Here is a 72,089-nt window from a genome sequence, read left to right as displayed (position 1 = left end):
GAACCTGAGGGAGGTTTTAGAGCGGATCAAGGGTGCAGGCCTAAAGCTTCATCCTGGGAAGTGCATGTTGCTGCGACGTGAGGTCTCCTTCCTGGGGCACCGAGTCAGTGGAGCCGGCATCAGGACGGAACCGGACAAGGTTGGAGCCGTCCGGGACTGGCCCACCCCCACAGATATCCACCAGCTGAGGTCCTTTTTAGGATTAGCGTCCTACTACCGGCGTTTTGTGGCGGGATTCTCGACGGTCGCTGCGCCTATGTTCAGCTTGATGCGCAAGGACACACCCTTTAAGTGGGGACCTGACCAGGATGCAGCGTTCCAACAGCTGAAGCGCGTATTATGCGAAGACCCGGTGCTGGTTGCCCCTAACCCAGAGCTGCCATTCCTCCTTGACACGGATGCCAGCAACACGGGCATTGGCGCTGTACTCTCGCAGTTAACCCCAGAAGGAGAGCGGGTTGTTGCGTATCACAGTCGCACCCTTGATAAACCGGAGAAGAACTACTGTGTAACTCGCAAAGAACTGCTGGCGGTGATTGATGCTGTGGGGCATTTCAAGCATGTCCTCTGTGGCCTCCCATTCATCATCAGAACCGACCATGCTGCGTTGAAGTGGCTTATGTCCTTTAAGGAACCGGAAGGACAAGTAGCAAGGTGGATCGAACAGCTCCAGGCTTTTCAGTTCACCATACAACATAGGGCTGGAGAAATTCACACGAACGCAGACAGTCTCTCTCGCCGGCCGTGCGCCCCAGGTTGTTCCCGCTGTGACCGTGCTGATGAGCGGGAAGCGGTGAACCTGAACCCGGGGATGGTGGTCTGTCGGGCCCTCTTACCCAACAATGCGAATAGGTGGAGAGAGATGCAGCTTGAAGACCCTGACCTTAAAATGGTCATGGGATGGCTGGAGTCCGACGTGCGGCCGCCTTGGGATGAGGTGGTTGCCCTCTCTGCCACCGTCCGAGGACTCTGGTCTCAATGGCCGGGAGTGGAACTCCAGGAAGGAGTCCTGAAGAGGTGCTGGCGGGAACCCGCCACCGGAGAGGAACGCTGGCAAGTCGTTGTACCTAAAGACCTCCGCAAAGAAGTGCTCCAGGTGCATCATGGATCCCCTGGAGTTGGACACTTCGGAGTAACAAAGACGTTGCGGCGACTAAGACAGACATTCTATTGGGGCCTGAGCCGGAGGGATGTTGAGGACTACTGCCGCCGCTGTGATGCCTGTACGGCTCGTAAAGGACCCCAGGGCCAGTCCCGTGCACCCTTGCAGCAACATTGTGTGGGGGCACCGATGGACCGAGTAGCCGTCGATATACTGGGGCCACTCCCCCGTACTACTGGAGGGAATCGGTATGTGCTGGTCGCCATTGACTACTTCACAAAATGGCCGGAAGCGTATCCCCTGCCTGACCAAGAGGCAACCACCGTAGCAGAGGCCTTGGTGCAAGGCATGTTCAGCCGCTTTGGCACCCCCTCTGAGCTTCATTCCGACCAAGGACGGAACTTTGAGTCACAGGTTTTCGCAGCAATGTGTAGCCAGCTTGGCATTAAGAAAACTAGGACCACCCCACTTCACCCACAAAGCGACGGTTTAGTGGAACGGTTCATGAGGACCTTGGGTGCTCAGCTGGCCCTCACCACTGCCCCGGATCAAAGTGACTGGGACCTGCAGATACCCCTCATCCTCATGGCTTACCGCAGTGCAGTCCAAGACTCAACCGGCTGTACTCCGGCGTTGTTGATGTTGGGCCGGGAGCTCAGAACGCCACCGGAGTTGATGTATGGACGGCCTCCGGATGCACCTGATGCCTTGGCTGGTCCGGAGTATGCCAGGCGGCTGCAGGATCGTCTAGAAAAGGCCCACAGCTTCGCCAGAAACCAGTCTCAACAGGCAGGTGTCCGCCAAAAGCGGGTCTATGACGTGCACGTCAAAGGTCAGGATTTCCAGGCTGGGGACCTTGCCTGGGTGTATGGACCAAAGAGAGTGAAGGGCCGTTGCCCCAAGCTGGATAGCACATGGGTTGGCCCTTGCTACGTGGTCGAGAGAGTGGGGGAGGTGGTTTATAGGGTCAAACTGGTTCCCAGAGGGCGCACAGTGGTACTGCACCGGGATAGGATGGCACCTTACAAAGGGGACCAACAGCCAGCCTTTCCTGTGACCCCTACTAGAGCACGGCGCGGGCCCCCCCGCCGAAGGAGAGACCCACCGATGCAGCCACTGGATGTCCTTCAAGGGGAGGTGGTGACCCCGCTGGGAGCAATAGTGCCACGGAATACTACTCCACAAGTGAATCATGGAGTAAGGAGGTCGCAGAGGGAGCGACGGATGCCAGTTCGCTTTCAAAGTGTTGCTCTACCTCGGGGACGAGGAATTACCGGGGGGGGCAATGTAGCGACCCTGCAGTGCTGAACTGGGAGAGACTCACAAGGGGATTGTTGGGGGGAAGACGTTGCCCTAGTTAGCCGGATAGGGCGGGGAGAAAAAGGGGGTGGGGTTTACAAGTGACCGGAAGAGGGTCAAGCTACGGCGGGAGAGCTAGTGAGGGATCCTGAGAGAGCTAAGAGACAATACCGCTACCTATCTTTGTTGTTTTGGGCAGTCTTCCAACCCCGGGGTTTAGTCTGTTTGTAGGGTAATAAAACCCGGATAAATTACAGCCATCGTGTTCTACTCATTTAAGTAGTTAGCCACCCGTGCGGCGGAGCCGCGAACGCTACATTATTATCATCAAAATATAGTGAAAGTAGCGACAGTAAAAGTAGTCATTGTGCAGATTGGTCCATTTCAGAATAATATATATGATATGTTTTATAATGATTGATCATGAAATGTTCTCAAAGCTGGTAAAGGTGCAGCTAGTTTGAATGACTTTGTATACTGCAGGGTAGCTTGTGGATTTACTCCAGGTGGAACTAAAGTCTGATTTAACACTTGATTATATTTCACATCATTCATCCACATCTGTGAAGTAACTAAAGGTATTAAATACATGTAATGGAGTAAAAGTAAACCATTTACCTCTGAATTGTAGTGGAGTAGAAGTACAAAGTAGCAAAAAACAGAAATACTGAAGTAAAGTACAAATATCTCAACATTCTAAGTACAGTATGAGTAAATGTACTACACCTCTGTATTTAAGTGACTATACCATAAGGGACGGGTTTTTTCGTTTTTTAATTACTTCACTTACAGCTTCTTAAATGTGAAGATTTAAAATATTTGTTGTTGTTGTTGCAATGACTACTTTAACTCGTTAAGTATATTTTCCTAATCATACCTAAATAATTTTGCTTAAGGAACATTCTCGATGCAGTATTTCTAATTGAAATGGATTATTTATTTTTGTTTTACAGTGCAGTATTATTGCTTTTAATCAAACAAAGATACGGAATACTTTTCCACCATCGTTTACATTACTGAAGAAGATAACATTTACTACAATTTAATGTTTCTTTAAAGATTAATATCGCTTGCTTTCAACACTACAGAAACACATTGTTGATCTTACCAGCAGCAGGTGGTGAAAAAAGCCAAAGAACGATGAAGATAAAGCGTAACTTTACAGGCGAGGGTGAAACACTGTAGAACAGCCCATCACAGTCCATAATAATGTGTGTAATAATCCTGCAGACAGACTGAAAAAAAACCACAGACTTTAATGCATGGATGTATAATACGTTACTGGCTGAGCATTTTAAACAAAGACCAGGAAAAAGAATTGAAATAAATGAGGGAGTTTCCCATCTACGCAATGGAAATGCCCCAGGCGCGCCGGATTCATTTTAGAAGTGAGGGGGGGGGGGGGGGGGGCAAAAAAAGTGCGTGTGTGTATGGCCCAATCTCAAACCACGCCTTACACCCTACCCCTACACACTCCCCCTCCGTGACGGAGTGAACTCCGTGGAGTGACACATGAGGCTCCCTCCTCAGATGGAGGGAGTAAATACAGCACAAGCTTTGGGACAAACTCCGCTCTCTCCGGCAGAAACAGGAAATACCGTAATATGTAGGCCTAACAACGGTTTCAAATCAGCATCTCTTTGACAAAAAATGTAAATGAATAACTCAAATAAAACTCCAAACATCTTTAATTGTGTTACTTTTTTGTAAAGCTCTTTTAGTTTTAAACCTGATGTTTATACGCTTCTTAGTTTTTGCAACAGTCTGTAAATATACACAACTTTATAATAAAATGCACACATTTACCTTTTTCTAGACTAAACAATGTATGATCCTAAGTTAAAAAAATATATGAGGTTATCATGAGCTCGTTAACATCGCAATTTATCAGTATCGTTTAGTGGTTTTGCAAATAATTAACCACTCTCTGTTTTTGTACCATTCTGCGTTGAAGTACCTTCTCTTTGCCCAAATAATCTACTAGCGGTCCCCTTTTTTCCGATAGTTAGCTGTACAGCTTTACCCGCCTCAATGTCCCGACAACAAATCATGCAGTCGGAACCAGCCTCCAGGCCCCGGAGATGTGGATGTCAGGGATGTGACCTTCCAGTTGTTACATTTAAGTTTAGATTGACTGTATTTAGTTTTCTTCTGCGTCGGTTCTTCTGACATGTTTGCAAGTGTAGGCTATATATTCTTTCTATCTGTTAACGGCTGACACACAGAACAACGTAACAAATAAAGTAAACAACGTAACAAATAAACAAATCTAAGCTTTTTTATTGGTTGTAATTTACATGGATAGGCTACATTTGAATGGTGTGACAATGTCCTATTGGATTGGGTTAAAATGTACATATTTTTCCTGTTATGTCTGCCTGCTTTATTTTACCTATATGCAAAGTGACCTGCTCCATCGAAATCAGTCACATTGACCCGACATTTTGATTCCTAGCTTTCTAATGGTATCAGGATTGTTTTTGTAGGCTACTCCAAATATTAAGCAAAATATGTCACATTATATAATGACTATTACAGAGTCATCATTTTGAGAAAAAGGCCTTTCAAGTTTTCTCTTCTCATGGAATCCATCGATCTGATTGATTATTAGCCGAGCAAAGGATCAAAATACTACGGAGGGAAGATATTTTCGTTTGGATTACTGCACTCACGGGAAACACCGGCTGTTGTTATGCCTGTTGTGACGTTAAGTTACTCGGTTCTCCGCTTGTTATGCCGTTACAAGCTTCAAACCCAGGGCCGTGGGAAGTAGGGGTGCTGAGGGTGCTGCAGCACCCCCTGGTGGAGGACAGGGGATCTGCACTTCCACAATACAAAAAAAAAGAATTTTCAGCCTTGATGTAACAACATTCATAATTAAGTAAAGATAACACCCTTTTCACCCCGGTTGCATTTTCCATTTGCCCTGTATGATGGGCGCTGTAAGTGATGAAAGTGGAGGATGTTGGCTTAGCAGGCGCCCGTAGCCAAAGTGAGAGAGATAGAGAGAGGGGATACCGCGGTACCGGCGAGGATTGTTGTTAGCTTCTGCTGCGCTAACGGATATAAGAAGCTGTTTCTACAATAATGTGGAGGGAGGGTTCCGTCCTGTCAGACTGAGAGGCTCAGTGAGGTAAAGGACTCTGAGGGTTTAGATAGTTCACTTTAGTCTAAGTTATCTCAGTGGATCTCAAACGTTTTGATCACAATTTATGTAAACAAATATTTCCAAGGCACACCTTTATAATTATTAGGATAAATAAAAACAGGTTTGAAATCATTCCAATGTATACTATAGGACAGTAAACCAAAAATATCGTTTAAAACTGGAGAGATTTAAAAATATACATAAATAAATGTTAACTGGTAAAATAAGATATGAGTGAACAACACAAATAAAATAAGTTACATGTATTTGTTATTGGCTATGGTAGGTTATTGGAAATGTTCACATACCTCCTTATTTGATTAATAAAATGCAAACCGATCTTTTTCATATGGGTGTTTAGAGTTGTACCCCCTAGATCAGTCTCTAATTGGGCGCTCAAAGTGCACCAAATTGAAGCATTTTACCCGGACCCGCCTAGAGGATGTGAAGTCCACCCCCCCAATTAAAACATGTTATAATACTAAATACATTTGAAGCCTTGTTATATAAGCTGTCCACCATGTCAATATATTTCTCTTTTTGTAGTGTATTGGTCTTTTGTAGAGGTTTTTCATTACCAGCTAAAATCTTGCCTACAGGGCAGCACATTGGTCAGAACCATGCAGCCCTGGTGTCATCCCCACAACACCCCCCATTTGAAACATGTTCCCACGGCTATAACCTGTATTTATCATCTGAATTTGCCGAAACAAGTTTAATATTCTGAAAGCCAAGACTTTGTGTATTTGAAATCAGATGAAAACAAACTGTAACGGACCCTGCCGTGTTATCTATGATTAGCCTACTATATGCCTTACATTCATAATTTCAGCGGGAGGGAGGGGGAGCGGCGCTGTGGAAGATCAGAGTGGCCAGTGAGAGGCGAGATATGGTCTTCCCTTTACAAGCTTAAAAAATTCGTGTGGCTACTGAGATTTCTTATATATAACAATAAAAAATAACAAAATATACACAGCTAGATCAGATCGCGTTTTAGATGCGACTTTAGAGTAGGCCTAGAGGGGAATTATTGAAACGGGATTTGTACAGTGTTCCGCGCCGCGTGTATACATGTGTGTTTGTGTATTTTTGCGTTTGTGTGTATTGTGTTTGTTTCCGGGGGAAAACACTCACGAGAAACACCGGCTGTTGTTATGCCTGCAGTGACGTTAAATTACTCCGTTCTCCGCTTGTAATTATTCCGTTACAAGCTTCAAATTTGTAGGCCTATTTATCATCTGAATTTGCCTAAACAAGTTTAATATTCTGAAAGCCAAGAATTTGCTTATTTGAAATCAGATAAAAACAAACAGTAACGGACCCTGCCGTGTTATCCATGATTACTATACACACCTTATATATTTATAATTTCAGCGGGAGGGAGGGGGAGCGGCGCTGAGGAACAGCAGAGTGGCGAGTGAGAGCTGTCATCTTCCCTTTACAAGCTTCAAACATGCCTGTAGTGAGATTGAATATAACAATACAAAAAAATATATATATACACAGCTAGATCAGATCGCGTTTTAGATGCGACTTTTGGGGAATTATTGAAAAGGGATTTGTACAGTTTTCCGCTGCATCTGCTGCTGCGAAAATGTGGGGCAGGGCTGAAAAGTGGGGGGGCCTTTCTCATTTCTCTAACTCCCCTCCTCGACTCCTATCCTCGAGACTTAGTGCCGCCCACAGGAGATGCGAGCAGAGGAGCCGAGGAGGGGAACCGAAGAGAGAGGAGGGGAAGCAGCAGGCGGTTAGAGAAATGAGAACTCCTCTCCTCTGAACCGTCATTTTAAAGAGACGTCCATTAATGATTACAGGAGGCACAGCAGCACTCTGTCTGATGGACAGATGTGTTCATGACGAATATATTTACTTTGAATTCATTCACAGTGCGGTATGAGACAATAACAGGCTACAGATGCGGACACACACACACACACACACACACACACACACACACACACACACACACACAAACACACACACACACACACACACACACACACAAACACACACACACACACACACACACACACACACACACACACACACACACACACACACACACACACACACACACACACACATATATATATATATATAAACAGTGGTATAGTGTGGATTTTTTTACTGGGTGGACGGGGCGGGGGGAGGCACTATGGACGCGATCGTGAACTGTCAACGGGGGGGGGGGTACACTGTGGACCTCTGTGTCGCCTGTCAGCTCAACATGATGAACATGAACCGATCCGGCCTTTCTGCGCGACTGTCATAAAAATGCTGTGTGCACACCTGTCAACCCTCCCGATTTTCTCGGGAAACTCCCGATTTCATTGCCCTCTCCCGGTTTCCTCCCGGGGTCATATTTCTCCCGCATTTCTCCCGATTTCTGACAAAATCAGATTTACTCAGGACCGTTTCCACTCGGACTTTAATACAGCTACACCATTGTTTGGTTTCCATGGTAACACGTCTCTTTAGTAGCGCGCGCAACTCAAAGTCTGATAGGGTGAGGCAGATAGTCACAGAAAACAGAACAAGAATCGACAACTAGGCCTACTCTACTCTCTGCTCACTCCTTTCCTGTAAAATACAGGCCCAGCCCACACATATGCTCCATCAAGGATGGTGCTAGAGGCCGCAAGGCATTGCTCTTAGAACTACAATCAGAACAAATAAAGAAATGTGTCTTTTTTCAAGCTACGAGATGTTTTCCTAGGTTTGTCATGATAAATTATGTCTCGGGAATGTAGGGTTTGGGAATTATGGCAGTTAAAAAAAAAAATATGAATGCGAATTTCAAGCTGTCCTCCACTGTGACATCACACACTCTAGTTAATGTTAAAATGTGAAGAAAACCTCTAAAACAAGGTATGAACAATGTTTAATATCTCTAAAAGTAAGAATCAGATTTAAAAGTTGTTTTACACGAATAATGTCAGAAAGATGTGTAACATTTTAAAGTTAGAATGAGGTTTCTGAGTGAAAGTATGAATGAACAGTTAGCAGTTGAAGTCGCATAAAGATTTGTTGAAGTTGAAGAATTTCTCCATTGACTTCAATGGTTAAAAATGTGATGTATTATGGGATGTATCTCTGGAATTATGAAAGTTATGAATGAGAAAAGTAATAGCCATCGATTCCCGACCGAGCTGAACATTTTGATGTTCGAACGGAGTTTCTGCGATGTTCAATGCGGGAGGAGAAGCGCGGCAAAATAAGTCGGCGGAATAATAAAAATTCGTCCGTAGAAGAACAGTTAGTTCCGTTAACAGCATTCCCACTAAAATATACTTAAAGTACCAACATGGAGATGACAGCAACAACACTGTGCGCTATCTTCACCGAGTATATGTGCATTTATTATTCAGACTTTACAAGACTAATGTATGTGTGCATTTTTGTATAGGCTACCTTTAACTTCAGCATTTTATTTTTCCTTTTGCCAGGTCTTATCTTTTAACTGCAAACCATGGATACAAATAAAAAACCTGAAACTGAAATCACTTTTAAAAACTCAACCTTTTCTCATTTATTTTCAGTGATCTTTATTTAGTTTTATTTTCTGGGTGTTTTACATTTGTCCTGTTTGTGTGTGAAAGCAAAGGTGATTTATGAATAAGCCTTTTTTTTAATTATTGTGACGGTTTTATTGAATCTACATTGTGTTCCTATTTTATGAGCAGCCAGAGGAGGACTTTGAAGTGGATTTTTTTGACGGACAGTGGAGGTTCTGGAGGACGGGAGTGATGTGGTCTCGGGAGCGGGTGTAGGTGAGGAGGCGGTCAGCAGAGTTCTGGATATGTTGGAGTTTATTGAGGAGGTTGGATGGGATGCCGTGGAAACTTTCACTCGTCAACTATCTGGAGATGTAATAAATGTAGTTCTTTATTCAAGCTTGAATGGTACAGGTCTTGCAAAGTACAAAGTAGTTTGCAGGAGAGGACACAGAGGCAAATGTGTGTGTGTGATTTATCGAGGACTGTTGCTGTGCAAAAGAAAAGAGATAACACTTCCTCCTGACTGTTATCTTACAATGCTCTCATAAGAAACAAGAGCCGCATTGTTCAAGTACGACCTTGGCAGGAAGCTACCGTGGGATACAACAGGTTGAGTTGACCAAACAATTTTCTCAGTATAATATCATCATTTGGTTTTAGCATATAAAGTAATATAAGAAATTGCCACTACAAAGCCCTGCAACAAAAGGACAGCAAAACCAACAACATCTCCTCTGTTATTGGCAGTCTTTTTCAAAAGGCTGAAGGAGCTTATCTTTAAAGTACAATTATATTTGCTTTTTTCAAATTAAATGGCACTTTATAAGCAGCATATAGATCTGTGTGTTGACCACATTCAATCTTTTATTATTTTGCTTTCAAAGTGAATTTGTGGTCTAATTTTGGAGAGAACAATGGGCCTTAACTCCTAGTAACACCTGTGCTTCCAACCAGGAAGTATCTCAGTATCAGTTTAATGTTTATACAACCTAACAGGTTCCTCTTTATTTATTTTTTGCTAATGGCTTACTCCTTTAAAAGGTTTTCACTAGAATCTCCCACCATGCCTGTTCAGCAGAACCTGTTTACGTAAAGCATATGGACTGAGTGTTCATTTAAAAGCAGCTAGATTGAAAGTTAATTTACATTTTCTATACTGATAGTTAGAAGGCAAGATGTGAATCTATAGCAGTAGTAAGATTCATCCCGCTTTCATCACATTAGTATGCATAGAGGGTGACAGGTGCTGTGACAGGTCACACCTTCCCCTACTTATGCTAATGAGCTAAGTCCCGCCTCCCTTTGTTCGAGGTGTGAGATCTCAAGTAGGTGTGATATCCTAAGTAGGTGTTAGATCCGTCGATAGGAGGGGGTTGATGTGTATTCACAGGTGTGAAAAGCCCCCACTGTTGCGCCTTATGGTGTATCATAAAAAATGTTTCAATCACATTAGTATGCATAAAAAGTGACAGGTGGGCCCGCCCCCAAGTCTATTAAAACAAAATGCCGCTTCCATCACATTAGTATGCATAAAAGTGACAGAAGGCCGGCCCCAATTATGTGATGTCAGAAGACCGAGGGGGTGGAGTGAGATAAAAAAAAAAGAACCCCGTGCAGATAAAAAGCCAGTCATTTCCAATCATCAAGTCATCTCTCCAAAAAGAAAAAATGGCCAAGAGACGCCTCGATATGGGTTTAATCAGCGAGACGCCTGTGACAACTTACCGCCATCCGTCCGGAGCGCCAGTCAAGAAACGGATGCAGTATCTGTGCCGGGTTCAAACACCTCCGGTCGAAGATCTTGAAGAGAAATGGCTTCTGGAAAATGAACATGTTTGGGGATACGTATTCAACTATATGGCGAATTAACTGCATTTCTACAATCTGAAGAATGGAGAAACGTATGGACCCCACAGTGTTAAAGCGACGTTGACCTCAACAGATTGGGCTGTGTTAACTCTGGTGTCTTCCAGAGATCTCCACGCAACCATTGTATCGGAAGAAGTAGTGCATCAAGAAAATACTGTGAAACCAGCGGTGTACAAGATATTTGCAACAAAAAGCAAAGAAACGCAAACAAAAAGCGAGATCAGAGAAGAGTTTTCACCGTTACCCCTCAATGTGGAGGAAGAAGAAGGAAATATCCCCCCGCCGCCAGAAGTGAAAAGAGTCCTGACAAACACCGTCTGGGAAACTAAAAGCGGACCATCTGGACGATGGTATTACCGCGCAAGCCGTTTGCTGACGCAGGGGGGAGGGGTTCTCTCTAAAACACAGTGTCCTGCCATCTCTCTCTTTTTCTGCTGATGTGTAAAATATACAAAATAACGTTTTATATACTTACTCTCTTGTTAAAAGGTGATGAAGTTTGTAGCGTAAGCCAGCAATCAGTGTTCTAGTTTTAAGGATCGAAGGATCCAATGTATTTTTAAATGGAGCAGAAATAGAACTAGTCTCCCAGTGCAAGTATCTTGAACAGAGAGTGTCATATTGGACTCGCACTTGACTTTTTAAGAAACATATCCAGAAAGTATCCAATACCATGAAATTCAACTTGCAACATTTTAAAACAAATTAGACCTTTTTCTTAACTGTCAATGCTGCAAAGTCATACCTCCACTGTATGATTCTATCCCACATTGAATACTGTTTTACAAACTGGTCGTTTGCTTGTGCCACACACCTGAAACCCATAGAACAGCTGTTCAAGAGAGCTATCCAGGTGTTTGACAGAAAGCCACAGTCATACCACCACTGTACCATCCTTGAATATGCTGCTCATGCTCTTTCTGCATATCATGTATTTATTTTTGCTGTATGTATATATATAAATGTCATGTTGTTATATGCTGTATGTGACGGGACTATAGATGGAAATGAGCTCAGAGCTAAAATCAGGCTCATTTACACTTGTAAGCATTATATTTGTTTTAAAGTGTTCATCAATGTGCACTACGGTAGCCCTGAAGAAAATTAAACATTAAAATATGTTATCGATGTCCCCATTCCCAGTTTGTTTTGGGAATAATTGCGATGTTTACTATGTTTTGGTAGCTCTTAACAAAACAGAATTTTCGTAAAAGACTGCGACTCTAAAAGGCAAGTTTGTGATTTTAACACTGTTTTGATGAAACAATACATTATACAATATTACGACTTTTTGCCATATTTTTAACACAATCTTTTTTTTGTGGTTGTAGGGCTTCAAGATATTTTGCATGTCATGCATAAACACGGTGTCATCTCTTCCTTGAAACTGACGTGCTGCCCGTTTTACAAAACAAGTTATTTTTCTGCTTCTTCATCCTCTGAATTTTCCTCCCCCGTCCCTCTTCCTTCAGCCAGCACAACAAGAATCAAGGTGGATCTGTGAAATGAAACACCTCTTCCCAAAGCGTGACTTCCCTATTGAGAGCATGCGTCTAGGGCAGTAGGGTCTAAACCAATTGGCCAGATATACTAACATGCAGAACGTACGGTATGTTTGAAGACTAACCATTTATCCAGTTCAAGCTGTCTTTAAGATGTGACATTGCGCTCTGACTATTTCCCGTAAAATGGTGACAAACTATTACTTATTCTTACATTTGACCTCTTGCTGCTTGGTTGAAAATGATAGTTGAAAAATAACTTAAAAAAAAAAAAAAAGACTCAAACAGCGAGGGATATTATACTGGTGAAAAAACTCTCAATTCTACAGATGACTCCCCCCATTCAACACAAAAAGTCCCTCCCTCCACTCAGCAAAGCATATAAAACTAAGGACCCCACTAAGACGACAGTTTGAAAACTAGCTATGGATCTGAGAAAAACCAAGTCTGATGTAGCCTACCCTTATTATCACCAGGATAACGTATATGGGCTTAAAGAATGAATGTTACAAAGTAGGGGAGAGGATGTTCCCGAAGAAGAGCTCTCCTCTATATCATATCCATGTAAGGTCTTTAGGACAAAAGAGGACTATGATAATATGACATATGAAGAATATCTTTCTTTAAAAGATGGTATTATAGATAACCTCTATAGAAACAATATATCTCATACCACTCACCAAGATCGCAAACGACATTTAGCAGATAAGATCTCTATTATAGTGTCGGTTGCCATTACATCGAAGGATATGCCAAAACGTGTGACGACATAGACAAAGCTTTTGAAAACAATTATATGGTACCTGTCCTTACAGCTAAACAAATCCTATGCCAGGTATTCAACAGACCACAAGAAGCACAAGAAGCCCCAGAAAGGATTACATTCAGAGCTAATAATGGTGAAACCGAAGAACAAGCAAAGCAGATTATAATCGTTGCGGGTGAAAGGATAGAGAATTTGCAAGTGATGTTAATGCATTTATCTGATATAAAAAATGCATTCGTTTACTTCCAAGAGACCCCTAAACATCTACTTGGGCAATGTGAATTGAACGATAAACCGATCACTGTAAATGAAAGGCGGAGAGAAACAGCAGTGCAAATTGTTAAGTCTATTACCTTGTATGCACTACGACATTAACTTGGTAAAATGTAATATGTTTTTCTGAAAATGGGGTGAATGTTGTGTTTTCAACTAAACAACCAAAACAAATGAAAATGTGTTTTATTTTTGCTTTCATGTATAGTAATAGTATTGTAAACGAAACATTTAAAGTGGTCCTGGAATCTTCATTTTCCGAAACATTCTGTAACATTACCGAAGAAATGAAACAAACACCAAAAGTGTACCATGTGCTCTCATTGTATGCTCTGTTTGTAGATGTAATGCATCTTTGTGTCAAAAACAGCATACACATGAATATTTTGACTGAAGTGAAAAAACTCCATCATGATATTTCCAGTAATCTGGGGAATTCTAGCTGGAGACGGTCCTGGGGATGTTACAATCAGTATAACTATTGAATTTGTGTGTGAAAAAATTAAAATGTAAATAGAAGATACAAAAAAAAAAAGTTTTTACATTTTAAAAACTGTTGTCTTCATTATAGCAAGGGGAGGGTAACAGGGAAGATGTATGATACAAGTGTATTGAAACGTGTGTATTATACCCCCACAGAAACACAGAAACACAGAAACGCGGAAGCACAGAAACACAAAAACACAGAAAAAACACTGAAACACTGAAACAACACAGAAACACTGAAAAAACAGAAACACCGAGACACAGAACCACAGAGACACCGAGACACAGAACCACAGAGACACAGAGACACAGAAACACAGAAACACAGAAACACAGAAAACACAGAAACACAGAAACACAAAAACACAAAAAACACTGAAACACCGACACAAAAACACTGAAACACCGACACACAGAAACACAAAAACACAGAAACACAGAAAACACAGAAACACAAAAACACTGAAACACCGACACACCGAAACCCAGAAAACACAGAAACACAGAAACACAGAAAGACACAAACACAGGAAACACAGAAACACAAAATTGCAAAAACACAAAAACACAGAAAACACAGAAACACAAAAACACAGAAAACACAGAAACACAAAAACACTGAAACACCGACACACCGAAACACAGAAAACACAGAAACACAGAAACACAGAAAGACACAAACACAGGAAACACAGAAACACAAAATTGCAAAAACACAAAAACACAGAAAACACAGAAACACAAAAACACAGAAACACAAAAACACAAAAACACAAAAACACTGAAACACCGACACACAAACACCGAAAACACTGAAAACACTGAAAACACAAAAAACAGGCTTGTGTGCTAGTATGGTTTTTGAATAAACACATCAGTATTTTAAAAAGTCGATGGGAGGCTGATACAATTTGTTTATTCAAAAACCATACTAGCACACAAGCCTGTGTGTCGGTGTTTCAGTGTTTTTGTGTTTTTGTGTTTCTGTGTTTTTGTGTTTCTGTGTTTTCTGTGTTTTTGTGTTTTTGCAATTTTGTGTTTCTGTGTTTCCTGTGTTTGTGTCTTTCTGTGTTTCTGTGTTTTCTGGGTTTCTGTGTGTCGGTGTTTCAGTGTTTTTGTGTTTCTGTGTTTTCTGTGTTTCTGTGTTTTTGTGTTTCTGTGTGTCGGTGTTTCAGTGTTTTTGTGTCGGTGTTTCAGTGTTTTTGTGTTTCTGTGTTTCTGTGTTTCTGTGTTTCTGTGTTTTCTGTGTTTCTGTGTTTCTGTGTTTCTGTGTCTCTGTGTCTCTGTGTCTCTGTGGTTCTGTGTCTCGGTGTCTCTGTGGTTCTGTGTCTCGGTGTTTCGGTTTTTTCAGTGTTTCTGTGTTGTTTCAGTGTTTCAGTGTTTTTTCTGTGTTTTTGTGTTTCTGTGGGGGTATAATACGCACGTTTCAATACACTTGTATCATACATCTTCCCTGTTACCCTCCCCTTGCTATAATGAAGACAACAGTTTTTAAAATGTAAAAACTTTTTTTTTTTGTATCTTCTATTTACATTTTTTTTTTTTCACACACAAATTCAATAGTTATACTGATTGTAACATCCCCAGGACCGTCTCCAGCTAGAATTCCCCAGATTACTGGAAATATCATGATGGAGTTTTTTCACTTCAGTCAAAATATTCATGTGTATGCTGTTTTTGACACAAAGATGCATTACATCTACAAACAGAGCATACAATGAGAGCACATGGTACACTTTTGGTGTTTGTTTCATTTCTTCGGTAATGTTACAGAATGTTTCGGAAAATGAAGATTCCAGGACCACTTTAAATGTTTCGTTTACAATACTATTACTATACATGAAAGCAAAAATAAAACACATTTTCATTTGTTTTGGTTGTTTAATTGAAAACACAACATTCACCCCATTTTCAGAAAAACATATTACATTTTACCAAGTTAATGTCGTAGTGCATACAAGGTAATAAACTTAACAATTTGCACTGCTGTTTCTCTCCGCCTTTCATTTACAGTGATCGGTTTATCGTTCAATTCACATTGCCCAAGTAGATGTTTAGGGGTCTCTTGGAAGTAAACGAATGCATTTTTTATATCAGATAAATGCATTAACATCACTTGCAAATTCTCTATCCTTTCAGCCGCAACGATTATAATCTGCTTTGCTTGTTCTTCGGTTTCACCATTATTAGCTCTGAATGTAATCCTTTCTGGGGCTTCTTGTGCTTCTTGTGGTCTGTTGAATACCTGGCATAGGATTTGTTTAGCTGTAAGGACAGGTACCATATAATTGTTTTCAAAAGCTTTGTCTATGTCGTCACACGTTTTGGCATATCCTTCGATGTAATGGCAACCGACACTAGAATAGAGATCCTCCAACAGTCTTTTAATACATGCTCTGGCACTGTCTCCAATTTGGGCAATTCCGTAGTATCGTGCTTTTTCTCTCATTATATTGAAGCAAAGCTCTGCCATTGCTTTTGGTATTTGTTCAACACATTCGCAACAGTCGGTTAGCGGTAGCTGATCTATAAGATTATTATGATTCGGTAATGGGTCTACAACACCATCCTCTATAGTTAGTTGACATTTCTGCACTTTGTTCCTTTTTCTTTTCACCTTCCTTCTTTTTGTCTTTTTCGTTTTCCATCCTATGGTCCCTTTTCTTTTCATTCGCATTCTGCGTTTGCTTTTCATTTTTCTTCTCCTTTTCATTTTGCTTTTTCTTTTTCTTCGGTTTTCTTTACTTTTGCTTTTCTTATCTGCTAAATGTCGTTTGCGATCTTGGTGAGTGGTATGAGATATATTGTTTCTATAGAGGTTATCTATAATACCATCTTTTAAAGAAAGATATTCTTCATATGTCATATTATCATAGTCCTCTTTTGTCCTAAAGACCTTACATGGATATGATATAGAGGAGAGCTCTTCTTCGGGAACATCCTCTCCCCTACTTTGTAACATCCATTCATTAAGCCCATATACGTTATCCTGGTGATAATAAGGGTAGGCTACATCAGACTTGGTTTTTCTCAGATCCATAGCTAGTTTTCAAACTGTCGTCTTAGTGGGGTCCTTAGTTTTATATGCTTTGCTGAGTGGAGGGAGGGACTTTTTGCGTTGAATGGGGGGAGTCATCTGTAGAATTGAGAGTTTTTTCACCAGTATAAAATTCTTTTTCAACTATCATTTTCAACCAAGCAGCAAGAGGTCACATTTAAGAATAAGTAATAGTTTGTCACCATTTTACGGGAAATAGTCAGAGCGCAATGTCACATCTTAAAGACAGCTTGAACTGGATAAATGGTTAGTCTTCAAACATACCGTACGTTCTGCATGTTAGTATATCTGGCCAATTGGTTTAGACCCTACTGCCCTAGACGCATGCTCTCAATAGGGAAGTCACGCTTTGGGAAGAGGTGTTTCATTTCACAGATCCACCTTGATTCTTGTTGTGCTGGCTGAAGGAAGAGGGACGGGGGAGGAAAATTCAGAGGATGAAGAAGCAGAAAAATAACTTGTTTTGTAAAGCACGTCAGTTTCAGGGAAGAGATGACACCGTGTTTATGCATGACATGCTAAATATCTAGAAGCCCTACAACCACAAAAAAAAAAAAAAGGTACAAGTATATTGTGTTAAAAATATGGCAAAAAGTCGTAATATTGTATAATGTATTGTTTCATCGAAACAGTGTTAAAATCACAAACTTGCCTTTTAGAGTCGCAGTCTTTTACAAAAGTTCTGTTTTGTTAAGAGCTACCAAAACATAGTAAACATCGCAATTATTCCCAAAACAAACTGGGAATGGGGACATCGATAACATATTTTAATGTTTAATTTTCTTCAGGGCTACCGTAGTGCACATTGATGAACACTTTAAAACAGAAATAATGCTTACAAGTGTAAATGAGCCTGATTTTAGCTTTGAGCTAATTTACATCTGTAGTCCCGTCCCATACAGCATATAAGAACATGACATTTATATATATATACATACAGCAAAAATAAATACATGATATGCAGACAGAGCATGAGCAGCATACAAGCATTGACCACATGGCAGTACAATGTAGCAGCTATGATATATAAAGTGCAAGATAAGATAAAAGCAATACATAAAGTGCAAGAGGAGATACCCCTGTGTTAAAGTGCATTTATTTAACAGTGATTACACGTCTGTTTGTTGCTCAACCATTCTTTAAGTTGACCTTTAAAACTATTGAGAGTGGGACAATCCCGTATCTCAGTTGGGGGGCTATTCCAGAATGAGCTGCCTTTAATGGAGAGGACCTTTTGTCAAAGGTGGTCCGTCTGTGGTGGACCTCACAGTCTCCTCTGGTTTCTGACCTAGTGCTGCGTCCAGTGTGTTTTCTGTGGATGAATTCCCCCAAAGGGAGGGGGGCCAGCCCATGTAAATATTATTTTTTTAAAAACACATACTTTTAAAAGACATAAAAATGTCAAAAACTCAAGAAATTGTGATTTTCAAGGATGGTACAGTGCTGGTATGACTGTGGCTTTCTGTCAAACACCTGGATAGCTCTCTTGAACAGCTGTTCTATGGGTTTCAGGTGTGTGGCACAAGCAAACGACCAGTTTGTAAAACAGTATTCAATGTGGGATAGAATCATACAGTGGAGGTATGACTTTGCAGCATTGACAGTTAAGAAAAAGGTCTAATTTGTTTAAAATGTTGCAAGTTGAATTTAATGGTATTGGATACTTTCTGGATATGTTTCTTAAAAAGTCAAGTGCGAGTCCAATATGACACTCTCTGTTCAAGATACTTGCACTGGGAGACTAGTTCTATTTCTGCTCCATTTAAAAATACATTGGATCCTTCGATTTTGATTGATCGTTTACTGAACATCGTCGTTGAGAGTTTTTTCACCAGTATAATATCCCTCGCTGTTTGAGTCTTTTTTTTTTTAAAGTAATTTTTTCATCTATCATTTTCAACCAGGCAGCAAGAGGTCACATTTAAGAATAAGTAATAGTTTGTCACCATTTTACGGGAAATAGTCAGAGCGCAATGTCACATCTTAAAGACAGCTTGAACTGGATAAATGGTTAGTCTTCAAACATACCGTACGTTCTGCATGTTAGTATATCTGGCCAATTGGTTTAGACCCTACTGCCCTAGACGCATGCTCTCAATAGGGAAGTCACGCTTTGGGAAGAGGTGTTTCATTTCACAGATCCACCTTGATTCTTGTTGTGCTGGCTGAAGGAAGAGGGACGGGGGAGGAAAATTCAGAGGATGAAGAAGCAGAAAAATAACTTGTTTTGTAAAGCACGTCAGTTTCAAGGAAGAGATGACACCGTGTTTATGCATGACATGCTAAATATCTAGAAGCCCTACAACCACAACAAAAAAAAAGGTACAAGTATATTGTGTTAAAAATATGGCAAAAAGTCGTAATATTGTATAATGTATTGTTTCATCGAAACAGTGTTAAAATCACAAACTTGCCTTTTAGAGTCGCAGTCTTTTACAAAAATTCTGTTTTGTTAAGAGCTACCAAAACATAGTAAACATCGCAATTATTCCCAAAACAAACTGGGAATGGGGACATCGATAACATATTTTAATGTTTAATTTTCTTCAGGGCTACCGTAGTGCACATTGATGAACACTTTAAAACAGAAATAATGCTTACAAGTGTAAATGAGCCGGATTTTAGCTTTGAGCTAATTTACATCTGTAGTCCCGTCCCATACAGCATATAAGAACATGACATTTATATATATATATATATATACAGCAAAAATAAAATACATGATATGCAGACAGAGCATGAGCAGCATACAAGCATTGACCACATGGCAGTACAATGTAGCAGCTATGATATATAAAGTGCAAGATAAGATAAAAGCGCTACATAAAGTGCAAGAGGAGATACCCCTGTGTTAAAGTGCATTTATTTAACAGTGATTACACGTCTGTTTGTTGCTCAACCATTCTTTAAGTTGACCTTTAAAACTATTGAGAGTGGGACAATCCCGTATCTCAGTTGGGGGGCTATTCCAGAATGAGCTGCCTTTAATGGAGAGGACCTTTTGTCAAAGGTGGTCCGTCTGTGGTGGACCTCACAGTCTCCTCTGGTTTCTGACCTAGTGCTGCGTCCAGTGTGTTTTCTGTGGATGAATTCCCCCAAAGGGAGGGGGGCCAGCCCATGTAAATATTATTTTTTTAAAAACACATACTTTCAAAAGACATAAAAATGTCAAAAACTCAAGAAATTGTGATTTTCAAGGATGGTACAGTGCTGGTATGACTGTGGCTTTCTGTCAAACACCTGGATAGCTCTCTTGAACAGCTGTTCTATGGGTTTCAGGTGTGTGGCACAAGCAAACGACCAGTTTGTAAAACAGTATTCAATGTGGGATAGAATCATACAGTGGAGGTATGACTTTGCAGCATTGACAGTTAAGAAAAAGGTCTAATTTGTTTAAAATGTTGCAAGTTGAATTTAATGGTATTGGATACTTTCTGGATATGTTTCTTAAAAAGTCAAGTGCGAGTCCAATATGACACTCTCTGTTCAAGATACTTGCACTGGGAGACTAGTTATATTTCTGCTCCATTTAAAAATACATTGGATCCTTCGATTTTGATTGATCGTTTACTGAACATCGTCGTTGAGAGTTTTTTCACCAGTATAATATCCCTCGCTGTTTGAGTCTTTTTTTTTTTAAAGTAATTTTTTCATCTATCATTTTCAACCAAGCAGCAAGAGGTCAAATGTAAGAATAAGTAATAGTTTGTCACGATTTTACGGGGGATAGTCAGAGTGCAATGTCACATCTTAAAGACAGCTTGAACTGGATAAATGGTTAGTCTTCAAACATACCATACGTTCTGCATGTTAGTATATCTGGCCAATTGGTTTAGACCCTACTGCCCTAGACGCATGCTCTCAATAGGGAAGTCACGATTTGGGAAGAGGTGTTTCATTTCACAGATCCACCTTGATTCTTGTTGTGCTGGCTGAAGGAAGAGGGACGGGGGGAGGAAAATTCAGAGGATGAAGAAGCAGAAAAATAACTTGTTTTGTAAAACGGGCAGCACGTCAGTTTCAAGGAAAAGATGACACCGTGTTTATGCATGACATGCAAAATATCTTGAAGCCCTACAACCACAAAAAAAAAGATTGTGTTAAAAATGGCAAAAAGTCGTAATATTGTATAATGTATTGTTTCATCGAAACAGTGTTAAAATCACAAACTTGCCTTTTAGAGTCGCAGTCTTTTACGAAAATTCTGTTTTGTTAAGAGCTACCAAAACATAGTAAACATCGCAATTATTCCCAAAACAAACTGGGAATGGGGACATCGATAACATATTTTAATGTTTAATTTTCTTCAGGGCTACCGTAGTGCACATTGATGAACACTTTAAAACAAATATAATGCTTACAAGTGTAAATGAGCCGGATTTTAGCTCTGAGCTAATTTCCATCTATAGCCCCGTCACATACAGCATATAAGAACATGACATTTATATATATACATACAGCAAAAATAAATACATGATATGCAGAAAGAGCATGAGCAGCATATTCAAGGATGGTACAGTGGTGGTATGACTGTGGCTTTCTGTCAAACACCTGGATAGCTCTCTTGAACAGCTGTTCTATGGGTTTCAGGTGTGTGGCACAAGCAAACGACCAGTTTGTAAAACAGTATTCAATGTGGGATAGAATCATACAGTGGAGGTATGACTTTGCAGCATTGACAGTTAAGAAAAAGGTCTAATTTGTTTTAAAATGTTGCAAGTTGAATTTCATGGTATTGGATACTTTCTGGATATGTTTCTTAAAAAGTCAAGTGCGAGTCCAATATGACACTCTCTGTTCAAGATACTTGCACTGGGAGACTAGTTCTATTTCTGCTCCATTTAAAAATACATTGGATCCTTCGATCCTTAAAACTAGAACACTGATTGCTGGCTTACGCTACAAACTTCATCACCTTTTAACAAGAGAGTAAGTATATAAAACGTTATTTTGTATATTTTACACATCAGCAGAAAAAGAGAGAGATGGCAGGACACTGTGTTTTAGAGAGAACCCCTCCCCCCTGCGTCAGCAAACGGCTTGCGCGGTAATACCATCGTCCAGATGGTCCGCTTTTAGTTTCCCAGACGGTGTTTGTCAGGACTCTTTTCACTTCTGGCGGCGGGGGGATATTTCCTTCTTCTTCCTCCACATTGAGGGGTAACGGTGAAAACTCTTCTCTGATCTCGCTTTTTGTTTGCGTTTCTTTGCTTTTTGTTGCAAATATCTTGTACACCGCTGGTTTCACAGTATTTTCTTGATGCACTACTTCTTCCGATACAATGGTTGCGTGGAGATCTCTGGAAGACACCAGAGTTAACACAGCCCAATCTGTTGAGGTCAACGTCGCTTTAACACTGTGGGGTCCATACGTTTCTCCATTCTTCAGATTGTAGAAATGCAGTTAATTCGCCATATAGTTGAATACGTATCCCCAAACATGTTCATTTTCCAGAAGCCATTTTTCTTCAAGATCTTCGACCGGAGGTGTTTGAACCCGGCACAGATACTGCATCCGTTTCTTGACTGGCGCTCCGGACGGATGGCGGTAAGTTGTCACAGGCGTCTCGCTGATTAAACCCATATCGAGGCGTCTCTTGGCCATTTTTTCTTTTTGGAGAGATGACTTGATGATTGGAAATGACTGGCTTTTTATCTGCACGGGGTTCTTTTTTTTATCTCACTCCACCCCCTCGGTCTTCTGACATCACATAATTGGGGCGGGCCCTTCTGTCACTTTTATGCATACTAATGTGATGGAAGCGGCATTTTGTTTTAATAGACTTGGGGGCGGGCCCACCTGTCACTTTTTATGCATACTAATGTGATTGAAACATTTTTTATGATACACCATAAGGCGCAACAGTGGGGGCTTTTCACACCTGTGAATACACATCAACCCCCTCCTATCGACGGATCTCACACCTACTTAGGATATCACACCTACTTGAGATCTCACACCTCGAACAAAGGGAGGCGGGACTTAGCTCATTAGCATAAGTAGGGGAAGGTGTGACCTGTCACAGCACCTGTCACCCTCTATGCATACTAATGAGATGAAAGCGGGATGAATCTTACTACTTATAGCCAGCCATGAAAGTGGTTTCAACCAAGAAAACTTCCCCTAACTTTTCTTTCTTAAAGCTTTCACATTCATCCAGATGTTGCTGATGTTACAGTACCATGTCCTGTCTTGGACATCACCAAATCAACCTGACAAATAAAAAGTCTCTGGCTCTTTCTCTGTCATGTGACATGAATGAATTCAGTAGTAGATATTATTCTGGCATCGATACCAAGGAAATGCTGTGGGGGAAAAAACCCAAAACCTTGTGGTCTATCAGGAAGCTTTTTCTCTCACCTGATTGGTTGGACATTTTTGGAAAATAACGTACATTTCCCCTGAATAGTGCCCAGTTTCCTTGTTCAGTACAGCCTGCCTGTTCATGTGAGTGTGTGTACCTCCCCTTATCGTTTTCTGTAACACTTAGACAGCCTGGGAGTGACATCTGTGGTATCAACACATCTTTATTCCAAATATAAACCAAATGGTAACCTCTTCTCATAAAAGATGACTGACAGACGGATCATTTAATACAAAAGCCAAGAATAGAGGACAACTACTTTCAATTTATTGAATGAAAACTAGCAAACATGCAACTGCATCTAAACACTGTTAGTGGGGAAATGACAGGAATGAATGTTTTACATCTTGACTTCTATATATTTCTTAATAAACTGCTCAACTAAGATGCTTGTAAAGGTGTGAAAGCTGAGGTTATTTCTAGAGACTGGTGGTCTGTTTTTTCACCTTTATTCAGATCATGTAATAAATTCACTGGCTCTAAACTCTTTCCATGTGCAGGCTTGCGCCCAGTGTTTTTCTTTAATAATGAAACAAATGTGCATTTGTTCAAGGCAAGTTTATTTTGCATAGTTGTATAGTTGCATAGTAATTAAATCTTCTAATTAATGGGGACCGATCGTGCAAAACGCACTCTTGTACGTCTTTTATACATGAATATGTGTCCCCGGTGTGTCAGGGAACTCACCAAGTGTCAGAAAATACAACCCTGTCTCTTTTCCTCTATACCCAAATCTCAAAAAACGGAGCTGCAACCGATTTTCTGATATGCTGATAGAGATTTGAATTATTTTCTACGTCACAGAAGTGGTGCTCCGCCTATATGGGCAACTCTCCACCAATCAGGGGAATGAGAGGTTGCCGTGGCATTGCAACAGCATGGTAACATGAGGCTCACTCGGTCCCCTCCTTTGCAAGGGGGCGTGGTCAGCTGCAGCTCATGCAAAGACAGGGTGGAGGAGAGCAAAATAGAGCAAAATGAGGCATGGCTAAAATGCATGATCTGTTTGGTATTTATAAAATAAAACGCATGAATATACCTTATATAGGTATGGCCCTACAATATATTATTCAAATATAGTATGATAGGTCCACTTTAAGTCAAGTCCACTAGCTGATGGACTTTTAATTTGAAGAAAAGCACAGCGGGTCAGCATATAGTGGCACCACAAGTTTGAGGAGGGTAAAAATGGTCAACACCTGCTAGTTCTCACTCTGGTATTGGGATAGTACCTGTTAGTATGCTAGGACATTTTGGTAATAGTGAGAAATATATACTTGTGTCAGAGTCGGACACAGGATGGAGGTATTTGAAAGAGGAGGAGGAGGATTGACCATCGTCTGAGGCCTTGAGGTTTGAGGAGGAGCTGAAGGGGAAGGCGGACGATGAGTGGAGATGACGCGATAAGCCATTGAAGTGGGAGTACTTGTGGAGTTTGACTGAGAAACACTGGATGCTGGAAAAGATGCATTGGTGGTTTGAAAGGCACCTGTGCTCGTTTGATTAGGAGAAGAGCTGAATGTGGGATTTGAAAGAGTAACGTTGTCGCTGGAAGGAACAACAGTCAAACTGCTCTGAGGCGTTGGAGAAGTTAATCCTCCTCCTACTCCTCCTACTCCTCCTACTCCTCCTCCTCCTACTCCTACTCCTACTACTCCTACTCCTACTGCTACTCCTACTCCTCCTACTCCTACTCCTCCTCCTACTCCTCCTACTATTCCTCCTCCTCCTACTCCTCCTCCTACTCCTCCTCCTCCTACTCCTCCTCCTCCTACTCCTCCTCCTACTCCTCCTCCTCCTACTCCTCCTCCTCCTACTCCTCCTACTCCTCCTCCTACTCCTCCTACTCCTCCTCCTACTCCTCCTCCTCCTCCTCCTCCTACTCCTCCTCCTCCTCCTACTCCTACTCCTCCTCCTACTCCTCCTCCTCCTCCTACTCCTCCTCCTCCTCCTCCTCCTCCTCCTACTCCTCTTCCTCCTACTCCTACTCCTCCTCCTCCTCCTACTCCTCCTCCTCCTCCTCCTCCTCCTCCTCCTCCTCCTACTCCTCCTCCTCCTCCTCCTACTCCTCCTCCTCCTCCTCCTCCTCCTCCTACTCTTCCTCCTCCTCCTCCTCCTCCTCCTCCTCCTCCTACTCCTACTCCTACTCCTCCTCCTACTCCTCCTACTCCTACTCCTCCTCCTCCTACTCCTCCTCCTCCTACTCCTCCTCCTACTCCTACTCCTACTCCTCCTCCTACTCCTACTCCTCCTAAGGCGACTACTACTCCTACTGCTACTCCTACTGCTACTCCATCTCCTCCTACTCCTAATCCTCCTCCTACTCCTACTCCTACTCCTCCTCCTACTCCTCCTCCTCCTACTCCTACTCCTACTCCTCCTCCTACTCCTACTCCTCCTAAGGCGACTACTACTCCTACTGCTACTCCATCTCCTCTGCCTCCTTTTCCGTTTTCTTTCTTCTTTGTAGTTGTTGCAGTGGTAGTAGTTGTTGAAGCAGTTGTTCCTGTGGTTGTTGTGGGGACTGTGGTTGTTGTAGTGGTTGCAGTGGTAGTAGTTGTTGAAGCAGTTGTTCCTGTGGTTGTTGTGGGGACTGTGGTTGTTGTCGTGGTTGCAGTGGTAGTAGTTGTTGAAGCAGTTGTTCCTGTGGTTATTGTAGGGACTTTGGTTGTAGCTGGAATTGTAGTTTGGGGTTGAGTTGTTGTAGGAGGAGTTGTGGTTGATTGAGTTGTTGTGGTCGTTGATACAACAGAGGTTGTGGTAGGAGGGAGAGTGGCTGTAGTAGGAGTTTCTGTAGTTGTAGGTATAGTGGTGCTCAAGATGGTAACAGCAGTAGTTGAGAAGGGACTGGTTGTCAAAGCAGTGGAGCTAGTTGTTGTGGTTGTAGGGGCAGATGTTGTAGTCAGAGACGTAAATGTGGCAGAATATGGTCTAGATGTGGTAGTGATAGGAGTAGATGTCGTTGTAGCAGGGTCAGATGTGGTACTGATAGGCATAGATGTGGTAGAAAGAGTGCCAGATGTGGTAGAAAGTGGGAAAGATGTGGTAGTGAGATCGGCAGATGTGGTAGAAAGAGTGCCAGATGTTGTAGAAAGTGGACCAGATGTGGTAAAAAGAGTGCCAGATGTTGTAGAAAGTGGACCAGATGTGGTAAAAAGAGTGCCAGATGTTGTACTGTAAGGGTCAGATGTGCTAGAAAGTGGGCCAGATGTGGTAGTGAGATCAGCAGAAGTGGTATAAAATGTGCCAGTTGTGGTATAAAGAGTGCCAGGTGTGGTATAAAGAGTGCCAGGTGTTGTAGAAAGTGGGAAAGATGTGGTAGTGAGATCGGCAGATGTTGTAGAAAGTGGACCAGATGTGGTAAAAAGAGTGCCAGATGTTGTACTGTAAAGGTTAGATGTGGTAGACAATGGGACAGATGTGGTAGTGAGATCGGCAGATGTGGTAGAAAGTGGGAAAGATGTGGTAGGGAGATAGGCAGATGTGGTAGAAAGAGTGCCAGACGTTGTACTGTAAGGGTCAGATGTGCTAAAAAGTGGGCCAGATGTGGTAGTGAGATCAGCAGAAGTGGTATAAAATGTGCCAGATGTTGTAGAAAGTGGGAAAGATGTGGTAGTGAGATCGGCAGATGTGGTAGAAAGTGGACCAGATGTTGTAGAAAGTGGACCAGATGTGGTATAAAGAGTGCGATATGTTGTACTGTAAGGGTCAGATGTGCTAGAAAGTGGGCCAGATGTGGTAGTGAGATCAGCAGATGTGGTATAAAGAGTGCCAGGTGTTGCAGAAACTGGACCAGATGTGGTAGAAAGAGTGCCAGACGTTGTACTGTAAAGGTTAGATGTGGTAGACAATGGGACAGATGTGGTAGTGAGAGGGGCCGATGTGGTACTAACAGGGCCAGATATTGTACTGTAAGGGTCAGATGTGCTAGAAAGTGGGCCAGGTGTGGTATTAAGAGGGGCAGATGTAGTAGAAAGAGTGCCAGATGTTGAAGTGAGAGGGACAGATGTGAAACTTGCATAGCTAGATGTGGTTGAAAGTGTGACAAATGTAGTACTAAGAGAGCCAGATGTGGTACTTAGAGGGCCAGGTGTGCTGGAAGGTGGGCCAGATGTTGTAGTGAGAGGGGCATATGTAGAAGTTCCAATTGTGGTAGTAGAAAGGCCATTTGTGGTACTGAGAGGGCTAGATGTTGTTGAAAGTGGGCCAGATGTGGTAGTAAAAGTGCCAGGTGTGGTACTGAGAAGTCTAGATGTTGTACTGTAAGGGACAGATGTGCTGGAAAGTAGGCCAGACGTGGTACTAAGAGGGCCAGATGTGGAAGTGCGAGGTTTAGATGTGGTGGTAAAAAGGCCAGTTGTGGAACTTGGGGACTTAGATGTAGCTGTGAGAGGCGCATATGTTGTTGTTGAAGCAGCAGAAGTAGTTGGAATGGATTTTGGGCAAAGGCATTGTTTTTTTAGTTTTGGGTAAAACTGAGTGACAGTTGTGTGGAGAGGACATTGTGTTCCAGGAAACACTTCAAATGCTGAGCTCACTGTGCTCAGTTCACTATGGAGCTCTGCCAAGGTCTTGGTCTGAAGATATGTTTCACCATCAATGTTTTGGCCCCAGTGGGCACTTGCTAGCCACCTTGTCTCACTGTGACTGTAGCAGCAGAACGCAGACCAGAGCATGGACGGGACATTAACCTTGTTTGAAATGATGTTGTTGCCTGGCTGAGCTCCAATGACCAAAAAGCTTTCTTTGATTTTTTCGCTGTTGATGCAATATTTGTCCAGAACACATTTGATGCAGCTCTCCATTTTGCTCCATCTTCCCTTGTTGAATGGACCATTCTGTGGAACAACATTGGTGAGGGTGAAGGTAGACTTCTTATGATCTACTGTAGGGGCGTAAGAGCATTGAAATAAATGCCCTTTATCGAACCCTCGCTTGTAATAATTATTGTTCGAAGCCTGCTTTCTGTAGTTATTTTCCATTGAAAGCTCCATGTTGTCATTGTTACCAATGTTCTCAAGCTGCAACACACACACACACCAGACACACACACACACACACACACACACACACACACACACACACACACACACACACACACACACACACACACACACACACACACACACACACACACACACACACACACACACACACACACACACACACACACACACACACGATACATTTATTTTTCCAAGAAATACAGAACGATAGTATAGTTGTGATTAGATAGTACACAGAAAGCATACCTGGGGTTCTATTTGCCAAATGTCCTCCGGTCTTTTGCCATTTGTCCCGATGTACTTGGAAGCAGAAAACACTGGGATCTTGTGTTCCGTGTCATAGAGCGTCACAAAACGTCTAATGTCAAGGAAAGTCTGGCAAATGGGTTTGTATCTGTTCTGGTCCAGGATGTTTCCTCCCTCTAGGATTCCTGGGACATTCGGTGGAGTTTCGTTAAGGAGAAACTCTGCACATTGTGACATTGAATCCACCACTTTGGATCCTGTGGGAACGATGGACAGGAGGAGGAGGAGAGCAGCGAGGGGCGGGATGCTCCACTTCTTCAGTAATGCCATCGCCAAACACTAGGGTCAAAAGACAGAATGATGAAACTTTACATGACTGTAGAAATGGACTGCTGAAATTAAACTCCTTAAAGAGGCCCTTTCATGCTTTTGGGGGGTTCCTCCTTCCTGTAGATTCAAGTTTCATGAGTTTATTGTCATGTGCACATTTGCCAAAGTGTAGATATGGCAATGAATATGCTCCTCAAACAGATAAAATAATGAGAATGTTTTGTGATGTACAAGTAAATAGAAATAAAATAGAAATAGTGCAAGAAGAGTCTATATACAAGTACAAGGAATATCAATTAAGGGCAGCTCATTGTGGAATAGCCTCCCAACTGAGTTACGGGATTGTCCCACTTACTAAATTGTTGCCACCAACTCAAAGAATGGTTGAGAAAAAACAAACGTGCAATGACCGCTAAATGCACTTTAATACAGGGGTATCTCCTCTTGCACTTTATATGCCGTAGCTGCTATATTGTACTGCCATGTGGTAAATACTTGTGTGTGCTGCTCTTGCTCTTCCTGCATATCATGTATTTATTTTTGCTATTTATATAAATGTCATGTTCTTAAATGTTGTATGCCAGGGATTACGGATGGAAATTAGCTAAAAGCTAAAATCCGGCATATTTACATTTTGAAGCAATAATTTTTAAAAATGTTCATCAATGTGCATTATCCCTCTTCAAATAAACGACTAAATTAAATGAATATGATATATTAGATAAATAATTTGTAAGATGCAAACAGATTAATGTTAACGGATGTTCTTATAAAGCTGGTTGTGCTTGTAAATGGTCTTACGGCCCGTCCACACGGCAGCGTGCGTTGCATCAACAGAGACGCTTCCCATTCACTTTGAAAGGGGTGACGTCAGGCTTTGCCGAACTGCATTGTGTTTCCGTGGCGTTGCTTTGCCTCCGTTGCTCGTTTCCAAAGTTGAGAAAAGTACAACTTTTCAAGCTTTGACGGAAGCTTCAGCCAATCAAATCATATGCCAATACAAGCTCTAGCCAATCAAACCGTGTGCTTGTGTCTCCGGGGCGGGAGATTAATTTGATTGGTTGTTGTTCGCGAGCCCACCGGCATGCTTCAACGCATGTGTGGGCGTACCGTCACAGTTCACAGTATAATATTCCCAATGGTTACTGATGAAAGACGCAGTGGTTTCCACCTGTTGGGCCAATCTGTTTATTCAGGGGCACATCCTATAAGTAAGCTTTATTACTTGGGAAACAAACAATGTAGCTTTGGTCGGTAAAATAAAGCACTTTTGAGCATTAAAACATGTCACAGTAGAAGCACAAAATAATAAAACATTAATAATAAATGAATCAGCTCTGAAAGGCGAGCTTTAAAGAAATACAGAAGTATGAGTTCAAGTGGTCAAGTGTAAGGGCCAGAGGAACAGTCAACTGGGACATTTCTATGAAAGAGAAATGAAAGTAAATGCTTAGAATTTAGATCCAGTATTGATTCTGAGAATTGTTTTCAAGACAATTCCCAGGGGGGATAATCTAAAGCAGGAAAACAATTATATCAAGTATTGAAGATAGCATCTGGTATTCAAAACTAAGTTACTACTTCTAATTGATTACCTTAAACTTAAATACAAATTTTCTAACAATATAAAACAAACCTTGCCTCATATTGGCATTTTCTATTTAAAAATAAATAAGTACAGAAATAGAATAATAAAACAAAGCATAAAAAGGGATTTAAAAATAAAGGAAAATCTTACCCGATGCTGTATCATGGGATTACGATTGGTCCTTCTGTTCACACAGCAGTAGAAACAAGACAGTTCCTCAAATGTGAACTGAGCGTAAGGAAGAAGTCTGTTTAATGTTTCTGCTGTGCATGAAAGTGGGTGTACTCTAAGGTTAAATCTGAATCTTTCCTTTTTGTAGTCAGGAAATGACGGTGGCCAACAGGGGCTAACGAGCTACAACGGCCCAAAACACCTCCTTTAGGAAAAATGTGATGTAGTTTAAAAAAAAAGATGCAATTATAAAAACACAAATGTGCAAAAACATGAAGAAACATCTTCAGCAACTTGAAGAAACGCTGCAATTATGAAACACTGCAAATAAGAAATGCTGCAAGAAGCTCAAAACACAACGGAAACCTGGGGACACTAAAAAGTGACCGGAGCGCTTGTTGACGTTCGTGGATAAGTAAAACTGTCACTGTTGTCACTGAATAAACTGAAATGTTTTATTTGATTATTTGAACAGTCTGATCACATGATTCCTTCTGATATTTCTGCAGATCTGCTGTTAGCTAGCTAGCTAACCTAGTAATTAAAAAAAATACTAACCAAACACTTACAGACTAACTCTTCCAATAGTCACAGAAAGCCAACTTTATGATGGAAGTGTTTTGGGCTGTTATAGCGCGTTTGCACCAGTCGGCCACCATATAATACGGAGCTTCGTATACACACATTTAAACTGACATTAAGGGAACTTTTTAAAGATAATGCTGCCTACCTTCATGTCTCAACTGGATCGCCATTCGTCTCAGTTGATGAAGGTTTTCAAAAAGAAGGGAGGAACAGCAGGATGCAATTTGGGCCTGATCATGGCAGCCATGGACAAGGTATGTAGTTGTATTAAATTGTGTAGTTTTGGCACTGCAACACCATATTCTCTTTATCTCTCTCTCTTGTTGTCCCTCTCATATAAATATATTTTAACCTCTCTGACCCCCTTCCTTTGACTTGCCAAAAATCAGCACACAAGCATAATCAGTATTCTTGTGTGAAGATTTTGAAAATGTGTTTGTCCCTCAGGATCCCACAGTTGAAACATGATGGGACTGTGTCCTTAAAGCGCTCTGCGTCTACATGAATGGAAGTTCAGAGAGCTTCATAAAGGAATATTTGGTAAGTTGAAACATAGCCAAACACAGATATATATATATATATATAAACTTTAAAGTAGAGACACTACATACTGATATACACCTGAACATCAGCAGGAGAGGACTCTTTAAAGTAGAGACACTGCATACTGATATAAACCTGAACATCAGCAGGAGAGGACTCTTTAAAGTAGAGACACTACATACTGATATACACCTGAACATCAGCAGGAGAGGACTCTTTAAAGTAGATACACTACATGCTGATATATACCTGAACATCAGCAGGAGAGGACTCTTTAAAGTAGAGACACTGCATACTGATATACACCTGAACATCAGCAGGAGAGGACTCTTTAAAGTAGAGACACTGCATACTGATATACACCTGAACATCAGCAGGAGAGGACTCTTTAAAGTAGAGACACTACATACTGATATACACCTGAACATCAGCAGGAGAGGACTCTTTAAAGTAGAGACACTACATACTGATATACACCTGAACATCAGCAGGAGAGGACTCTTTAAAGTAGAGACACTACATACTGATATACACCTGAACATCAGCAGGAGAGGACTCTTTAAAGTAGAGACACTACATACTGATATACACCTGAACATTTGCATAATATGTCCTCTTTAAATTAAAAGCAAAAAATAACTCCTTAAATAATTGAATTTGTTTTTTTATTCAAAGTTCACATTCACAACTAAATGTATTTATTTCCAATGGAAAATAATAAAAGGATTTGCTCATTTGTTTCATATTATAAAATGATGTGTGTCAGGGCTAGTTCTCATACTGATAATCATGAATACTATGTTCTAATCCCACTTTAGGAGGTTGAACTTCCAACAACACAAATGGAGCCAATGGTATTGGAACTCTATCTCGTGAAACACGAAGGAGCAGAGCCCGGGGAACCACTTGTGGATGTTGGTGTCATCATCGAGGGTGTTGGAGTGCTGCGAGAGCTGAAATACTTCGCAAATGGATGGGCAGTACTGCTTGGACTGATTTAAAGCCTCAATCTGAGCTACCCCAAGGAGCTGAAACATACATTTGAATTCATTTAAAAAGTATTGATGGGGTTGGATGGCAACAGACGGTGTCAACCAAGGTGCAGGTTCTGAAAAACAGATTACAAGAGTAATCCCAAGGACAAAATACTGTGACAGAGATAACGTCCAGTTAATTTCCATCTCGGTACATTCTCTCACACACACGCACACACACCACAGAGACACAACACACACACATACACACACCACAGAGACACAACACACACACACACACACACACCACAGAGACACACACACACACACACACACACACACACACACACACACACACACACACACACACACACACACACACACACACACACACACACACACACACACACACACACACACACACACACACACACACACACACACACACACACACACACACACACACACCACAGAGACACAACACACACCACAGAGACACAACACACACCACAGAGACACAACACACACACACACACCACAGAGACACAACACACACCACAGAGACACAACACACACCACAGAGACACAACACACACACACACACACACACACCACAGAGACACAACACACACACACACACCACAGAGACAACACACACACACCACAGAGACAACACACACACACACACACACACACACACACACACACACACAGAGACACCCCACACACACACAGAGACCCACACACACACACACACACACACACACACACACACACACACACACACACACACACACACACACACACACACACACACACACACACACACACACACACACACACACACACACACACACACACACACACACACACACACACACACACACACACACACACACACACACACACACACACTTCTGCTTTTGAAAGTTCAAGGCATATGTTCATGTATAACAGAGGCTAAGATTTACTGTAACACATTATGTGCTTGATCAATATTATGTGATGCGTTTCATCTAAGTGTTTGGAAAGACATTAAAAACACCATACTTTGTAGTAAAGTTTTTTTTTTATAAAATATTCATATAATAAGTCATTGTTGTAGCTTTTCAGCCCACGTGTTAACTTCTTGAGTCACTCGTGTTTCTCGTCACTGTCAAATTTAGCAGCTGTGGGTTTTTTAAGCAAAGACCTTTACAATTCTAATATGTGCACCTACCACCATTGGGCTGTCGGAGTTACAGTTTTTCTCAATCGCTAAACCCACTTTTTAGAATCAAAATTCATTTCTTCAAAACAAGAACATAGCCATCTAAACAGAAACACACTTGCCATAACTCTGAATATCTTTTGCAAAATGAACTTACATGACCAAAACTGAAAATACTGGTCACAAAAAAGAATAAGTCGATCGAAACAGATCAAATTGTCCTTTAATGAGACAAATGTGTTTTCTTAACTGAAACTCCGGTCACCATAACAACACATTCTACCATAACAATATAAATTTCTTGCAAAGTGCTCTAAGGCACTCAAAACTAAAAATACCCCTTCCAAAACCAGATACCTTCTCCAAAAACAAACATTTGTCAGCTCATTAGAAGACTATTTGAACAGTCATTGCTAAGTGGCACACTAAATACTGACTACAATCATCAATACACAAACCTCAAGCTATCGATATTGGAAACTGAACGGAAAACTAACAAGTTGGGAGAAACAAACTTACATATAGGAAAAACAGTGTGTTACTGTAACTATGTCATTGTTTTTATGTCTCATTTTCAGAAGAGCACCGTAACAGAAACAAAAGATGAATAGCAATACACTGGAAAAAAAATGATGTAAATCAGCAGTAAAGCAGAGAATGAGATCTATATAGCTTTACTGATCTGCTCTTTGCCGTCTGTCTGGCCACATAGCCTCATCTACGTCACAGCGTATGTCTTCCCTTGCAAGGCAGCGTGGGAAATATCTCCTTGCGTGTCGACACCACCCTTGACAAACATCTTACTGAAGTGAGGGAGGTCTTTTATAGGATTCTCACAAATTACAATTACTATAGGAAATTCATTGATGTCAGCTGTGAGCAATTCATTTACATGGAAGTGAAGTACTCAATTCACCCCAATACAAAAAAAAACATTTCTCAATGTGCAAAAAGGAAAAGACCACAATTACTGACTGTAAAAACTTTGTATCAGCTATAGCTAATCCTCCCCATATGAACATCTCAAAGAGCTATGCAAGTCAAATCAACACTATTATAGCTTTACCGGCACCATTTAAAAAAATATTTTAAGTACAGTCATGCAAATTCTATCATGTAAATGTTTTCAATGTAACATCATTACTGTAAGATATACAGTACATTCCATGGAGTTACCTCTTTCAATGGGGTGATTGACTGATAACAAGTGTTAATATTTTGCACATCAAGTGTCAATTAGTGTAGCTATGGTCTAAGTTTATGAGGAAGTGTTATCCACTGTGAGAAGATTATTTTTGTTTTGTTAGACATGAGTTACACAAAAGATTTTTGATCTTTGTGTAGAGAATTGTAACTTCAGTTCGAGAATTGTGTGATCTGTTTTGCAAAACACTGCTCAGCATCTGCATTTTGTGTGATATCAATGATAAATGGTATACTGTTGTAGAGAAATGGTTTTCTGTTTCGATGGCTGTGCTGTTGGTTTGATGAAAGGAATTTTGATTCTAAATAGTGGGTTTAGCGATTGAGAAAAACTGTAAGAGTTTGTTCTCGAATTGTTGTCACAATTCAGATGGTTGTTTGCAAAATGCAATGTTATAAGTGTACACTACTGCACTTTGTCTAAAATGAAAATTTTAAATAAAGTGAGGGGAAAACAAATTACTGAGTTGTAGTCATTTGAATTACTTATATTGATAGAGCAATTTGGATTAAAGTATATTGAGTGCAAATAACACAATCCTACAACATAAATGGAACTAATTTGTGTTAAGTAATTACAACCTAACTGTGTTAGGTAAATCAGTGCACACTTTAAGTAAATACAACATAATTGGGTTAAGTAAAAACAACAATTTAAGTAAATTCAACATAACTGTGTTAAGCAAATACAACATAACTGTATGATGTAGAATTTAATTAAGATGCTTTGGTAAGATTTACTTAAATGCAAGAAGTAAATATTAGTTTACTAGTCTGAATCCTATTTACTTAGCCTTGTTACGTGCAACCGGTTGACATAACTGGATTAACTAAATCTAACATTTCATTTTTTTGAGTGCAGATAAATCAACTTTAAAAGGTTTGTTTTAAAGAAATATAGAAGGAAGGGTCCACAGTTCTGAGGAACATGTACTAAGTTATTACAATAAATGTCAAACTTGTGGACAACCCTTTTCATTTTGGTCATTACAGCTTAGTTATAAGTATATACTGTATTTTTGCATTTATGTTTGCACATATATTGCAGATAAAGTATGCTTCATCATGATTTTCTTTGACAGAGTCTGACGTGATGAAAAACGAATCTCCACATTTAGTTTAAAGAAACTGATTCACTAAAACCGAAAGCAGTATGTATCATGAGAGGATTTTTATTTATTCTTTAGTGAGAGCCAAATATAACTCTGAATATATGAAATCCAGCTTTCACGAAAACCTCAAGCTGACCAGTTCTAAGGTCACCTTCAAACCTGCTGATTTTTAAACAAATTGCAAATTACTGAGTGCACAGTAGGGGGTACAAAGGGGTCTCTGGTGAGTCTCTATCAGTGTTTTTCAACTCTTAATACTTCTCAGAAAAACCCAAGGAAAGGGGAAGATTGCTCCGGGTCACATGTAAGGTCAACTTGGGCATATAAGAGAAAAGAAAGTAAATGCTTAGAATTCAGAGCCAGGATTGATTCGGAGAATTGTTTTTAGACAAAATCCGCATTCTTTGTGTGGTGTGTGTGTGTGTGTGTGTGTGTGTGTGTGTGTGTGTGTGTGTGTGTGTGTGTGTGTGTGTGTGTGTGTGTGTGTGTGTGTGTGTGTGTGTGTTTGTGTCCGCGTGCGTGCGTGCGTGCGTGCGTGCGTGCGTGCGTGCGTGTGTGGTCGATAACTAAACCTGTTTTCTCAAAACTAGACTTTTATGTAGTAAGCATTTGTTTTCGTAATAACATTATATTGGGAAATGTTAATGCATTTTGATTTTTCAACACCTTAATGAGTGCCTTGTTTAAGATTTGATAGGCTTTTATTTCCAATTCTGGTTTTTAGATCAGAGTTTGAAGTCTGGTCACATGGTTTGGATGAAAGTGCCCACTAGGTGTCAGGAGATACTAACCTATGATGGTTAAATTTCTGTTGAAGTTGAAAAACATGACACACTTTTGCCAATACGAGGTTTCATAAACGTCCTTAAATAAGTTTTTTTCTCGTATTTCTACTTTTATATTTCTGTTTTGCTTTACCTTTTATTATTTTATTTTCAGCAACACATCGAAAGCAAATTCAATGTATATGAAAAACGTACTTGGCTATACATCTTGATTCTGATTTTAACAGAAGTGTACACATTTTAAAAAGGTAAGCTACATACATTTTATATTGCATTGCATGTTGCAAAGATTCATTAAACCATTTTACGCCATAGCTGTTTTAAAATGTTTTGTTGTCTTATTGTGCCCCCTGGTGCCCGCATTTGAAATACTGGTGCCATTATAGTCTTATTAAGGGAAGTGTGTGCTTAGAAAGTCATTTTCATATAAGTTATTTAGTTTCTTTTATCAGCTAATAGCAGAAAGTCATTGTTCTGCACATATGTACCAAGTCAAAGACATGCAAGTCCCAAATCCTAAAGTGTTTTGAACGTTTTTCAGCTTTTTGACTGTGTTTTCCAGCTGATTCAAGACACATTTTCACATTAAGCACATACATCCTTTGATACATGGAGATTCATGGTTTTAAATATACATTTTAAATCAGAATCCAGATTTATAGACAAGTACGTTTTTCATATAAATTGAATTTGCTTTGATTTGTTGCTAAAAATACAAAAAAGATAATGCAAAACCAAGAAATATAAAATAGAAATACGAGAAAAAACTGTGGGTTACGTATTGTAACCCTTGTTATATTAACACAGGCGGAGCCCTCTACTGGACTCTATGGGTAATACCTTATCATGCAAGCATTCACCTACTGAGATTGCTATAGACGTAGAACAACACATAGTTTTTTTTTACATTTTTAACATTTTCAACATGGTGGATAAATCCTTATATGCTCCCAGCAACACACTGAACGTCAACTTTGCCTCCTTATTACACTCACCCCTACTTTAGTGGGAACAATGAGTCTGCGTCTTTGGTGCACACAGGAATAAACGCAGATCATCCTCTGGCTGCAGCCTTGACCGGCACTTGCTTTTGATCAAAGTCAATGCGGAAAACCCGCACTCACACAGATAGGTGGAGGGGAAGGGAATGAGCACTTTTACAGCCTTTTTGGCGAGGTGGGGGAACTCGGTCTCCACAGACAGCCAAAAGTGTGCAAGTGTCACTCGCCTTTTTCTCGTTATTTTTTTTCTCACGCTGCGCCTCCCCTGAAGCTTTCTGGCGCCCCCCCAGGGGAGACGTGCCTCACACTTTGAAAACCGCTGCTCCAGGCTGTCTCGGTCCCGCGGCAGCGGGGGCAGAGGTTTCTTCCCCTCCGCCCAACCAGCTGTCTGCAGCAGCAGATGGGCCGCCAGGCTCTCATTGAGGGGGGGCACGCCGTGTCCGAGCGGCCCTGCGCCCTGATGAAGCCCGATTAGGTACATGATCAGAATAAAGGTGAAAAAAACAGACCACCAGTTTATAGAAATAACCTCAGCTTTCACATCTTTACAAGCATCTTAGTTGAGCATTTTATTTTAAATAAATATAGAAGTCAAGATGCCAAACACAGATTTTAGATGCAGTTGCATGTTTGCTAGGTTTTATTTAATAAATTCAAAGTAGTTGTCCTCTTTTCTTGTCATTTAATGATCCGTCTGTCAGTCATCTTTTATGTGAAGAGGTTACCATTTGGTTTATATTTGGAATAAAGATATGTTGATACCACAGATGTCACTGTGTAATACCTGTCTAAGTATTACATAAAACGATAAGCAGAGGTACACACACTCACATGAACAGGCAGGCTGTACTGAAAAAGGAAATTGAGAGAAAAAGCTTTCTGATAGGGCACACGTTTTTTTTTTTTTTTTTTTCACAGCATTTCCTTGGTATCGATGCCGGAATAATATCTACTTGTGAATTCATTTGTGTCACATGACAGAAGAAGAGACAGGTAGCCTACTTTTTATGTTTCATATTCAGGTGAGGTTGGTATTGATTTGGTGACGTCCAAGACAGGACATTGAGGTACTGTAACATCAGCAACATCTGGATGAATGTGAAAGCTTTAAGAAATAAAAGTTAGGGGAAGTTTTTTTGGCTTCCATGGCTGGTTATAGACTCACACAAACACATCAGTGGTGTCTATCTTGTCATCTAACTCTCAGCATAAAAAAGGTAAAATAACTAAATCTCCACTCACAGGAATATTTGGCCTAATATAGAGGATGTATGTATTTCAATTGCAAATACAATTTCCATCCATTTGGATTGCATAGTTGTTACATACATTGACTAATAAACTCTATGAAATGCAAATACCTAATTATCAAGCACAAGTACGGGCATGAGCAAAAAATAGGACTCAAGAGCACAACCAGGCAAAAAGGTCTTTAGTCAAGCGTTTAATCCAAAAGGTAAAAATAAAACAGGCAATGATCAAAAAATGTACTGACTGGAAGTAACGAAAAACAACCGACTAAGTTGGCGGAAAACTAATAAAGAAGCAACAAAAAAAAACAACCAACTAGGTTGGTACAAATGCTAAGCAGCTAGAACAATAGCTTACGTCAGGAGAGAAACATGGAGCACTTTCTGCTATAGCCTACAGACAAGACGAACTGGCACTGACCAAGGAAACAGCACAGACTAAATACACAGGTGAGGAGTGATCATTAGGGACAGCTGAGGCTCATTGAGGCCAGGCAGGTGATTAACAGGGAGCGAAGATACACAGGTGAGGGAGTGAGGCGATCAGCCCGGGCCAGGATGTGACAATAATAACTATGTCTACAACCTTATTATCAATACATCCAATGTGTTTCAAATACATTAGAACCAGGCTTATGTATTCGATATAAATAAAGCCTATGCATTTTAAATTCATAAGATCCAGGTTTATGTATATAAAATAAACATAGCTTATTTTGCGCAATAATTTAATAATGCATAAAATGTATATATAAATAGATTTGTATACTTTTATTTTTGATTTATTTATTCTTTTAGGATTTCGGGGAGTATTGTGTGGGTTGTCTAACGAAAGCTCTGATGTGCTGTATTCATGTTTTTTGCATTGTATGATTTGTTGTTGGACCCCCTCGAAAACGACATGGATAATCTCAAGGGGCTTTCCTTTCCTTGTTAGATGCACGAGTGACTGGACCCTACACTCTTCCATAAGTGGGTCAAAAAGGACCCGTATTAGAATAATATGTGTTTTTATGCCATTTTTGTCATTTTGGTTGAGAAAAGTCACTTGTATAATATTTAGTATTATATTTTGGTTCACACTAGGAATATTTTATATTTAATCTTTCACTATTTATAATTTTAGACATTTTTTTTTACATTTGGAAAAAAAACGTTTGGAACATATTGATGCAAAGATCTCCGCTATTCTGAGACCCTCACAGTATTCCAGTCCCTTTTCAAAACTCATCTCTTCTCCTCTTGCCTGCTCATAGCCCACCCCCCATCAATTCATGCCGGTTGATGAAGTTTGATAGTCCTATACCCCCCACCATAACCTTCCCTTATACTGTTGAGTCCTTGAAAAGTCCTATAAAAATATAATGTATTATTATTATTATTATTATTATTATTATTATTATTATTATACTGACAGGTATCAGATCTTGCTGTTTAAAATAATCTTCCTGAGAGGTGTCACTTGTGATGTATTCTGTGTGGTCTACAGTGAATGTATTCCTGACAGCAACAGGTGATAAGAATCAAAGTTTCGGATTCCATAGAAAATACATGCGTGTCATTTTTGGCCCACTTATGGAAGCTTGGGGTAGTAAAACAAAATCTCCAATTTCTTAAAATGTATAACATTCAAATTTAAAATGTGAATGGCATGATATCCAAAACGTGTTTGTTGAGGAATAGCAGGAATATAAAATGATTTAAGAAATGTAATTACAAAGATACTTTAAGAAAACCACCTCACCGGGTCAAAAAAGACCCACTTATGCATCTAGGGGTTAAATAAAGTTTAAAGCGACAATTAAAAGTGTACAGATGGATTTTGTGTGTGTCAGCTGAACCACCAGAGGGCCTCTTTGCACAAAGCATAAGCCCGGAGAACAGATATTATCTTAAAGTTCCTACAAAATATTCATGTAGGAGTGGTTTTATGAATCATAGTGAATATTAAAAAAACTCCATAGTTAAAGGATATTGTTTACTCAGGACAATTATCTATAGATAGTTAACTATATTTTGATGATAATACTTTTCTACTTTTACTTGAGGAACATTTTTATTGCAGGACTTTTACTGTAACAGAGTATTCATACATTCTGATGTAGAGTTTCAAAATAAAAGACCTTTGAAGTCTCATATATGAGCTATCATCCCTGTTTTTGGATGAGAATAAAACAAAGACTGTCCAGTATCATAGATCCATCTTACTCCAGGGTGATAGCAGGACACCCCATGTCGTCACTCAGAAAAAATCAGGACATTCTGATGTACAGTTTCAAAATAAAAGACCTTTGAAGTCTCATATATGAGCTATCATCCCTGTCCCCAATGGTCTTTTATTTTGAAACTGTACATCAGAATGTCCTGATGACCCTGGAGTGAGATGGATCTATGATAGTGGACAGTTTTTGTTTTATTCTCATCTAAAAACAGGGATGATAGCTCATATATGAGACTTCAAAGGTCTTTTATTTTGAAACTGTACATCAGAATGTCTTGATTTTTTCTGAGTGACTAGATGGGGTGTCCTGCTATCAACCTGGAGTGAGATGGATCTATGATACTGGACAGTTTTTGTTTTATTCTCATCTAAAAACATGGATGATAACTCATACAATAGAGATTTCAAAGGTCTTTTATTTTGAAACTCTACATCAGAATGTCCTGATTTTTTCTGAGTGACTAGATCATGGGATGTCCTGCTATCACCCTGAAGTGAAATGAGTCTTTGATACTGGACAGTTTTTGTTTTATTTTCATCTGAACACAGGGGGAGGATTTTTTTTTGACTCTACCGTAATGCATAGGATATTCGCGCACCGCAATATCACGTGAGGGCTGGCTTGACCGCAGTCTAAACTAGAGAGAGAATCGCTGTCAAGGGGGCTACAACTACAACAAGATGAACATATTTGACCGTGATTTAATTGTAATACACGTTTCAAAATGATGCTGAAGTTACAACATATTGATACCGGATAGTAAAAACCATGAATTAAGGCTTTGACAAGTCTGCAGACAGACGGCAGGCGAAAAACCTTTTAAAATGCGTGTTTTCTAATGGAGATTTTGCTAAGCTAACGTTGTAAATGCTCCGAGCCTCCACACTCACAACAACGGTCTATACAGACATAAATAAACCAGCGACTGTATTCGTCATGACACAGACAGTATGTGGTTTGTACTTGTTTAACTTTTGTCTAGTTTCTGAACAGATATGAAGAGCTGTGAGCTCTGAGTGCTAAGAGCTAACGGCTGTGTTGTTTTTCTGGGGAGCTCATCGAAGATGACGTCACGGCTCCGCCTACACTGCTTTACTAGATACTACCCCAGTTCTTCACGAGTCTAAAAAACAACTCACGTCAACGCACGTAAGCAACGTGGGCGCCAACGTGAGCGCTCTCGTGACCAAAATATTTGACGGCGCTGATTGGCTGAAATTATGTTTCGGCGGCACAGTTTACTATTGAGACTTTTGCAACGTGCTGGTTACTGCTGTTTGGCTCGGAGGCAGCGCCCCGTAATGATAAACTAATGCCAAGGGCAAGGCCAGGCAGGAAACATGTGACTTATCAGTAACTTTAAACTTCGTAACACAATTTTAAACAAGATTTTATTGTAGATTATACATTTTACTGATACCAATTGTATGATATTTACCATGTTCATTAAAAATAAAAAATATAAAATATATATATTTTTGAAATATATATATTTTTAAATATTTCTTTTTAAATTTAATATTTTTTTTAATATTTTTTTTTGTATGTGGGAGGAGGTGGGGCGGCGCCCCTAGCGCCCCTATGGGCCGGCCGCCACTGCTTGGTATGCATGTATTTCATGTTAGCTTAGCTTCTTAGCCTGAGCTAGCTCTGTTTACTTCCAGTTCTGAGGCAGCAGGTCCCGCCTCCGCCTCTTTGCCCTTATTTGGAGCAGGCGGGATTAGACCCCGACGTCGCTGTCAAGCCGTTAGTGGCCGACTCCGCCTACTAAGGGCTTCTCGGCAACTCTGCAGAATCCTATGTGTGACGTCACAGACACTACGTCCATTTATCTATACAGTCTATGGTCACGACTCTTTGAAACATTTCTGTTCCCGGAAATGCATCCACGAAGGAGCCGTGGAGGACCCATCAGTGTATCCTCGGTTATAGCTCCTCCAGAGAGCCTCCTCGACGCTCGATCCTCGGTCCTCGAAGTGCATTTAGAGAAATGAGATGTCCTTCAACATGAAATTCATTTCCGCGTCACTACCGAGCGAGGAGTCGAGGAGTCGAGGAGGGGGATTAAATGAGAAAGGGCCAGAGTAGCCAAGAGAGAGAGAAAAGGAGGAGGACACAGTACAGAGGAGGTACCAACTAATGTGTCCGTGCGGAATCATACCAGCCTGTAGTTCCTAGATTGAATTATGACATATTATACAGTGGTCACCACAATAGCTACTTTATTGATCCCAATTTGGGAAAGTCTTTCGTTACAGAAGCAGCAGTGTGTTCAGACATTAAAATATAAATACTCAAAATACTTAAAAAGTGGAAAACAAATAGCATACTTAAAAAGTGGAATTGTGACATGAATTGATTTCAAAACAATACTTAAATAGTAGGATAGATACTTTCAGATTCCTTCAAAACCCGTTTAATTGGATTTGAAAGCATGTTCTATTATTTATTAAACTACTGTAATGTGATGTGACTGGTTACCTGGACTGGGAATAGGTGTGTTTTATTGCGGGTGCAAGATTATGAAACCACAGACTAGGCTATATATCGAGGTTGGAGTGCGCTAAACATGATTTTGCACTCTTTTGGGTGGGAGGGTGTCGAGCTGTTTAGACCTGCCACCGAGACTCAGGGCCGGTTTTACAGATTTCGAGCCTCGGTCTCTGGCTGGCTGCCGCGAGGCAACACCGATCCCCGGGTGTCTGGTGAAATCGTGCCGTGTGTTAAAGCAACCCAGTCTCATGGCATTTCGTGTTCACCAACCCGATTTTTAATCCATTGATTCGTGTTCACCAACACGATTTTCCCCTTTTTTTTTCGTGTTGCACAGAACAATTTTAAAAGCAATGTATTTCTATTGGTAGTCTCACGGCATTCGTGTTATAGGAAGACCGGAAGCTGTGTGGTTAATAAAAACATGTTCTTACTCAATATCAAGCCACAATTATTGCTTTTATTTTAAATTGTATAATTTCTGACTTTTGTTGCCGTCTGTGAGGAAAATAAATGGGGCTGAGAGCCTCAGGATACTGAAATCTGTATTTTTTAAATCTTTTTTTCCTTCTAATTTGTTATTCTTTTCAAAATAACACACTGTTATTTACTCAACAATAACACATAATTATCCTTGTTTTTATTTATTTGTTTATTTCCATAATCTCGGGCTTTTTTGACGTCTGTCAGGAACTGAATTTCAAAATAAAAATAACCGGATCCTTGAGTAGATCCAGACAGATGGAACAAGAGAAGGTTTCCCGGTCCAGCTGAACTCCTTTCTGCGTCATCTCACCTCTCAGTGGCAGCGAGTGTCTGAGTTTCACTACCTGAGAGCTGAAACCATATGAGCTGTGATCTGATCAGCATGTGTGTGAGCAGTGAATGTGGCCTATCAGCTCTTGTGCATTACCCACATGTTGGTTACACCCATCCTCCTCAGCGTGGATCTGAAGGGGAAGAATTTACAAACGGAGCCTCGCTTACAACCTGCTCTGCATTTGAAAACAGTCTTGAGCTGTAAAGTATTTGTTTTAAATTCAGGCTTTTGTAGCACACGGCTCCGCACTCATGGTAGCAGTGGTGTAAGAAGTATTCAGATATTCTACTAAAGCAAAAGTACAGATACTACAGGGTAAAAATACTGTGTTACAAGTAAAAGTACAAAAGCATTGGTATCAAAATATACTTAAATTACAAAAAGTATGTGTGTTTTATCACAGTTAGTAAATATAGAGCTAATTTGAATAACCTTATGTCCTGCTGCTGGATATCTTATCCTATAAATAACTGTCAAGGTGTATTTAATAATTGATTTATATTTTTGAATGATCTAATAATCTATATCTACCTAGTAATTAAAAGCTGTGAAATTAATGCAGTGGATTAAAAAGTACAATACTGTCTTTTAAAATCTAGTAAAGTAGAAGTATAAAGCAGCATAAACTGAGACGTATTGGCATCAACCACTACTTACTACTTACTGTGCGTAATGTCCCATTTTAGAATCATATATATTGAATTACTGGATTATTTCATTTTTTATAGATTAATGTTTTTGTTACATCCCTAATAAATTTTAGGGAAATGGAGACAGTAACAAACAACCAATAACAGTCATGGTGAAAGAGAACACAAGTTTATTTATTTACACCAGAGAAAATGCCCAGCTGCACAGGCAGGAAGTGATCAGCTGATTACCTGCAGTGAGAAAAAGGGGAAGAAGAGAAAAGAGCAGGAGGAGGGAAGGTCAGCCCACCTTAAATGAGCAGTGGGTGATCAGCAGGTGAAAGGCAGGACACAGGAACCTGGTCCTGAAGAGATGTAACGATTATTAAACAAGAAATAGACAAGTCAAGGAGTCAGAGAAATTAACTTTTCTGATTATTAGTGAATCGGTTGCAGGCGGGTGAAATCAGGCTTAGGCAGTAACGTATTACATGTAACGGCATTAGGTCATCAGGATACAAAATAGACAAATGTATTCCCTTACAGTTACAGAAGCAGCTGACGACCAACACACTTGTGTCTTTTGAAACGATTACGCCAATTAAATCTTTTGTCACAAACTCTGCAGCTCTATTTTTCCTCTCCTGTGTGGACTCTCATGTGTGACTTTAGATGTCCACTATGTGAAAAAGCTTTCTTACAGACTGAGCAGCTGTGTGGTTTCTCTCCTGTGTGGACTCTCATGTGTTCCTTTAAATTTCCACTCTGTGAAAAAGCTTTCTTACAGACTGAGCAGCAGTGTGCTTTCTCTCCTGTGTGGACTCTCATGTGTGTCTTTAAATGTCCACTATTTGAAAAAGCTTTCTTACAGACTGAGCAGCTGAATGGTTTCTCTCCTGTGTGGACTCCCATGTGTCTCTTTAAATGTCCACTATGTGAAAAAGCTTTCTTACAGACTGAGCAGCTGAATGGTTTCTCTCCTGTGTGGATTCTCATGTGTCTCTTTAAATGTACACCCTGTGAAAAAGCTTTCTTACAGACTGAGCAGCTGTGTGCTTTCTCTCCTGTGTGGACTCTCATGTGTTTCTTTAAATTTCCACTATGTGAAAAAGCTTTCTTACAGACTGAGCAGCTGTGTGGTTTCTCTCCTGTGTGTACTCTCATGTGTGTCTTTAAATGTCCACTATGTGAAAAAGCTTTCTTACAGACTGAGCAGCTGAATGGTTTCTCTCCTGTGTGGACTCTCATGTGTTCCTTTAAACTTCCACTCTCTGAAAAACCTTTTTTACAGACTGAGCAGCAGTGTGGTTTCTCTCCTGTGTGGACTCTCATGTGTTTCTTTAAACTTCCACTATGTGAAAAACCTTTTTTACAGACTGAGCAGCTGAATGGTTTATCTTCAGCACTATGTTGTGGATCACTGACAGATTCATGTCTATTTTTCAGTGAGTTTGAGCCTGATGCTGGTTCTCTGGTCTCTTTCCAATCAGCACTGTCTTCAGTGTCAGGTTCAGAAGAGTCTTCAGTGTCGTCCTCAGTCTTTGGTTGTAAACTGCTCTCTGGATCTGAGTTCCTGGCTGGTTGTGGTCCTCGACAGTCATCTCTATCAGCTTCTGTTTCCATGTGTTCAGTTTGTCTTTGATGAGGCTGAGAGGACTGAGGTTTCTCTTTATCATCTTCACTCTTCACAGGGTCAGGAGTGAAAGTGGACTTGGTGATATCAGCCTCCTCCAGCTCTTGAAGCTGCTCTCCCTCCTGTTCCTGCTTAATGTGTGAGGGGGGCTCTGGGTCCTCCTGGTCCAGACTGGTGCTCCATTCCTGCTGTTCAGGGAGAAGCTCTTCTTTAACCACCACCAGCTGCTGGACGTCTGCAGGAAACAGGAAACACACAGTCAGAACAAACTGTTAAGTGTTAGCATTTAAAAATCGAATCACCATTACGGCCCGTCCACACAGCAGCGTTAAAAAAATCTTGAAAATCTTGGAGGTGGGCGTGTCTGAAAGCTTGGGGATTTTTTGCGAGCAACGCGACGAACAACCAATCACATGAATCTCACGCCCCCGACATACAAAGCAATAGTAATTTTAAAACGAAGTACACTGGATATAAAATCCCCAAATAGGCGAAAACCTACCAGTTTCACCCACTGTCTCTGCCACCTCCCTCCATGCCTGGTTCCTCCGGTTTGTATCCCGGTAAATAGTTACTGGTCGTAAAGAACCGGGTGATTTGCTACCGTAATTTCTCGTTTTGAATATGAGGAAATTAACTGCGGTATTTCTCTCCCAGCTTACACGCGGTTTGATTGGCTAGCACTTGTACTGTCAGACTTGCATAAACGGGATTTGATTGGCTGACGCTTCCACCTCAGCTTCAAAAAGTTGAACATTGCTCAACTTTTGAATCCTGAAAATCCTGGAAACCCTGGAAATCTTCACTTTGCTTCCCCACAATGCAGTTTGGCGAAAAGCGAGGCAACGTGACGTCACCCCATTCAAAGTGAATGGGCAGAAGTGCTGGAAGATTTTTTAAGGCTGCTGTGTGGACGGGCCGTTACAATTGGAGACATTTTGCAGCCCTAATTAATGCCTTTGATTTTATATTTTCACATTATCTTTCTTAGTCCCACCTATTGTGTATCTGCGAATGGATCTGGCCCTTCCTACATCCAGGACATGGTTAAACCGTACACCCCGGCACGTGACCTCCGTTCTGCATCAGCCAAACGGCTCGCTGCCCCCGCACTGCGAGGGGGACCCAAGTTCCCATCAGCAAAAACACGTGGACTTGCTATCCTGGCTCCAAAATGGTGGAATGAGCTCCCCATTGAAATCAGGACAGCAGAAAGCTTACACATCTTCCGACGCAGACTGAAAACTCATCTCTTTCGACTCCACTTCGAGCGATAGAATTATTAACAAAGCACCTATATACTAATAAAGGGCTGGCTTATCTAAAGCCAGTTGAGTAGCACTTGAAATGTTTTAGCTCTATGAAACCTGATGTACTTATATGATTCTGTTTTCTTCAAGTTTGTATTTTGTTGGTCGAACGCACTTATTGTAAGTCGCTTTGGATAAAAGCGTCAGCTAAATGCAATGTACTGTAATGTGTTGGCTCAATTCACCTCATGTAGCCCACCCCCTTTGAAAATGAAAAAGGGTTTTTTCTTCTGGCATAGCCGCAATGTTAACAATAAATTGTATTTGGGATCGTTCACAGATACACTACGCCTACAGTATAGAATTCAAATACTCTGTTACAAATTAAAATCCTGCATTCAAACCTTAGTTAAGTAAAAGTATGCAAGTATTAACAGAACATTTTACGGCACCTTCTTATGTAAAAGTAATGATGGTGCAGTAAAATGTTCCCTGTCAGTGTTTAATTTATGTTGTTTCTTGATTATTTTGTATGTTGCATTTTACTGCTGTACATGTTCAAAGTTGCGCTTGTATAAATGATTAGAGATGAGGGAACCTGCTAAATATTAAAATGTGTGTGTTTTCTATATACAGGACAGTACCAGTCAAAAGTTTGGACACCTTCTCATTCAATGTTTTTTTTTGTTTATTTTAATTGGTTTCAGTGTTTACCATATATACAAATAGCGATAGCGCAGCTATATAACATGTACGATGTACCACCAGAGGAAAGAATACACTGGACCGGGTGTATTCTAACCTGAAGCATGCCTACAGAGTGGCACCACTCCCCCATTTAGGTCTATTTGACCACCTGTCACTGCGTCTCATCCCAGCTTACACCCCCCTCAGAAGTGACACCAAGCCGGTGGTCAAATATATGAGAACCTGGCCCGAGGGGGCACTCTAACAACTGCAAGACTGCTTCGAACACACAGTATGGGACATATTTGAACAGACAGACATGGAGAAACACACAGAGCCTATCTTATCCTACATCAAGTTCTGCACAGACACTGTAACTGTGGAAAAACGCATACGGGTCTAACCAAACCAAAAACCATGGATGACAAGAGCGGTGCGGTCTCTCATGACTTCCCTTGACACAGCCTTCAGGACGGCTTGGCAAGGGCGAATCTGAGGAGAAGCATCAAGGCTGCAAAGGAGGACTGAAAGGGAAAAGTGGAGGAGAATCTCGCTCATAAAAACACACGGTGCGTTTGGCCGGGCCTTCAACAGCTAACCAACTATAAGGGCAAAACATCTGGCAATACTAGAGCTGACGCCCACCTTGTAGAGGAACTAAACCACTTCTTTGCTCCCTTTGAGGCTAGCAGACCCCCCCACTTTTCTACTCTGCCCCTGTCCCTGCAAACTACCAGCTCCATACCACCTCCCACTCTCAAAGAACATCAGGTGACGCTGAGGTCTGTGAATCCTGGAAAAGCCGCAGGACCCGATGGAGTACTCAGCAAAGTACTCAAAGCTTGTGCTGACCAGCTTTCAGGGGTCCTGACCAGGATATTCAACCTGTCCCTGTCACAAGCTTGCATTCCATCCTGTCTGAAAACGGCTATCATTCCTGTCCCCAAAAAGACACCAGTCAGAGAGCTCAACGACTACAGGCCCATAGCCCTAACATCGGCGGTGATTAAATGTTTCGAAAGACTGATAGACGACTACATCAAAGCCAGCCTCCCACCCTCCCTCGACCCTCATCAGTTTGCCTATAGAGCCAACAGATCCACGGATCATGCCATCGCCACGGTCCTTCACACAGCTGTGAGCCACCTAGAAGGCCCAGGCAACTATATAAGGATGCTGTTTGTCGATTTTAGCTCAGTTTTTAATACCATCATACCTGACATACTAGTGGAAAAACGGTCAAGCCTAGGTTTGCCCTCCATCTTATGTGCCTGGATTAATAATTTCCTTACAGACCGTCCTCAGACAGTGAAAATAGGCCCCTACTGCTCCTCCACCCGCACCCTCAGCACTGGCTCCCCGCAGGGCTGCGTGCTGAGCCCTCTACTCTACACTCTCTACACCAGGGGTGCCCACACTTTTTTGGCTGGTGAGCTACTTTTGAAATGACCAGCTCACCGAGGTCTACCAACCAAAAATAAAATCCCAAATTGAAAGGGTTGCTGAATAACACGTTTTATTTATAAATGGGATAACTACAATAGGACTGCAAAAAACGACTAATTTGATAATCGATTAATCTATCGATTAATAAAACGATTAATCGACTATTCGGACTATTACTGTATGCCTTGCACAATTTCTCAAACGCTCTTATTTAGCCATCAACTTTTAGATTTAGATTGAGGTTGTTTTAGGCATGTGGAAACTAACAATGAAGACAATAAAGATGAATACTTGATTCAAAAATACATATATTATTAAATTAACTTAGACAAATTGTGAACAAAATTAACATTGCTTTTTATTAATTAAATCAATAATATTTCACATCAAAAGAAACAATATTTAAAAAAAATCGTATTAAATAATCTGATGACAGAACTGTAAACAGAATAGCTGAAACTTTAACAAAATAAAGAGTAACTCTGTTACCTCTAATCATTAACCCATGTTTGTATAATTGAGTTAAATCCCTGTGTTGCTGCTAGCATACATAATACCTGACGTGGAAAAGTTACTCGTGGGTGGGGGGGGGTACAGAGATACTAGAAAGACAGTCGAACCCGGTGCATTCCTCCGTCTGAATGTGGTGCACTTTTGCTAAATGTTTAGACAAATTGCTCGTGTTACCGCCCTTACATGCTAAACACTATTGGCAAGGAGCATTGTCCAACTCAAGACGGGTAACATTTAACCACACCTTGGATCGCTTCTCTCCGCCATCCCCTCCGTGTGTTGCTGCATGTAGCAGCTGCGTGTGTGTAAACTGCCCCGCCCCCTCGCACACAGACGGGGGAGAGAGAGATCTCGTCTCGATCGGAAAGATCAAAAATACACCGACCATAGACGCATTTGTTTGTCTTTTTGCATGTTAGAAACGAGTTGGCGACACTAAGACTGCGAGATAATGTTTTTGTAGCAATAATACATGACCTTTCTCTTTCTCAACTCGCTACTCGGAGGGAAGTCGCTGTCATATGCCTTGTGAACACTCCGATAATGCCTCTCCACGTTAACTTTCTTTGGCAGAGCGACGCTTGCTTTACAAATAAGGCAAATAACCTTTGAATGTGACATCACAACAAAATATTCTTCCTCCCATTCTGGGTGGAAGTGGTTTGTCTTTAGCTTTTTGCTCAGTCCCGCACTCAATTTGTTGTTTGTCTCCTTAACTTAATTTTAGTTTTCCCGGCACTTGACTGATTTTGTATCGCTTTGCATTCTGGGTTAACAGACTGGAAAGCGATAGGTTGCTTTTTCTGTCAATCAAGTAAACTCCTGAATTAAGTGGCAGGGAGGCCAAAGGAGGAGGGATCAAAACCTGTTTTGTCTATTTTAACGAAGCTGGATTCTTTTTTTTATGAATGACTCGTGATCTACCAGCATTGCCCCCGTGGTCGACCGGTCGACCGAGGTCGACGTACTGGGCACCTCTGCTATACACACACGACTGCTCTCCCATTCACCCCTCCAACTCCATTATTAAATGTGCAGATGACACCACTGTGGTCGGCCAAATATATAAGGGAGACGACGAGTCGGCATACAGAGGCGAGATCCTGAAGCTGTCTGTGTGATGTTCAGCTAACAACCTACATCTGAACACAAGCAAAACAAAATAAATCATCATAGACTTCAGAAAGCACCTCAATGGAGAGAGAGTGGAGAGGGTCTCCACCTTTAAGTTCCTGGGGGTTCACATTTCGGAGAGCCTCAGCTGGACAGCACACACCACTGCAGCAGTTAAGAAGACCCAGCAGTGATTACACTTCCTGAGGGTGCTTCGGAGAAACCGACTGAACAAGAAGCTGCTGATGTCCTTCTACCGGGCGACCATCGAGAGCGTGCTGTCATACTCCATCTCGGGATGATATGCAAGATGCTCAGCTGAAAGCCCTGCAGAGAGTGATCAGGGTGGCAGAGAAAACCATCGGCTGCCCCCTGCCTTCTCTGGAATACATCTCCACCTCCCACTGCCCCAACAGAGCTAACAAAATAATAAAGGACAGCTCTCACCCAGGTCACAGACTGTTCTCTCTCCTGCCTTCAGGGAGAAGATATAGGAGCTTCAAGTCACGGACAAACAGTTTCGACCCCTGGGCCGTCAGGCTGCTTAACCACCACACATAATGCAATAACCGTAACCATTCTCACACATACACATCTTTTCAAATGCACTTTATATACTATTTTTATATCAATATTTGTAACTATTTATTCCCCCATATGATTGTTTATGTTGTCTGTCCTATTGCCGTGTTTTTTAGTGTTATTTATGTGTCTGTATTTTTTGCTCACCGGGACAGAGTTGCACTCTGAATCTCGTTATACTCTGTGTATAATGACAATAAAAGGCTTTAACTTTAACTTAAATATATATACAGAATATATTATAAATACATGTTGGCAATAATTGATTGATGAGATTTTACATTAATTTATATTAATGTTTTAATTACTTAATGACCTTTGTACTAGTTCCCCTATTCTTTATCAAGTAACATTTTAGATGTGTTTAATTTATTATTGAACATATTTCTTCATGAATTATTCTCGCGCAATTTGAATTAATCCAAAGTATTTGTTTTTATCTGCTTTTAAACATTTAAAAAGAAAAGGTGAATAAAAAAGCACAAACTAAAGTATCAATGTATGTCACATTTAACCAACTAGTGCCTACATGTATGGGTAATATTTAAATCAGTACATTGAATAATATGCCATTTAATTTATTAAATGGCATATTATTCAATGTATGTATTTTTATAAATATATTTATTTTGGTAGGTTTGCTCTTCCGTAATACATTTTAATTATTATAATAACGTACATGTGTCTAATAATACTTACATACTTTTACTTAAAGGTGACCTGTCATGCAAAATGCACTTTTGTGCGTCTTTTATACATGAATATGTGTCTCCGGTGTTCCAGGGAACTCATCAAGTGTCAGAAAACACAACCCTCCCTCTTTTCCTCCATACCCAAATCTCTTAAAAAGGGGCTGCAACGGATCTGATACAGACTGATCCAGATTTGAACAAGTGGCGCTACGGCTATAGAGCTCCAGCGGATGATGTCACATATGCTGGTCACGTGACGAGAAACGAAGGGGGCAGCCATTTTGGCAGTAATCGCGTCAGTAAATTCATTGGCAGGCACTGGCAGACTGTCGAGGATGGTGGATAACTGCTGTGCACCAGGTTGCACAAATAGGCGTGGGAAGAAGAAAGGTGTATCTTATTATCGCATTCCAAAAGACGCGGAGAGGAGGGAAAAGTGGATCGCAGCGATTAAAAGAGCCAGGAGCCGTCTGAACAAGACTGAAAGATGGGACCCCCCGGCCGTTTGCTTTCGCTTATGCAGTGATCACTTCATATCAGGTGGGTGAAGGAATACAGTACAATGCTACAAAAAGTTTTCAAAAAGCAAAAATACAAACTAGTTTCAGACGCACTGCAGTAGCTATCCAAGCTAATAAACAAACATGCTAACGTGACACTGCCGTAGCTAGACAAGCTAATAAACAAACAATGCTAACGTGACACTGCCTATCAAACTGGAATAATTTAATACTTACCCTTGCAGTGATGATGCCGAAGTTTTTGGATGTAAGACTCCACAGTTGAATGTTGTTTACGAAGCCGGACTGACACCATTTGTAAGCCTCCAAGCTTTTGTAAGCTCTGAGGGAGTCTCCTGAGTACACTGATGGAAAGCTTACAAGATAGCTGTGGATGTCCGCGTAGCGCAAGTCGGGTACATCGTCTTCAGAGCAGGAGGTTATGCTCTTGAAAAGCACACCGGGTGCATTATATGGGTCGCTTATATTTAATCTTTCTAATTTTGTACTATAAAGCCGAATTTCACTTGAATTAAAATGAGATGTATACTCGCACGGTAGGAAAACGCTGGCGCCGGTCGTCATGTTTACTGCCAAAATGGTGGCTGATAACCAAAAGTCACGTGACCGCAGGAGCTCTATTGGGCCAACTCCACCAATCAGGAGGAGACAGCCACGGACATTGCCGTTCGAAAGCTCTGGAGACGCTGTAGTACATATGCCAGGCCTGTAGATGGTGCTGTTCTCACAGAATCAGCCCATGAAAAGACAGTGTTAAATTGAGCGAAATGAGGAATGGCTAAAATGCATGATCTGTTTGGTATTTTCACAAATAAAAAGTATAAATATGCCTTATATAGGTATGGTCCTACACTATATTATTCAAATATAGCATGATAGGTCCACTTTAAATAAGATATGAATGCAGTACTTTAACTTGTAATGGAGTATTTTCAGTGTGGTGTTTGAACTTGTACTTCAGGATCTACTACCTCCAGCTAGTGCTGATAAAGGGTCTAAAGTGTTATTAATGTGACAACAAAGTGCTACTGAAGAGTGTAAAGTGTTGATTAAGGGTAAAGGGAACATACCTGATCTGTGTATCCGAAGCTGGGGCTGTAAAACAGCGTCAAGTAGTTTCTGGAGTCTCTTGTTCTCCTCTTTGGTAAGAGACAGCTCCTCCTCGAGATCTGCTATGGTCTTTTCAAACAGAGCAGATATCTCTTCAGCAGCAACAGTGAGTCGCTGCTTCTTCACCGACAGCAGCATTTGGACTTTACTCATGTTTCCTGGATCACCTTTTCCTGCAGACTCCGTTAAACACACCGGTTCTCTCTCCATCAAACTCTCAATCTAGTGTTGCTAACGTGTTTCCAGCTAGCATGCTAAGCTAGCTCCTATAGTCCGAGGTAAACGCTCCAGAAAAAAGAGCACACAGTCCATTCAGAGGTTTATCCAAACACACAGGTGATGGATCAGTAGTGCTGGAGCTCTCACACACTTTCTCAGGAACACAGAGAGAGAGAACCGTAGCGACGAGACGCCACATGGATTCAGGTTCTTCTTCTTCTTCTCTCGGTTTTTCTTCTTCTTCTTCTCTTGCTTTTGGCGGATTGCAAACAACTTGAAAGGTGCATACCGCCACCTACTGTACATGAGTATGAATCATCACATCATTCAAACTCTTTAACTTTAATATGCTCTAATCAAAATAAATTTAAAATAAATCAATAAAAGCATGAAATAAATAAAACAAAAAACAAATCTATGTTCTTTCCTGACCTAATGTTAAATTATTTTTCCTACCCCAGTTTCACTCAAGAATTTAAACAGTGCCTTTCTGGTAGCTCTTACTCCCTCTCCTTTTGTTCTCAAAACACCAACCACACTCCACTCCCTCTCTCTCTCTAAGACTTTAGCCTTTAATTGTTCTCTTTCCGCTTTATAGATGTCACAATGTAAAAAGATATGTTCTACATCTTCTTTTACTGCACAGTTCCCACACTTGTTACTGTCACTTCTCTCCATGATATACAGCATACTATTCAAAGCCGTGTGATTTATTCGGAGTCTCGCCATCATGATTTCCTCCCTTCTGTTTCTTTCTTTATGAATATTAATTGTAATTGTATTTTGTACTTTGTGATAGTCCTTGCCTTTCTGGTCTTTCTCCCACCTTTCTGCCAGATCTCCATCCCTTTCTTCTTAATGACTGCTTTTCCTTATCCTTTACCAAGTTGAACTGGTCATGTTATTTGCTTTTGTAGTGCACTTTTTGCTAATTTATCAGCACACTCATTCCCTTTCACCCCCTCATGTGCAGGCACCCAGCAGAACTGCAGATCTATGCCACTTCTGTGCAGTCTTAACAGGCAATGATTCAGTGAGAATGTCTTCCCTAGTAGTTGTTGTTGATTGTATGCTTTGTAATATGGACAATGAATCTGTACATATAACCACCCTATCTGGTCTGACCTCTTCCACCCACTGCAATCCTATTATTACAGCAAGCATTTCTGCTGTATACACTGATAATTGATCAGACGCTCTTTTTAAAATAGATATTTTAAAGTCTGGGATGTATATGCCAAATCCAAAACACTCTTCCTTGTTCTTAGAGCCATCTGTATACATTTGTAGGTAATTGTAGTACTTTTCGTTCAGATACATACTTGTTTTAATTCCCACTTCATTTATTTGCCACTCTTTTTTCCTTTCTATGATACTCATATCTGTTTTAGCTTCTGGGAACAGCCATGGGGGAACACTTCTAAATGGGGTCGCTTTGGCAAACGTGATGGTCTCCACTCCATATGCCCTCGTTCTCTCCTCACTCGGCCAGCCAAACCCACGTCCCTGGAATTTTGCATATTCCCAGCAATCCTGTAATATTCTTTTATATTATTTTAATATTTTCTTCTCCACTTCCTTGTAGTCTGACCCAGTATGACAGAGCAAGTCTCTCTCTTCTGATCTCCAGCGGTGTCTCTCCTGCTTCTATCAGAACCGCATTGATAGGGGATGACTTTATCGCTCCAATACACAGTGCTCCAATGCTTTATATTGTATTCTATCCATTTTTAAAAGCGATGTTTTTGCTGCTGCTCCATACACTATACAACCATAGTCTATTGTGGACCTCATAATTGATCTGTAAATGTCTATTAATGCTTGTTTATCTGCACCCCAGTTGCATCCAGCTACAGCTCGCAATACATTTGATACTTTTTTGCATTTTGTTTCCACTTGATTAATATGCATTTTCCATGTGTATTTGCTATCAAACCACAGTCCTAGGTATTTGAACTCATTCACCTTTGTCATTGGACGCTCATATAGTGTTAGCTGTTGGCCATCAATCTTGCTTTTGTTTGTAAATACCATGTAGCATGACTTGCTTTCTGACATTTTGACCACCTCTCCACTTTTGTAATCGCTCTAGCTATATTCTCCATTACGTATGGGGCATTTCTTCCCCTCATCCAAATAGCCCCATCATCTGCATACAGAGCCGATTTTATGCATGTGTCTAAGCATGTAAATATATCATTAATCATGATGTTAAATAATATTGGACTGACTGCACTCCCTTGGGGAATACCATTTCCTATTTCAAAATAATTGGAAATATCTGCTCCAACCTTTACTCTAAATGTCCTGTCTGTTAAAAAGGCCCTTACCCAATTGTACATTCTCCCTCCAATACCCATTCTACCCAATTTGATCAGTAGCCCATCCCTCCACATAGAGTCATACGCCTTTTCAATGTCAAAGTACACTATTGCCATTATCTCTTTCATTTTCAATGTTTTTTCCACATCGTTACTCACTCTTACTAATGCATCTATTGCACCGCCCTTTACGAAATCCGCTCTGAAAACTACTCAGCAGCCCTTTCTGTTCCAGTATTTGTGAGAGCCTACGGACAATGATCTTTTCCATCCATTAACATAGGTGTGATTTAAGAGCTATTGGTCTGTAGTTACTAGGGTTAGCTGTATCTTTCCCTGGCTTATTGAATGGTAGCACGATTGCTGTTTTCCACAAACTTGGCATATCTCCTTCTCTCCAGATTTTATTGAAAAGACTCAGCACCATTTTCATAGTTTCCATAGGTAACTGTCTAAACATAGCATAACATAGCTGGTCTTGTCCTGGGGCTGTATATCCTGTACCTTGTAAGGCTATTTTGAGTTCTGACATTGTAATTTCCACATCCAGAGCTGACCTATTATCCTGTCTCTTCTCCTTCACGTTTTCATTCTCTGCTAGTAACTGCTGTTTTTGCTATCTATGAGTATCACTGAGATGCTCCCCACTATGTACTGCTGCAAGTGTCCTTCCTAACATATATGCCTTCTCTTTATCTGTCACTGCCAGCCTCTCCCCATCAACCAAGGCTGGAATTTTAATGGATTTCCTTTTCCGGCTCATCTGCTTAAACATGGACCAGACATCACCCAATTTAACTCCTCTGCCAATGGTAGAACAAAATTCTCTCCATGTTCTCTTTTTTGTATATTTTATTGTCCTTCGAGCAGATGCCCTTTTCCTTTGAAACTCTATAACATTATTTTGTGTCATGTTTTTCATTAATTCTCTAAATGCATTATTTCGCTCTTTAATAGCCCTGCTGCATTCCTCATTCCACCATGGCACCACTTTCTTCCTACCCTTGATTGTTGTTTTGGGTATATTCTTCTTCTTCTTCTTCTTCTTCTTCTTCTTCTTCTTCTTCTTCTTCTTCTCACAGTTTTTGGCAGATTGCAGCTTTAAGGTGCATATCGCCACCTACTGTACAACAGTGTGTTTCACCATATCATCCTATCACCACTTGTGGAATTATACCACTGTATTTACGTTGTTTTAAATTCTTCCAATCAATCCTGTTTCACTCAAATATATAAGAATGGCCTTCCTGGTAGCTCTTACCCCCTCACCTTCTGTTCCCAGTGTCCCCATCAGGCTCCACTCCCTGCCTGCCTCTCTGACCCTGTCTCTTAGTGTTTCCCTCTCTGTTTTGTACATGTTGCAGTGTGATGTGTTCCACATTTTCTTTCACTCCACACCCCCTGCATTCTTCAACTTCGCTTTTTCCCTTTAAAAACATTGTGCCGTTTAATCCTGTATGATCCAGTCTGAGTCTAGTGATTGTGATCTCCTCCTGTCTGATCTTCCTCCCACCCTTTCTGTCATATTTCCATACCCTTCTTCTTAATTATTGCTTTTCCTTCTCCTTTTCCAAGTGAAACTGGTATTGCTATTTCCTTTTGTAACGCCTAGTACCGGTGCCGGTGTTACAGTATAAGTTGAGTCATGACAACTGGCGACATTCTATTATTTTCGTCATAGGAATCCGGGGCGTGTACATTGAGGACCCATTGTTGACTTACCAGGAAAGAAACATCGTTTGTCGTTTACGTTCATATTTTGCTACATCTGCCTTCCTAAGATCACTTTGCTGCACATTCAGTACTCGTATGTGAGGTTGTGGGTGAGAGTCCGATATCGTGACGCTTACAGGGAGGTATCGAACATTACAAAGTAGGTGACTCTGTGGATGCCTGTTCAAAACATTGCAAACTTCAATAAATCATTTAAATTATATATTTTTGTCCGACTTTCATTTGTTCATCGTTCTTAATGTGATGTATAGTAGCTTTGATAGCTGTCCATACCTTCAGACAGCCTAAAAGTAAAACACAAGTTGTTTATTCACAGCCCGAACGCTCATCGAGATGACTGGATCAGTCATGACAACTTGTGATCAGCTCCGATTAAATTGTGATATCAATTCTGTAGCTAACCTCCAGGGAGCACGTTTATTTTATGAAATACCTGTATCCCTCTCATCACAACAAGACTCTACACTGTGCAGGAAAAACAATTACATACATGAAAATAACCTTGATGCATGGGAATTAAACACACAAACTATCTTCCGTGGCTATACTGATATGTCACAGTAACGGTAAACCACAGAAAAATAAGTCCAGCGGGGCACAAGTTGAATACATATAATACGGTAGTTCTATTATGCCTTTAAGCCTATACGTTAAACCCATAAGAACCCGGACCCATTTCTACTTTTGGGGAAATTAAGGGGAACGTCATTTAGACTAAATAGACACATTTCTGACAAGTAACCTCCCTAGTGTCAAATATCTGGGCTTTAATGGTAAAGTAACTCTTATTTATAACTTAATTAACAAGGATGATGTTTTGGTTTGCATTTGTTTGAACATACTATGAATTGAAGAATAAAAAATATGTTAACTAAATATAATTGAATCAGCTAAATTAACTGACCAGACCATAATCATATTTCTAATTGTGCATATATGTCACTCTGGGTTTACTGTGAATGTTTAGGGTTAAAGTCCCGATGTGACACCATGTGTCACAGCAATATTTATGGCATTTGTTTCATATCAATTTCATCAAGAAATGTTTCCACAACAGGTTAAATGTAATCAGAATCAGAATACCTTTATTCATCCCACAGAGGGGACATTTACATTTGTTACAGTAGAAAAGAGCCGAAGACAGCTTAATGTTTAACAAATGACATGTCATGTAAGCATTTTTATTCTTAAATGGGTTGAATATTAACTTTAGCAACAAAAAACCTTTCCAAATCTAGCTAGTTCTGTCACATGTTTTAGCCTGACACATGGACATCTTGGACATGTTGTTATGGGAAGACAAAAGCAAATGACAAGGACCATGACCCCAGACTGTTCAGTGTGTGTCACTTTGGGACTTCATGAGATAAAAAAGGCTAAAGCTGTATAAGGAACTTTCCAGAACATTTAAATTTCATGTGACACCCGTGTCTAAGCAATTCTGTCTGCCTTCCGTGTTCCTGTTGTTATTTACTTCCTCTCTGCCTTCTTCTGATGATTTATTTGTTAGTTTGTGTGTTTAATTCCCATGCATCAAGGTTATTTTCATGTATGTAATTGTTTTTCCTGCACAGTGTAGAGTCTTGTTGTGATGAGAGGGATACAGGTATTTCATAAAATAAACGTGCTCCCTGGAGGTTAGCTACAGAATTGATATCACAATTTAATCGGAGCTGATCACAAGTTGTCATGACTGATCCAGTCATCTCGATGAGCGTTCGGGCTGTGAATAAACAACTTGTGTTTTACTTTTAGGCTGTCTGAAGGTATGGACAGCTATCAAAGCTACTATACATCACATTAAGAACGATGAACAAATGAAAGTCGGACACAAATATATAATTTAAATGATTTATTGAAGTTTGCAATGTTTTGAACAGGCATCCACACAGTCACCTACTTTGTAATGTTCGATACCTCCCTGTAAGCGTCACGATATCGGACTCTCACCCACAACCTCACATACGAGTACTGAATGTGCAGCAAAGTGATCTTAGGAAGGCAGATATAGCAAAAGATGAACGTAAACGACAAACGATGTTTCTTTCCTGGTAAGTCAACAATGGGTCCTCAATGTACACGCCCCGGATTCCTATGACGAAAATAATAGAATGTCGCCAGTTGTCATGACTCAACTTATACTGTAACACCGGTACTCAGTAAAATGCCGGTACTCAGCCGCCGGCAATATACGTATATATTATAAACGCAACGCAGCGCAAATGTAGGTCAGACTCTGCCTCACAGAGGGTGACTGGCTGTCTACATGACGTGGCCTGCCGACATTGCCACTTTCATACAGATCATACTAATGCCCTCGATTGGTCTCTGTGTGTCATTCAAGCTCGGGAGGGTGTGTGTTGGTGTATGTGTGGCGCGAGCGAGCGAGAACGCGCGCGCACTGGTTACGTGTATTGTTGTTAGCATCTGGTGCTAGCTAGCTGCGCTAACGGATATAAGGAGCTGTTTCAACAACAAGGTGGAGGGAGGGTCCTTTGCTGTCAGACTGAGAGGCTGATAACTACAGCTCTGGTGAGGTAAATTACTCTCTGAGTCTTTAGATAGTTAACTTGGTTTCAGTTATCTCAGTGGGTCTCAAACGGTTCGGTCACCATTTATGTAAACACATATTTCCATTTGAGGGGGTAGTGATTAGTAAAATATGCATGAATAATACAAACAAAATGTTAACTAGGTGAAAAAAGGTAAGATAAACTTGTTGAGAGCTAAAACTAGTCTTTGCTGTTGCCTCAAAGAGGAGCAGGGGGGAGAGGAGGGAGACAGGAGAGATTCAGGAGCCCAGACACACTCACAACTATAAATGAACCAAAAACAAATAAATAAACAAGTTTCAATGTTTTTTCATATTGGATATTGTATGTTATTGGTTATGGCCATGTACTTATGATTTTATGATTATTTAAATGTATACATTTTTGTTTCATATGGGTGTAGTCTCTTTATTTCCCCCTCAAAATGCACCAGATTGATGCATTTAAGTCCAACATTTAAAAAAAAATCTTACCGGGGGAGCATGCCCCCGGACCCCCTATAGGATTTGAGGCCCGGCCCCACTGTTCCCAAATAGATTTGCACATTTTTTTAAATAGTAACCCATCTCCATGTTTCTTTTTGGGTAGTAGATTTAAACTAGAGGGCCATCACTTTGTGCAGCAACGCTATTGACAAATAAATCCAGCAAAATGGCACAAAAAACTGGTAGTGGCCTCAGGGACGAGGAGTCATTTAACCAGCCAGTAGGAGTCAAGCTTTACTTTCTTTTATATCCATAAAGAAAAATTAAATCTGTTTACAGTTGTTTCAATATGGATGTTGAGAGGTATCCATATATCTCTTAATTTTGCTCTCAAAGTGCACCAGATTGATGCATCTAACTTCAATATTTTAAAAAAAATGTTCCCGTGGGAGCATGCCCCCGGACCCCCCTAGACTAGAGGGTGTCAGGTCCAATCCCCACTTATAAAAATAGCACTTTACCACTGCACCCCCTCTAATCTCAGATGCACCCTGAGTCATTTTGTTTAAGTACAGTAAGCCTTTCTAAAATATACAGTAAAGAGACAAACCCACCAGCATTATAGGATATACTATGACTTTGTGCCAAATACTTGTTGCTGATTTAGAGTACTGGCAACTTTTTTATTCCAATTCAAGCACTGACCATATCCAATATGAAAAAACATTGAAACTTGTTTATTTGTTTTTGGTTCATTTATGGTTGTGAGTGTGTCTGGGCTCCTGAACCAGCCTCACCTGTCTCCCTCCTCTGCTCCCTGCTCCTCTTTGAGGCAGCAGCAAAGACTAGTTTTAGCTCTCAACAAGTTTTTAAAGTTTATCTTACCTTTTCTCAGCTAGTTAAAAACAATTTGTATTATTCATGCATATGTTACTAATCACTCCCCCTTCAAATGGAAATATGTGTTTACATAAATGGTGACCAAACCGTTTGAGACCCACTGAGAACTTAGACTAAGTTAACTATCTAAACACTCTCCTCCACCTTGTTGACAGCTCATTATAACCATTAGTGCAGCTAGCTAGCACCAGATGCTAATAAAAACTATAGCCTACACGTAACCGGTGCGCGCGCTTTCTCTCTCGCTTGCTCGCGCCACACATACACACCCTCCCGAGCTTGAATGACACACATAGACCAATCGAGGGCATTAGTGTATGATCTGTATGAAAGTGGCCATGTCGGCAGGCCACATCAAGTAGACAGCCAGTCACCCTCTGTGAGGCAGAGTCAGACCCACATTTGCGCAGCGTTGCGTTCACAATACATTAAAAAAAAAAATCCTCAGGCCAGCAGCCCACTTAACAGGCCAGGCCATCGGGAAGCCTCCCGGTCCTCCCAATGGCCAATCCGGGCCTGGCACAAAGGCTCCACCACAGCCATCACCTTCAACCCAGCCAGCAAGGAGGTCTCGTGGAGGACTCGTATAGCACTTGTACCCCCTACCTACACAGCAGCCAATGCACCATCACCCCCATCTTCACAGCAGACAGACCCACTGTCTTGGAAGACAGACACAGACCTTGACACTGTCTTGACATTTATAATGAATAGTTGGTTGAAAGTTCTGATGTTCAATATTGTAAAAAGTGACATTTTCCAGTTTCTTATATTTATATAAATAGTTGGTTGAAAAAAGCATATTTATAATAAATTGTTGGTTGAAAAAAAAGTTTGAATGCTCAATTTGTATTTGTACATATCACATGAACCTTGGTATGTAATATGAAGTCATTATTCAGTCCTAATGTATCTCAGTCCCTGCTGCGGTGAAAGTAGAGTGATAAACACCTATTTTACTCAAAATTTGAATTTAATTTTTTTCATTTTAGACATGAATAACACATTTGTATACAGTGTAATTCAAATATTTCACTGCTTTTGTGATCCTAAGACTTTGGTAACCAAATCTAAAACACCAAAAAAATCGATCACATCAGTACATTTGTGTTTTCACAAGAGTTTTGAAGATTTTCCGAAAATCGGATGTCAAATGTTAAGCTTTTGAGCTATTTATCTTATCAAACAGTGCTCTAAGGTGAGTAATTTGCATATATAGCAATTAGGGCTGTCAAACGATTAAAATGTTTAATCAGATTAATCACACCTTCAAAATTAATTAATCATGATTAATCACCATTCGAACTATGTCCAAAATATGCCATTTCTTTATGCATATTGTTGTGGGAATGGAAAAATAAATGAAAGAAGGCGGATATATCCATTTAACATACAGTATGTATGTTTATTATAACATGTTTCTGTGTGTCAAAATGAAAGACAGCCCACACACCTATCAATCATCAAACCGTGGGGTCTTATTTCATTACGTGTTGATTTCTATCAACACGTAATGTTGTATCGATGTATATAGAGCAGAGATGTACTACAGCAAAAGTATTCTCCGTCGGGTCTTCCTGCAACAACACCACGCCGTTATCTTGATTCTGATTGGCCAGAAGACATTATCAAAGATGTTCTATTGAGAAGACGATCACTAAGTGACAAAAGTTTTCAAAACCGTTTCTATTCTTCGGTATTTCCAGACAAGTGGCTACTGAAATCAATCTTACTAACTGCTGTCTGTGCAATTTACTCCGCGCGAGTTGGCGGACTTTATTTAGCTTACTTTAACATCATTTTTCATGGTGGGGCTAAGCCAGTGGTTCTCAAACTTTTTCTGTCAGGCCCCCCCTTTGGAGAAAAAAAAAAGTTGGGCCCCCCCAAAACGAATAATCAGGCTCAGTGGCGGCGCCAGAGATTTATTTTGGGGGTGCTGTGGGGTAGCTTGACGTTTCATAGAGGGTGCTCAAACATTTAGGGTTTCCCATTAATGTACCGGTCGCTACAGTGGAATTTTCTACTGCAACAATCCCCACGCAAATACACAACGTACCCGCGACTGTTACAATGAAGGCTCGATATTCAGCTCACGGCATATAGGTGTAAGCAGGGATAAAGTGCTATTTTTATAGGTGATGTGTGGACGTCACATAGGGGGGTCCGGGGGCAAGCTTCCCCGGGAAGATTTATTTTTAAATATTGAAGTTAAAAGCATCAATCTGGTGCACTTTGAGAGCGAAAGGAAGAGATCTATGGATACATCTCTCAACACCCATATGAAACAGAAATGTAAACAGATTTACTTTTTCTTGATGGATATTTTACAAATCACCCTTTTAAACTTTATTCTTGTTTTACTGTCATATAGTATTTCATACCTGTTTTTCATTTATTCTCTTATTTTTTTATAACTATAATGATCATATAAACGTGTGCCTCGGAAATAATTATTTACATTAATGGTGACCAAAACATTTGAGACCCACTGAGATAACACTGAGAGAGTCCTTTAGCTCTCAGTCTGACAGGAGAGGACTCTCCTCCACTTTGTTGTTGAAAAAACTCCTTATATCCGTTAGCGTAGCTCGCTAGCACCAGAGGCTAACAACAACGATCTCCAGTACCGGTGCGCTCTCTCTCTCTCACGCGCACACAAAATGGCTCGTTCCACACACACACACAGAGCCGAGCTTTAATGAAACAGAGACCCAGACGTAATAGTACTGTACTGCATCATATTATTTTCGAATCAATAATTTTTCAAATTATGATTTTTATTTTATTTTTTATTTTTATCTTTTATTTTATTTTTTTATAACCATTTTTCCTCCTGCTCTCTCGCGCCCCCCCTGGCATGCCTCTGCGCCCACCAGGGGGGGCGCGCCCCCCACTTTGAGAACCACTGGGCTAAGCCATATGGCTGGAGCCTACCCCAGGCATACCCTGGCATTGCCACTGGTGGGATGTATGGGGTGAGCCATTCTGCGCATGCGTTAAATGCGTTAAATATTTTAACGCATAATTCAAAAAATGTATTAACGCCGTTAACACGATAATTTTGACAGCATTAATAGCAATACCAGAGATTGTCCGGAACATTTTGATATGTAACAAATGGGGCGCAATGTTCGAAGAAATACATTTAAAAGGTGATTTAAGAAAACATCTAAAAATCGAGAAAATACAATTAGACTCCAGAGGGTTAACCACTGCTTACTGAGACTTCAGAGGAGGGGAATAGATGTGCAGTTATGCTGGGTGCCTGCACACGAGGGGGTTCAAGGGAATGGCAATACCAGTTTCACTTGGAAAAGGAGAAGGAAAAGCAATAAGAAGAAGGGTATGGAAATATGACAGAAAAGGTGGGAGGAAGATCAAAAAGGGAGGAGATACCACAAGTTACACAAATCAGTCATAATAAAGTCCTTACAGAAAGAAACAGACGGGAGGAGATCACAATCACTAGACTCAGCCTAGATCATACAGGTTTAAACGGCACAATGTTTTTAAAGGGAAAAAGTGAAGTTGAAGAATGCAAGGGGTGTGGAGTCAAAGAAAATGTGGAACACATCACACTGCAACATGTACAAAACAGAGAGGGAAACACTAAGAGACAGGGTCAGAGAGGCAGCAAGGGAGTGGAGCCTGATGGGGACACTGGGAACAGAAGGTGAGGGGGTAAGAGCTACCAGGAAGGCCACTCTTAAGTATTTGAGTGAAACAGGATTGATTGGAAGAATTTAAAACAACGTAAATACAGTGGTATAATTCCACAAGTGGTGATAGGATGATATGGTGAAACACACTCTTGTACAGTAGGTGGCAGTATGCACCTTAAAGCTGTTTGCAATCCGCCAAAAACCGAGAGAAGAAGAAGAAGAAGAAGAAGCTGGATCCACGTGGCGTCTCGTCGCTACGGTTTAATCTGTGTTCCTGAGAAAGTTTGTGTGAGCTCCAGCTCTACTGGTCCATCATCTGTGTGTTTGGATAAACCTCTGAATGGACTGTGTGCTCTTTTTTCTGGAGCGTTTACCTCGGACTATCGGAGCTAGCTTAGCATGCTAGCTGGAAACACGTTAGCAACACTAGTCAGATTTAGAGGTTGATGGAGAGAGAAACGTTGTGTTTAACGGAGGCTGCAGGAAAAGGTGATCGAGGAAACATGAGTAAAGTCCAAATGCTGCTGTCGTTGAAGAAGCAGCAACTCACTGTTGCTGCTGAAGAGATATTTGCTCTGTTTGAAAAAACGATAGCGGAGCTCGAGGAGGAGCTGTCTCTTTCCAAAGAGGAGAACAAGAGACTCCAGAAACTACTGGACGCTGTTTTACAGCCTCAGCTTCGGATAAACAGAGCAGGTCAGTTCCCTTTACCCTTAATCAACACTTTACACTCTTCATTAGCACTTTATTATCACATTAATAACACTTTAGACCCTTTATCAGCACTTGCTGCAGGTAGTAGATCCTGAAGTAAAAGTACAAACACCAAACTGTGAAAATACTCCATTACAAGTTAAAGTACTGCATTCATATTTTATTTAAGTAAAAGTATGTAAGTATTATTAGACACATGTACTTTATTATAATAATTAAAATGTATTACGGAAGAGCAAACCTACCTAAATAAATATATTTATAAAAATACATACATTGAATAATATGCCATTTAATGTACTGATTTAAATAAATCTGACATACATTGATACTTTAGTTTTAATGTGCTTCTTTATTCACCTTTTCTTTTTAAATGTGTAAAAGCAAATGAAAACAAATACTTTCGATTAATTCAAATTGCGCGAGAATAATTCATGAAGAAATCAATGAATACATATGTTCAATAATAAATTAAACACATCTAAAATGTTACTTGATAAAGAATAGGGGAACTAGTACAAAGGTCATTAAGTAATTAAAACATTAATATAAATTAATGTAAAATCTCATCCATCAATTATTGCCAACATGTATTTATAATATATTCTGTATATATATTTAAGTTAAAGTTAAAGCCTTTTATTGTCATTATAAACAGAGTATAACGAGATTCAGAGTGCAACTCTGTCCCGGTGAGCAAAAAATACAAACACATATATAACACTAAAAAACACGGCAATAGGACATACAACATAAACAATCATACGGGGGAATAAATAGTTAAAAATATTGATATAAAAATAGTATATAAAGTGCATTTAAAAATATGTGTATGTGTGAGAATGGTTACGGTTATTGCATTATGTGTGGTGGTTAAGCAGCCTGACGGCCCAGGGGTAGAAACTGTTTTTGAGTCTGTTTGTCCGTGACTTGAAGCTCCTGTATCTTCTCCCAGAAGGCAGGAGAGAGAACAGTCTGTGACCTGGGTGAGAGCTGTCCTTTATTATTTTGTTAGTTCTGTTGGGGCAGCGGGAGGTGGAGATGTGTTCCAGAGAAGGCAGGGGGCAGCCGATGGTTTTCTCTGCCATCCTGATCACTCTCTTCAGGGCTTTCTTGTCCGCAGCTGAGCATCCTGCATATCATCCCGAGATGGAGTATGACGGCACGCTCTCGATGGTCGCCCGGTAGAAGGACACCAGCAGCTTCTTGTTCAGTCGGTTTCTCCGAAGCACCCTCAGGAAGTGTAGTCGCTGCTGGGTCTTCTTAACTGCTGCAGTGTGCTGTCCAGCTGAGGCTCTCCGAAATGTGAACCCCCAGAAACTTAAAGGTGGACCCTCTCCACTCTCTCTCCATTGAGGTGAAGGGGGGCGGGTTCTGGATGGTGCTTTCTGAAGTCTATGATGATTTCTTTTGTTTTGCTTGTGTTCAGATGTAGGTTGTTAGCTGAACACCACGCAGACAGATTCAGGATCTCGCCTCTATATGCCGACTCGTCGTCTCCCTTATATATTTGGCCGACCACAGTGTGGCGATCTGCAAATTTGATAATGGAGTTGGAGGGGTGAATGGGAGAGCAGTCGTGTGTGTAGAGAGTGTAGAGTAGAGGGCTCAGCACGCAGCTCTGCGGGGAGCCAGTGCTGAGGGTGCGGGTGGAGGAGCAGTAGGGGCCTATTTTCACTGTCTGAGGAAAGGCCTGTAAGGAAATTATTAATCCAGGCGCATAAGATGGAGGGGAAACCTAGGCGTGACAGTTTTTCCACTAGTATGTCAGGTATGATGGTGTTAAAAGCTGAGCTAAAATCGACAAACAGCATCCTTATATAGTTGCCTGGGCCTTCTAGGTGGCTCACAGCTGTGTGAAGGACCGTGGCGATGGCATCATCCGTCGATCTGTTGGCTCTATAGCCAAACTGATGAGGATCGAGGGAGGGTGGGAGGCTGGCTTTGATGTAGTCGGCTATCAGTCTTTAGATACATTTCATCACCGCAGATGTTAGGGCTATGGGCCTGTAGTCGTTGAGCTCTCTGACTGGTGTCTTTTTGGGGACAGGAATGATGGTAGCCGTTTTCAGACGGGATGGAATGCAAGCTTGTGACAGGGACAGGTTGAATATCCTGGTCAGGACCCCGGAAAGCTGGTCAGCACAAGCTTTGAGTACTTTGCCGAGTACTCCATCGGGTCCTGCGGCTTTTCCAGGATTCACAGACCTCAGCGTCACCAGGAGTGGAGTGCACCAGCTGGGCGTAAGTTGGGCGTAACTCTAGGTCCGACGTAGAAACAAAGGTTAAGACCAATGGCTAGTGCACCACTTAGACTTAAGCCCTGTATGCGTTGCGCCCGGTTGTAACTTTTACGTCTAATATGGAGCAGGCGTAAATTGGAAAGAGAGACTAGTATCCATAGTAACGTAAAACAGGCAAGAAGGAAAATAACTGGCAGTGCGTCTTGTTTACATGTTGTAACAACGAAAGGGCATTAAGACGAGAGAGTCGTCCGTGATCGAACAAACCCACTGGACATCTATTCAGTGAGCTGATAGAGAGGTTTCGTTTCGGCAGACAAGCCCTTTTTGATTTAATCGAGGAGATCTCCCCTCAACAACAGAACAGATCACAGAAACGCTGTGCTCTCCCCAACATTTCAGGTGCTGATTGCGCTCAGATTTTCCTTTAATACTGTGGGAGACATGATTAATGTTCATCGCACAACTGCATGTCGGGCTATTAGACAAGTTTCCTTGGCTCTCCAGTGCCGCCTTAGGAATTATATTTACTTACCAACACAAGAAGAAGCAGCACAATCCTCCTGGCATCCGTGAACATATCAGTGGACGAGTTAACCACATTCACATAATAAACAACATATAGCCCTGTATATTTTGTAATATGAACACTGTTTTTTAGCAATTGCATTTCAATAAGCTCCCATTGTGACCACATATTTTCATTAGGCCGTTTTATAGCCTATTTTATTCAAAAAACACATACAAAAACCTTAGATAACAACATTTGGAGAACTATTAACATGAAATTGAGATAAAAACAAGTACAACAAATATGATTAGAGAATGGTGAATGACAAATTGTGTTCTTCAGTGAATCTTTGCTGATTCTTAAGAATTATAATTTTGAGTCTTAATTTCTCCTTCTCCAGCTCAATTTTGTCATGTTCCGCTCTCAGTTTTGCGGTCTCCACCTCCACACGAACGATCTCTTTCTCCACCAGTTCACGCTGTAGCTCTGTAAAATCCCTCTTTCTTTTTCGGGGTGTGGGCGTCATTTTTCTCTTCTTTTGGTTTCTGTTATCCAAGTCTTAGTTTGCTCTGAATGGAGGAGTTTGAGTGTTAAATTATGTTGATGTGTGTTGCTTGGCAACAATTACTGTTTCGCGTGTATTCACGTCGACGCGCATCTTAAGACCAGGCGCAGCTACGACCAGACTAGTCAGGCTTGGTGCACTCGGTGTAAATTCGAATCACTAAGTCGGACGTAGCTAAGCCCAACGTTAGAGTTAAGACCTACTTTTTTACGCCGAGCTGGTGCACTCTACTGCTGATGTTCTTTGAGAATGGGAGGTGGAATGGAGCTGGTAGTTTGCAGGGACAGGGGAAGAGTAGAAAAGTGGGGGGGTCGGCTAGCCTCAAAGCGAGCAAAGAAGTGGTTTAGTTCCTCCGCAAGGTGGGCGTCAGCTCTAGTAGTGCCAGATGTTTTGCCCTTATAGTTGGTTAGCTGTTGAAGGCCCTGCCAAAAGCACTGTGTGTTTTTATGAGCGAGATTCTCCTCCACTTTTTCCTTGTGGTCCTCCTTTGCAGCCTTAATGCTTCTCCTCAGATTCGCCCTTGCCAAGCTGTACTGGGCTGCGTCACCCGTCCTGAAGGCTGTGTCACGGGAACTCAGGAGAGACTGCACCGCTCTTGTCATCCATGGCATTTGGTTTGGTTAGACCCGTATGCGTTTTTCCACAGTTACAGTGTCTGTGCAGAACTTGATGTAGGATAAGACAGGCTCTGTGTGTTCCTCCAAGTCTGTCTGTTCAAATATGTCCCATGCTGTGTGTTCAAAGCAGTCTTGCAGTTGTGAGAGTGCCCCCTCGGGCCAGGTTCTGATATATTTGACCACCGGCTTGGTGTCACTTCTGAGGGGGGTGTAAGCTGGGATGAGACGCAGTGAGAGGTGGTCAGATAGACCTAAATGGGGGAGTGGTGCCTCTCTGTAGGCATGCTTCAGGTTAGAATACACCCAGTCCAGTGTATTCTTTCCTCTGGTGGTACATCGTACATATTATATAGCTGCGCCATCGCTATTTGTATATATGGTAAACACTGAAACCAATTAAAATAAACAAAAAACATTGAATGAGAAGGTGTCCAAACGTTTGACTGGTACTGTACTGTATATAGAAAACACACACATTTGAATATTTAGCAGGTTCTCTCATCTATAATCATTTATACAAGCGCAACTTTGAACATGTCCAGCAGT

At 40.8% G+C, this 72,089-nt stretch overlaps 4 protein-coding genes across 4 annotated transcripts in view; 1 reads left to right on the top strand and 3 right to left on the bottom strand.

Annotated features, from left to right (window-relative positions):
- LOC307033606 (myelin-oligodendrocyte glycoprotein-like) overlaps positions 1-3,737 on the bottom strand; it is a 20,350-nt gene extending 16,613 nt beyond the window's left edge. Inside the window, exon 1 of the mRNA XM_079672142.1 lies at positions 3,510-3,737. Within this exon, the coding sequence (XP_079528268.1) occupies positions 3,510-3,606 (97 nt within the window). The 5' untranslated portion in view covers positions 3,607-3,737. The remainder of the gene's footprint in view (positions 1-3,509) is intronic.
- A 21,920-nt stretch (positions 3,738-25,657) lies between these two features.
- Positions 25,658-29,266, bottom strand: LOC307030915 (uncharacterized protein). The gene is made up of 2 exons (XM_079667555.1): positions 28,618-29,266; positions 25,658-28,386 (listed from the first exon to the last, which is right to left on the bottom strand). Exon 2 carries the CDS (start codon positions 27,384-27,386, stop codon positions 26,268-26,270), a length of 1,119 nt encoding a protein of 372 aa, XP_079523681.1. The 5' UTR covers positions 27,387-28,386; positions 28,618-29,266; the 3' UTR covers positions 25,658-26,267.
- A 16,441-nt stretch (positions 29,267-45,707) lies between these two features.
- Positions 45,708-55,527, bottom strand: LOC307032258 (uncharacterized protein). The gene is made up of 2 exons (XM_079670112.1): positions 55,041-55,527; positions 45,708-47,401 (listed from the first exon to the last, which is right to left on the bottom strand). The coding sequence occupies exons 1-2, from the start codon at positions 55,288-55,290 to the stop codon at positions 46,164-46,166; spliced, it is 1,488 nt and encodes a 495-aa protein (XP_079526238.1). The 5' UTR covers positions 55,291-55,527; the 3' UTR covers positions 45,708-46,163.
- Positions 55,528-67,116: 11,589 nt separating this feature from the next.
- The window catches only part of LOC307030902 (uncharacterized protein), an 8,434-nt gene continuing 3,461 nt past the window's right edge, over positions 67,117-72,089 (top strand). Inside the window, exon 1 of the mRNA XM_079667535.1 lies at positions 67,117-67,589. Coding sequence (XP_079523661.1) covers positions 67,340-67,589 — 250 coding nt within the window. The 5' untranslated portion in view covers positions 67,117-67,339. The remainder of the gene's footprint in view (positions 67,590-72,089) is intronic.

Source organism: Notothenia rossii, assembly GCF_949606895.1.
Source record: "Notothenia rossii genome assembly, chromosome: 3".
Classification (NCBI taxonomy): domain Eukaryota; kingdom Metazoa; phylum Chordata; class Actinopteri; order Perciformes; family Nototheniidae; genus Notothenia; species Notothenia rossii.
The sequence above is the reverse complement of the archived record's forward strand: the minus strand, read 5'-3'. Positions and strand labels throughout refer to the sequence as shown.

Excerpts from the sequence above, each read along its gene's own strand:
- LOC307030915 (XM_079667555.1), bottom strand. The coding sequence starts at position 27,386 with ATGCAAGTTTCACATCTGTCCCTCTCACTTCAACATCTGGCACTCTTT.
- LOC307032258 (XM_079670112.1), bottom strand. The coding sequence starts at position 55,290 with ATGGAGAGAGAACCGGTGTGTTTAACGGAGTCTGCAGGAAAAGGTGAT. Across the intron at positions 47,402-55,040 it reads GCTTCGGATACACAGATCAG|ACGTCCAGCAGCTGGTGGTG; the intron begins GTATGTTCCCTT and ends TGTTTCCTGCAG.